At 45.4% G+C, this 70933-nt stretch overlaps 3 protein-coding genes, 1 long non-coding RNA gene and 7 other non-coding genes across 15 annotated transcripts; 2 read left to right on the plus strand and 9 right to left on the minus strand.

Moving 5' to 3' along the window:
* Positions 1–13001: 13001 nt before the first annotated feature.
* Positions 13002–16157, minus strand: LOC125540030 (protein COFACTOR ASSEMBLY OF COMPLEX C SUBUNIT B CCB4, chloroplastic). 2 transcript variants are annotated; one of them, XM_048703598.1, is made up of 9 exons: positions 15858–16157; positions 15366–15562; positions 15110–15288; positions 14897–14996; positions 14615–14688; positions 14215–14396; positions 14076–14146; positions 13754–13837; positions 13002–13579 (listed from the first exon to the last, which is right to left on the minus strand). In XM_048703598.1, the coding sequence occupies exons 2-9, from the start codon at positions 15501–15503 to the stop codon at positions 13526–13528; spliced, it is 882 nt and encodes a 293-aa protein (XP_048559555.1). In that variant the 5' UTR covers positions 15504–15562; positions 15858–16157; the 3' UTR covers positions 13002–13525. The 2 variants fall into 2 exon arrangements, with proteins under 2 accessions (XP_048559555.1, XP_048559554.1); XM_048703597.1 differs by having other exon boundaries at positions 15366–15577.
* A 1430-nt stretch (positions 16158–17587) lies between these two features.
* Positions 17588–20327, plus strand: LOC125540031 (flavonol 3-O-glucosyltransferase UGT89B1-like). Of its 3 annotated transcripts, none has more exons than XR_007297143.1 (2): positions 17588–19280; positions 19364–20327. XR_007297143.1 is itself a non-coding variant. In XM_048703600.1 (1 exon), the coding sequence occupies exon 1, from the start codon at positions 17807–17809 to the stop codon at positions 19214–19216; it is 1410 nt and encodes a 469-aa protein (XP_048559557.1). In that variant the 5' UTR covers positions 17589–17806; the 3' UTR covers positions 19217–19383. The 3 variants fall into 3 exon arrangements, 1 of the variants encoding a protein (XP_048559557.1); XR_007297144.1 differs by having other exon boundaries at positions 19371–20327; XM_048703600.1 differs by having other exon boundaries at positions 17589–19383.
* Positions 20328–21181: 854 nt separating this feature from the next.
* On the minus strand, positions 21182–26210 carry LOC125540032 (eukaryotic translation initiation factor 3 subunit I-like). 2 transcript variants are annotated; one of them, XM_048703602.1, is made up of 8 exons: positions 25678–26210; positions 25458–25585; positions 24771–24890; positions 24595–24684; positions 23988–24074; positions 23793–23872; positions 21697–21790; positions 21182–21521 (listed from the first exon to the last, which is right to left on the minus strand). In XM_048703602.1, exons 1-7 carry the CDS (start codon positions 26075–26077, stop codon positions 21715–21717), a joined length of 981 nt encoding a protein of 326 aa, XP_048559559.1. In that variant the 5' UTR covers positions 26078–26210; the 3' UTR covers positions 21182–21521; positions 21697–21714. The 2 variants fall into 2 exon arrangements, with proteins under 2 accessions (XP_048559559.1, XP_048559558.1); XM_048703601.1 differs by having other exon boundaries at positions 21182–21570.
* LOC125541871 lies at positions 21964–22044 on the minus strand. The gene has a single exon (XR_007297711.1). It is a non-coding gene; the product is annotated as a small nucleolar RNA U54 (small nucleolar RNA).
* Positions 22159–22238, minus strand: LOC125541870. The gene has a single exon (XR_007297710.1). It is a non-coding gene; the product is annotated as a small nucleolar RNA U54 (small nucleolar RNA).
* LOC125541868 lies at positions 22453–22532 on the minus strand. Its single transcript, XR_007297708.1, has one exon. It is a non-coding gene; the product is annotated as a small nucleolar RNA U54 (small nucleolar RNA).
* On the minus strand, positions 22747–22826 carry LOC125541869. Its single transcript, XR_007297709.1, has one exon. It is a non-coding gene; the product is annotated as a small nucleolar RNA U54 (small nucleolar RNA).
* Positions 23041–23120, minus strand: LOC125541866. The gene has a single exon (XR_007297706.1). It is a non-coding gene; the product is annotated as a small nucleolar RNA U54 (small nucleolar RNA).
* Positions 23405–23486, minus strand: LOC125541873. The gene has a single exon (XR_007297713.1). It is a non-coding gene; the product is annotated as a small nucleolar RNA U54 (small nucleolar RNA).
* On the minus strand, positions 23612–23693 carry LOC125541872. The gene has a single exon (XR_007297712.1). It is a non-coding gene; the product is annotated as a small nucleolar RNA U54 (small nucleolar RNA).
* An 11347-nt stretch (positions 26211–37557) lies between the features above and the next one.
* On the plus strand, positions 37558–39091 carry LOC125534280. The gene is made up of 2 exons (XR_007294438.1): positions 37558–37899; positions 39016–39091. It is a non-coding gene; the product is annotated as an uncharacterized LOC125534280 (long non-coding RNA).
* Positions 39092–70933: the final 31842 nt, after the last annotated feature.

The raw sequence follows: 70933 nt of genomic DNA on the forward strand, positions 1-70933 counted from the left end.
CATCACACTTACTCACAGGCTCCGCCTCAACCCATTTGGTGAACTTATCAACAGCCCCCAAGAGATGTGTCTTTTTATCCTTAGACCTTTTGAAAGGTCCCACCATGTCAAGCCCCCAGACTGCAAATGGCCAAGTGATTGGAATCATCCAGAGCTCTTGAGCCGGCACATGCGCTCATCGTGCAAATTTTTTACATCCGTCACATCTACTGAACAGATATTCTACATCAGCATGAGCTGTCAACCAGTAAAAACCGTGACGAAACGCCTTGGCCACTAAAGATTTTGACCCGGCGTGATGACCACAATCGCCTTCATGGATCTCACGAAGGATTTCTTGACCTTCTTCGGGGGAAACACACCGTTGAAACGCTCCGGAAACACTGCGATGAAATAACTCTCCATCCAAAATCGTCATGGACTTAGATCGCCGGGTTATCTGCCGAGCCAGAGTCTCATCCGCTGGCAACTCTCCCCGGGTCATGTAAGCCAAGAATGGCACCGTCCAATCTGGGATGACATGAAGAGCCGCCACCAACTGCGCCTCCGGGTCAGGAACAGCTAAATCTTCTTCTGTGGGCAACTTGACAGAGGGGTTATGCAAAACATCTAAAAAGGTGTTGGGTGGTACCGGCTTACGCTGAGACCTCAGCCGGCTTAAAGCATCAGTTGCTTCGTTCTTTCAACGGTCAATGTGTTCCACCTGATAACCTTTAAAATATCCTGCAACAGCATCGACCTCTTGGCGATAAGCCGCCATGAGAGGGTCTTTGGAATCCCACTTGCCAGATACTTGCTGAGCCACTAGATCAGAGTCACCAAGACATCTGACCCGGCTCAAGCTCATCTCCTTTGCCACTCGAAGACCATGGAGCAATGCTTCATACTCTACTGCGTTGTTAGTGCATGAAAACATCAACCGTAACACATAACAAAATTTATCACCTCGTGGGGAAGTTAATACGACTCCAGCCCCCGAGCCTTCCAATTGCCTGGATCCATCAAAACGAATAGTCCAATATGTGTTGTCTGGCTTCTCTTCTGGCATCTGCTTCTCTGTCCAGTCATTGATGAAGTCAACCAGGGCTTGAGACTTAATTGCAGTACGTGGAACATACTTCAGCCCATGAGACCCAAGCTCAATTGCCCACTTGGCAACTCGCCCCGTGGCTTCTTTGCTTTGAATAATGTCCCCCAAAGGAGCAGAGCTAACCACAGTGATTGGATGTCCCTGAAAGTAACGCTTAAGCTTCCGGCTTGCCATGAACACCCCATAAACAAGCTTCTGCCAATGTGGATATCGTTGCTTAGATTCAATTAGCACTTCACTGACATAATAAACCGGCCGCTGAACCGGATGCTCTTTGCCAGCCTCCTTGCGCTCTACCACCATAGCCACACTAACAGCCCGTGAGTTGGCAGCCACGTATAACAATAGCGGCTCTTTCTCAATTGGAGCAGCTAGGACCGGCGGCTCAGCCAGTTGTGCCTTCAGATCCTCAAAAGCGGCGTTCACAGCATCACTCCAAACAAAAACATCTGTTTTCTTCATCAACTGATACAGAGGCATAGCCTTTTCCCCTAACCGGCTTATGAACTGGCTCAAAGCGGCCACACGACCCGCCAGTCGTTGAACATCATTGACGCAGGTTGGTTTGGCTAGAGATGTAATTGCCTTGATTTTCTCCGTGTTAGCTTCAATACCTCGTTTAGACACCAGAAAACCCAAGAGCTTGCCGGCTGGCACTCCAAAAACACACTTGGTCGGGTTAAGCATCATCTTGTAAACCCGAAGATTATCAAAAGTCTCTTTTAGGTCTGTGACCAAGGTTTCCTCTTCCCTGGATTTCACCATTATATCATCCACATAGGCATGAACATTGCGCCCAATTTGATTGTGAAGACAATTCTGCACATACCGCTGGTAAGTCGCATGGGCACTCTTAAGCCCAAAAGGCATAGACACATAGCAGAAAGCCCCAAAAGGAGTTATAAACGTTGTCTTCTCTTGATCCTTGACTGCCATCTTAATCTGATGATAACCGGAGTAAGCATCTAAGAAACTCAACCGTGCGCAACCCGCCGTAGCATCAATGATCTGATCAATACGGGGAAGAGCAAAAGGATCAGCCGGACAAGCTTTGCTCAAATCTGTGTAATCCACACACATACGCCAGGTGCCATTCTTTTTTAGTACAAGCACCGGGTTAGCTAACCATTCTGGGTGAAAGACATCCACAATGAACCCAGCTGCCAAGAGCTGGGCCACCTCTTCTCCGATGGCCTTGCGCCTTTCTTCATTGAACCGCCGGAGAAACTGTCTAACATGTTTAAACTTTGGATCGATATTAAGAGTGTGCTCAGCGAGTTCCCTCGGGACACCCGGCATGTCTGAAGGTTTCCATGCAAAGATGTCCCGGTTCTCATGGATGAACTCGATGAGCGCGCTTTCCTATTTCAGATCCAAGTTTGCGCTGATGATGAACTGTTTGGATGAATCGCCAGGCACAAAGTCAACCATCTTAGCGTCATCAGCTAATTTGAATTTTAACTACGGCTCATGCTCTGTTGTTGGTTTCTTTAATGACGTCATGTCCGCCGGGTCAACATGATCCTTGTAGAATGTCAACTCCTCTGTTGCACAAACATATTCAGCATAGGCAACATCCCCCTCTTCACATTTCAAGGCTATCTTCCGGTTCCCATGGACTGTAATGGTGCCCTTGTGACCCGGCATCTTGAGCTGCAAATATACATAACACGGTCGAGCCACGAACTTGGCATAAGCCGGCCACCCAAACAGAGCATGATATGGGCTTTTGATTTTAACCACTTCAAAGGTTAATTTTTCTGCTCTGGAGTCATACTCATCCCCAAAGGCTACTTCCAGCTCGATCTTACCAACTGGGTATGCCGACTTACCAGGTACCACACCATGAAAAACAATGTTGGATTGTTTAAGATTTGTATCCGTCAATCCCATCCGACGAAACGTCTCATAGTAAAGGATGTTGATGTTGCTGCCTCCATCCATGAGTACCTTAGTAAACTTGTACCCACCAACCTGAGGTGCCACTACCAAAGCCAAGTGACCCGGATTATCAACCCGGGGCGGGTGATCCTCTCTGCTCCATACAATAGGCTGCTCCGACCAACGTAAATAACGTGGAATTGCCGGCTCAACGACATTGACGGCCCTCTTGTGGAGCTTCTGGTCCCTCTTACATAGACTGGTAGTAAAGACATGATACTCTCCGCTACTCAACTGCTTCGGGTTGCTCTGATAGCCGGATTGCTATTCTGCTGATTCCCTTGGCCGTGTTGCTGATTATACCCTCCTTGGTGACCATGATAACCCTAACCGTGAAAACCTCCTCCGCTTGAACCGGCGCCCGGGCCCTGAAAGCCGCCTCCACCTGAGCCGCCACCTGGGCCGTGACCTCCATCAAATGCATTTGAATTTTTAAATGCCTTCATGATCGTGCAATCCTTCCACAAGTGGGTGGTTGGTTTCTCCTGGGTGTCATGTTTTGGACAAGGTTCGTTCAACAACTGCTCAAGGGTGGGGCCTGACCCGCCCGATCGAGGGGGTTGTCTGCCCTTGCGCCGCTGATTACCACCCTGTGCATTGGTATTGGCAACAAACTCATCAGCCTTATGTTTATTACCTCGAGGAGTTGTCTTTTCTTCGTCAGACACCGGATCTTTGGTGGTATCAGAATCAGCGTACTTGACAAGAGCCGCCATCAATGTTCCCATGTCATTACAGTCACATTTAAGCCACCCCAACTTCTGCTTCAGAGGTTCAAAACGGCAATTTTTCTCCAGCATCAAAATTGTTGAGCCAGCATCCATCTTATCAGATGAATGTATTATCTCCTTGACCAGGCGCACCCAATGGGCTATAGATTCTCCATCCTCTTGCTTGCAATTGGTCAGGTCCACAATCGACATTGGCTTCTTACATGTATCCTTAAAGTTCTGGATGAACCGTGCCTTTAACTCTACCCATGAACCGATAGAATTGGGTGGCAATCCTTTCAACCAGGTCCGAGCCGTTCCATCCAACATCATGGTAAAATACTTGGCCATTGCAGCATCGCTAACCTCCAACAGCTCCATAGCCATCTCATAACTCTCAATCCAAGCCCCTGGCTGTAAGTCAGTCGTGTAATTAGGCACCTTACGAGGCCCCTTGAAATCCTTGGGCAACCGCTCATTGCGTATGGCTGGGACCAGGCAAGGTACGCCTCTGGTTCTTGTGGCCACTCCTGCCTCAATCGAGGTTGCTGGATAAGCCGGAAAGGTTTGGTGAGCCGCCTGCTCTGCTACTATCTGAGCCGCCCGTTCTGCCTCTTGACGAATCCTCTCCTGATCCGCCAAGTTAAGGGCTCCAGCCCACACCGACTCATGCCTATATGGCCGGTTGTGGCGTTGAGCGTTACTTGACATTTCTGCGGACTCCATGTGCCTACTGTAGCTCGGGCTCCGGCTTGGGCGAGGGGTTGAATGAATCCTGTCTCGATTGTAGGAGTATGCATCCTGCTGGGCCAAAGCTGTCTGAAGTAGTTCTCTTACCCTCCGGGTTTCAATGGCTGCTGGCGAGTCGCTTTCCATTGGGAGAGCTGCCAGACGAGCCGACGCTGCGATGAGGTTTTCCATAGGGTTGGAGAAGTGACCCGGAGGTGTTGCTACATAACGAGGAGGAGCTGTATTTATGCGCGGTGGCTCCATGGTCCGTGGCTGAACCGGTGCACCGGGTGTCGCGACCCGGTTTACTTCCGGTGGGTTGCTTCCCCCAGCTCCGGGTGTATGGAACAGGTTCCTTGGATCCAGCGTTAGAGGCAGACGCGACTGAGTTTTCTGATGTCTCCTCCTCATGACCTCGTTCAATGCATTAAGATCCACCGAGAGCCGGAAAGTTTCTGCTTGAAGCTGCTGGGCACGAGCATCCAGAGCTGCTCGTTCTGCTGCCATCTGGGTTTCCTCCGCGGCTAGATTTTCCTTAGCTTGCACCATCTCCTCCCGCAAGCGTGCCACTTCTGCATCATGCTGGGCTTTATCCGCCAGTTCTACCACAGCGGTTAACAGAGTTGTCAGTTTATCCATGAGGTCCATTAGAACCTGAGCCGGGGGGCACGCGGGGTCTCCTGACCCGGCAGCTGCCGACCCGGTGGCTGCTGCTGTCGCTGCGGTGCAGTTCTGCCCGGGCTGCGTCCCTGCCATGAAGACTTCGGCCCAATTCGGCAGCTCAAGGGGGTCCGGAATACTGCTACCATCGGAACAGCCCCCGAGCATGCCGTCTTGCAGTTGGTACAACGAGTCCGTCTCACCTGTTGATGATGCAGTATCAGAGAAGATGGCCGTCTCCCCGCCTTCCATCGATCCTTCGGAGTATTCGCCGCCATGGACGCAGCCTACGAAAGCATGCTTCACAACAGATTGAACACGGGCGGACCCGGCGCGCTGAGCCGTTTCGATGAGGTTGGTGTGGACGTCCGGCTCAGGGCCTGACTCGCCGATCCAGCCGATGAAGACGTGAATTCCGCCAAAGGGGACCCGGTACCCGTACTCGATCGAGCCGGCCTTGGGGCCCCAGCCTTCGTCATCGATGTAGAGTTTGCCGCGACGACTCTTGGTCATCCGACCCACAGCGTATCCCTTGAGCCCTTCAAAGCCGCCCTTCAAGAACTCAAATCCACCGTGCGCTGGCCCCACGGTGGGCGCCAACTATCATGGAGTTGTCACGGCAGATGTCCTAGAGCAAGGACTTAGTCGTAGGGCCATCGCACTAGGAAACTTAAAGGGGTTAATCGGGACAAAGGACACGAGAGAGTTTTTATACTAGTTCGGCCCCTTACGATGAAGGTAAAAGCCTACGTCTAGTTGGGATTGGTATTGCTGAGGTTTCGATCTCCAAGAGGCTCAACTCGCCGGCTTGGTTATCGACTTGGTTGTTTCTTGCCCTAAACTGCCACCGGGTCGTCCCCTTATATACACGGGTTGACGCCTGGTGGCCTACAGAGTCCCGGCCGGCTCAGAACCGTGTCCGGCTCGGTGACTTCCCTTACATGCCTTTCCTTACAAGTATTTCCTTACATACGACGGTTTACAATATCGGGCCTTAAGCCGGCCCCAGGCCTTTGGGCCTTCTATATGTTTCATAAACTATCATCTTGAATGTATATTGGGCTTCTTATGTAACCCGCCATTAGGGCTGACCCGGCCCCTCCTGGGCGGGTCATATTGGTAGTAATATCCCCAACACTCACCCTTTTTCTTGTGGTTTTGTTTGACTGCACGCTTGGCAGGAACAGTTCCCCCCTTTCTTCTACTTCTAATATATTCACATGCAATTCTCCTGTATGTTCTATAATTTTTTTGATGCAAAATAATGAAATGATTAAAATCCTATTTTTGTACAATAGAACTATAGCGGTAGTTGTTAGCACGTTAGGGCATCTCCAACGCTACCCCCCAAATCAGACACCTCATCCGTCCGCGAACACCGAGGGAGCTAGACACCCAACCATAGCCGCTTACAATTCAAACCACATCTCAACAAACCGGGCGAGTGCAAACTAGATGATTTTCATATAAGCCAGATGAAAACATTTACATTTCGGACATATTAGCTAAGCTATAATGTACTAGGCTAGGCTATTCTAACCTAGTCTATCGCCAGCCACTGAGGATCCCTATTCCCATGACATGTCTTCCCCATGTCAGACAACAAGCTCATAGGACGGTCGTGAGCAATGAAGGGATATGCTTCAGTGGAAGGGGAAGAGTAGCCTCCACTTTCGTGAAGCACCGATAAATGTTGGTTTTTGGGGTAGGGGAAGAAGGTCACCATGGGCCCGTGGCCTACGCCCCCGCGAAGCGGGCAAGCCACCGGTTATGTAGGCTGGCAAGACGGTGGCGGTGGCCTTGATGGGACCTGTCGTGGAATTGTCATGACGGATGTCCTAGTATGAGGACTTAGTCGTGAGGCCAACGCATCTATGTGGTAGCTTGAGAGGGGTTGAGCGGAATCGAGAGACGCAACACAAGACAGGGATTTAGACAGCTTCGGGCCCTGGGAAACATCATCCGGTAACAACCCTGCATGCTGTTTGAGGCTAGGTCTCATTATCATCACGAGGGAGTCATCATAAACCGGCTCTCCTCTTTGTGTCTAGCCCTAAGATTGTTTCTTCTTGCTTGTCCCTCTTTGGGGAGCCCTACCCCTCCTTATATATGTTGAAGAGGCGGGTTACATGTAGAGTCCAACTCAGACTTAAGACTTAACTATTCTAACTTATCTTCATGGGCTTCTTAACATCTTGGGCTTCATAACTCCTGGCAACCCAGTTATCACTGTTTGCCGGTTTAAGATGGTCTGCCGGTTTAAGATGGTCTGCCGGTTTAAGATGGTCTGCCGGTTTAAGATCTGACTTAACTCCTGCCGGTTCACCACCTGCCTTAACACTTTGCCGGTTTACCACCTGCCGGTTTACCGTTCGTCATAGCCATCTGTCTTAACTGTCTGCCGGTTTACCAAGTCCCAACCGGTTTACAACTTTGGCCGGGTCATACCGCGGGGTATATCCCCGACATTAGCCCCCAGTTTAATTTGGATTTATCCATGTTAAACTGATCCTGAGCATCTTTGAATCCTTGTCATTTCCTTCTAGAAAATCCGGGTCAATAGGCCATCTTCATAATCAATTTGCTGACATTGATTTGTCACAGAGAAATATTTGTGAAGAATAACTTCTTTGACTCAGCTCCCAATACTTAACAAAAATATTGGTCTTTGAAATACTCATCTGATCTTCAGCCGGTTTAAGAATGTAGAACTTTGCCGGTTTAAGAATGTAGAACTTTTGCCGGTTTAAGACTTAAACTTGTCGGTTTATCATTGCCAGTTTACAAATATTGATGGCACCGGGTCATAATTGTAGTTAACATCCAGCTTGAAAATATACCTCTTATATGCCCATCACTTGTAGCCCCCAAGTTTTAAGAAGGTAGCATAGCAACAGCTTAAGACTTGCTTCAAATACGAATGTCACAAGCTTGAAGAAATCCCAGTTGTTCATCTCAATCACCAGTCAGAACTGAGTATTCCATATATGTAGCCCCCAAGTGCCGGGTTGTCATGCTTGCAGCAACCTGGGACTTGAAATTGCCTTATGCTTATAAAAACTTCAACCAGTATAGCCCCCAAGGGCCGGGTCATTATGCAATAATGAGCAGGGACTTTATAGATATGATCATGTAGACTTGAACAGCAACGTGTAGCCCCCAAGGGCCGACTCAGTAAGATAATATTGAGCTGGGACTTTATATATACCTCACTGAGAATAACAGTATACGATGTAACCCCTATCGTGGGGCTTGAACCCATGTCCACAAGGTTGAGAGCTTTGTGCTTTACCAACTGAGCAGTGGATCCTTCAATAATAGATGAAAATTTGTGTACCTTGAATTGTTTTACAGGAGCAATTGGTAGCCCCCAAGGGACGGCTCATTGCGATGGGTCGGGTCTTCAATAAGTGAGCAAACGATGACTTTGCATTAGCCCCCAAGTGTCGTGGTGCATGCTTGCAGCGACATGAGACTTGTGTATTTGATGTAATCTTAACTTGAATAATGTAGCCCCCAAGTGCCAGGTTGTAAGCCTGCAGCGACTCGGGACTATTCCTTCAATTGTAGAATAAATCATATCCATTGATAATATGATAGCCATTGCGCTAAAGCGACTTTGAAAACCTTAATCATAATACTGGTTATTGATAACCATAATTAAAATACAGCCGTGTTGGCTATTAAAGATTTTGGATAATATAACCTGGTTTGAAAAACCGGTTCCTGCCATATAAGCCGGTATATACATGCTATGATGATGTAATGATGATGCAACGTATGATGCAATATATGATGATGTATATGTATGATCAAGAGGGTTTAAGCTATGGTTCGGATACGACCAGAGCCCCCATGTAGTCATAATTATGGCATTGCGCCCATCAAGAGGTGTAGCTATGGTTCGAATACGACCAAGCCCCCAAGTGATTTCCCTGGTGCCCTTATGTTGATCAAGAGATGTAACTATGGTTCGAACCCATAGCCCCCAAGTGATTTTCCTAGTGGCCTTATGCCTATCAAGAGGTGTAGCTATGGTTCGGATACGACCAAGCCCCCAAGTGATTTCCCTGATGCCCTTATGCTGATCAAGAGGGTATAAGCTGTGGTTCGGATACGACCAGAGCCTCCAAATGATTTCCCTGGTGGCTTTAAGCCTATCAAGAGGTATAACTATGGTTCGAACATAGTCCCCAAGTGATATTGTGACCTGTGCTCAAGGGATACCCATGTTTGAGCTGTGATGTGCAGCAGACTCTCTTTGGCCCCGTATGATAATATTTGGCTTGATAGCTGGAGTACCGAAGTAACCAGAGTTGTGCTCTTATGATAATATTGGCTTGATAGCCAGATCAAGAGGTGTAGCTATGGTTCGAATACGACCAAGCCCCCAAATGATACTATGAGCTGTGCTCAAGGGGCACCTATGTTTGAGTTGTGATGTGCAACAAACTCTCTTTGGTCCCCTTAATTTCTTCTGAGAACTCGAACTTGCGAGAGATTATTCTTTTGAACCAGAAATTCTTAAACCGGATATTGAGAGCTTCAAAACTCTGTGGGGGACAGCTTTCCCTTGAGCCGGATTTTTAAACTGGAATCCTTCTTCTTAAGCCGGAAATTTTTTGACGGCCTTTAGATTTTCACCAATATGGCGATTTAGGGTCCTGCATTAGATAACTTTGCAAGCCGGGGTAATTGCTCTTTTAAAGAAAGCAATACATAATATAAAAATATACTGGATGAATTTCACCTGATACGCCAGGCCAGTAATTATCCACCGCGGAGTTGATGATCATCATGGTGAAGCGGAAATAAATCATGGGTGAATCCGCCGTCGGAGCAGACAGATGAGTCAGCCGCGACATTATAGGTCGGTGCGGACGGGCTAGTTGTCCTCCGCATCGTAAACCGGCACGAACGGGCAAGTTAATCGCGGGCGCGGTCCCGGCAAGCTGATGTAAACCGGGCCACAGGGACGGCGACTTGCACACATTCATTCACCGGGTGGTATGACACGGACGAAACGCCGGTGCTGAACGTTGCTAGCGCGTGCTCCGTGCCCGTAATATAACGCCTCATTTGTAATGAACAATTGTCCTGCGTCAAAAAATATCACATGTCAAAGTAATTGTTCACACAAAAATTAATATGTGCTATGAAAACAAACCGGACGGATATCACCTAATGTTTTTTGTTCGGACAACGGATAATCCGTTCATCGCGATAGAGGCGGTTTAAGCAGGTCGGCGACTCAATATGGTCCCGGCGGTTCGAGCAGAAACCCTCCGAGTTATTCTCCGGTTCTTTAAACACCCGGCACGGGCTATGCAGATGTATACATCGCCTCCGACGCTGGCGCACGAGGGCCGGATCATACCTTGGCCATGAGTCAATTGACCTGATTGTTTTGTTCGGCGAGTCCATAGAGCTTTTTCTTATCTCTGCTTCGGGCACAAATGTCTTGACGTGAAATATTACATGCATATTTGCCCCGTTCATCAATTGGCATTAGCCTTACTAGTACTTTGCATTGGCTGGGATTTTCTTGTTAGGAAGATTGACTCAGCCTTAAGACCGTCGGCTCACGTGTGAACTCCTCAGCAGATCTCTCAAATTTGACAGCAACAACAGCAACACCACTCAGACCGTCTGTTCCCAATCAGCAGCTGATCCAATCCTTTCCTACTGAATCATATCTTCAAAATCAGTTTCTTCAGTCGCCACGGCTGCATAATCAACTGCTTGCTCTCTGCTAACAGCAGCTATAGATCTTATGGTCAGTATTGCAGACTGTACACATTGCCATGTCATTAAATCTATATTAACTTCAGAAGATAGCTGCCGCGGCTGACAAAATCAACAGTACATGAAGTAATTCCTTGGTTTCATATGCAGTTGGCTGATGTACGTGCAGATGTTGCTGAACCTGAAGAAAATACACTGAAGCCCGACAACGGAGGCAACTTGAGGCCGGGGCAGCCTGTCGGTGACTCTCAAACCGGTGAAGGCGCGCGGGGACGGCATCAGCTCGCAGCTGTGGTGAACCGGCGCGCGGGGAGCAGCAGTAGCGAGTTAACAAGGCGGGTTAACAATGCGGCGCGGCAGGCGGCTCAAAGCCGGTCGGCGCGGCGGTTTACCGTGGCGACAACGGTTTGAAGAAGTGTGGCCGGCAGTAGAAAACCCCAGCGCGTCTTGCTTGCTCCGTCAGTGAGGCGGAGGAGACTCAACGGCGGCTCAATCGTAACGGCGGCGGTGTCCAAAATCAGTAGGCCGGCTCTGTGCACCCGCGGATACAGCAAGGGCGGTTTAAAGCATGGCGATGGGGGCGGTGGCTCTGTAGTTTTAGGCCGGTTCACCAGCAGAGGCGGAGTCGCGGTCACAACATTGAGGCCCGGCGGCGGTTTGAGCAGGCAAAACACTGCAGCAGTTTGGAGGAGGCGAGGCCCAACTGCAGCTTGGAAGAGCGGTGGCAGGCGAGGCGCAGGCACACGGCTGTGAAAGCCGGCGAAGGCGGCCGAGGTAGGAGGGCCGGTCCAAGTCGGCGGATTGGATTGCCACTGATGGCGGGTCAAGTGGTCGGCGACTTGCGCAAAGCAAGTCAAGGCCTGGCGGCGGCTACGGCCAAGTAGGTCCAAGTCAACATCTTGACGAGGCGTAAAATGGCAGCCCTGGGCGGTGCCGGCTCCAGTAAGTGCCAGGGTCTGCTCTCGGCCGGCATGAATGAACGCTGATGCTCCGGTGGAAAAGAGTGCCAGCACGTGAGAGGATTTTTGGTGGGCCAAGGTTGTCGGACTCGCGTGTTAATGGTCCGGACTCCCGCGAGGCCTCACCCCCGTTTGTGGGGAAAAGGATGTCTGAATCGGTCACAAACCGGTAAAGACTCGCGTTGGATGATAAAACACATCTGAACCGCGTGGTCTAGATGGACAGTTTAAGAGTCCACGTTGAAGATGCCTTTACATGGCTTCCCACGAATTCCAAAGATTTGAAAAATCGCATCCTCAATCGGCCAAGCCAGTAAAAGATAGGGGACCGTAGCAGCAGAAATTGACCCTAGTAAAGCATTTGACATACCCAGTAACATATTAATGTGTATATTTGAGAGCACAAACAATTTATCACGAAAAAAACAGGAATCACAGTTTCCACAAGCAGCAGGAGGAGATAATCCTTGCAACATGAACCCAAGCTACCCTTATTCCCATCAAGTGGCTACTCCGGGCAATGTAAGTAAGCAGCGCCTAGATGAGCAGCACGCCCTCTCCTTACCAAGGAGGAGGATGAGAGCGGAGGTGCCCACCGGAGTTGGTGGATCTTCAGAGCGGGAGGGGACGGCGCAGACGAGGATTACCTAGTATGGTTTCCCGGTTGGTTTTAGGGGCCGGGGGAGGAAGCCGCCATTGGAGGCCGGACGGAGAGGCTCACCGGGGTTGGAGGAAGAGATCGATGCGATGCGTTCGAGGTTACGTATTCCATGTGGGGGTCATAGTTTTGCATGTGGCTGCATGCATCGATTGATACAGAGGCCAGGGGTTTTCCTCCTTTTCAAAAGAAAATGTGAGGGTCATAGAATGTGTCAGTGCTCGACTCACGGGTGTCATGAAAATGCGTTTTGTGGTGTTTTCTGTTCAGAGTAAAGCGCCGCTGTACTGCAGGTTCCAACTTGGCGTGTAAATTTGCTGTCAAAAAAGAAATGTCATCAATTTCGCTCTATTAGTGACCTCTTGCACAATCCCATTAATAAGTTGTTCATTGGTCAATTTTTGGTCATGGATAAGCATTCCAAGGCAAGTAAAAGGAAAGCTCCTCAATTTGCAGTTAAGCATGTTAACTGCCCAAATGCCACTCCTCTAAATCACAGACCACAATCATAACTTCACTCTCTTCTTTTGAGATTATCATAACTTCACTCTTATGATAGTTGATATGCATTCCTGACACTGCCTCAAAGTAGTACAGCAAGAATTTCAAATGTACTAGAATGTTTGATCAGATGGCTCCACCATGGTAACAGTATCAACAAATTAGGCACCACACATATAGTAAACGCACCTTGCTCTGCGTTTTCTAAAATCAGGGCTAAAGCCTTAACTGCCAGATTGAAAAGCAGGGCAGCTGCTTCCTCATTTGTGATTCATTTCAGAAACTTTGAAAGGATGGATCATGCGCGTTGTTAGCGGTTGGGCATATATATAATCCCATAATTTTGGTCAACCAAATTTCGCCAAATGCCGAGTCTGTAATGTTAGGGTGTGGAAGATGTTCTTTTGTAAACTCCCATTTCAGCTCCCACACGTACCCTGATGACTTCTGGGATCCAGTAAATATGGTCTGGGTGTATGGCCAATTAAGAGAGAAATGATCATCAATCGAATATCCAGAGAAGAATGTGAGCTTAAGACTTTGACAATGTAGCATCCAATTTGTCTGCAATCATACCAATCCATGCCTGCAAGGAAGATCACTGGATGATGAGTAATTGTCTGGCAAGTCTAGTGTTCAATGTGTGGTGCTCTTTAGCTTGTAAGTTATAGACTGGAGCTACATATTTCAGGAAAAATTATTAATTCAAGTATTCAACATAAAACATACTAACAAGCTCATTTTGAACGAAACAGTATACCTGATCAAGATTGGTGAAGCCCCTTATAGTGTCACCACCAATAACTGCAATTCCTTTGTCACCAATTGGCTGCAATATTAGAGCCTGTAGACCAGAAAAGTTGTAAAATGCTGTGCATTCGTATTTTTAGATAAACAAATGATTTGCATTTTGCATACAAGCATCTGTAAACATGACGCGGAGTTAATTTTTCTGCTATCCAAAACAAAAGGGAGCTTCAGGTCATCTTCTGCTTAAATGATACTGTGAGATGTAACCAAGTTAAATCGTCTGAATGCATCCTAACATCGAATAATTTATCCAAAATTAAACGAATTTGCACCTGTGTGTTAGCTGGTAGAAATGGCAGCTCAGTCCTTCCAGGATATAAAGCAAGATTTGCTAGATACGATTCTGCAAGAAAACCACGATGAAATTTCTGAAACCAACATAAAAACTTCTAAATAACAAACGGCACTCACGCTTCTTGGATTCCATGGCACTCTTGTAAAGGGAGCCTTGGATGAACCTCTGTGCATCCACAGTAACTGCACTACCATCTTGTAGAGAGGCTGCAGCAACCCCAATTTGAAGAATGCAATTACCTCCATACACAACAACCAATGATTTGCAACAAGTTGCAGCCGTCAGGGAATCCCATGTCCTATTTATAAGAGAATAAGTAGCATCTAGCTTCACAACATGAATTCCTTCATATCAAATAAGTACTCAACACAGAACTTGGTGAGATTGTTTAGTTCAGGTTCTGATGAAGTCAGCTTCACAACAGAAAATCTAGTTTGTTTCTTGTGTAAAATGAAAACAGATTTTTTTAATCAAAGTAAAATAAAACCATAAACCGAGCATGAGTAGAATAGTTACCAAAGGAGTTCATGAAGAGCAGAACTTGATACATCCGCATCTACTCGCTTACAATCGACACCTCGAGGAACGACCTGGCATAATTTAACATGGAGAAATCACAATACAAATTAAGTCCAGGAATCCCAATATGAGACAGATCAAGCTATAAGATAGTACATACTCCCTCCGTCCCCAAACAAGTGTCTATCTTAGTACAACCGTGTACTAAAGTTAGTATAAAGTTGAGAAGTTAGTACAAAGTTGAGACACTTATTTTGGGACGGAGGGAGTAATTCTCACCTGAGAAATGGTTTTCGGGCGGATTGACAGCCAAACAAGGCCGGCAAGAATATCAGTTACAGAGAGCGCCAAGGTGAGTATGTCCGCCCTCGACTGCGAACTGTTTGGAGAACAAAGAAAGACCAAATGAGCAATCTTGGGGATCTACAAACACCGAGGACAGAACGGAACTGCGGGCAGAAAGAAGAGAGCAATTTGGTAGTGCAGGGAGACCTGGAGGCGTCGGAGACGGCGGCGATGCCGGAAACGGCACGGTTGAGGAGGACGGCGAGGAGCGACGCGCCGCCGACGAGGATGGGGAGGGCGCGGACGAGCGTGTCGTTGCTCCGGACCCAGTCCCCCACCCACTCCTGCCGCTGCCGCATTGCGCTGCTGCATATCCTGTCCCCTCGCTGCGGATAAGAAGCGAAGAGTTTACGCAGCGGGGGAGAAGGGGAGCAAGGAGAGGTCAAGGGAGGGCGGCACCCACGCTTGGCGGAGGAGGCTGCGGCGGGAAGAATGTTATGGAGGGAAGCCGGCGGCGGCGGCGGCGGCGCTGGGAGGAGACCGGCCGGGGCGTCGATGGGAGCGGAGCGAAGGTACGGCTTCTCAGCAGGCTCGTCTCCATGTGGCTCTGCTCAATCAGAATCCAGTGGAGTTTGCTCCCGAATGTTTTTGGTACTCCACCTCAAAGAAAAAAAACTGACAACAAATATTAGTACATGTGAACGTTCTAATTAGTTTACCAATAGCACATAGAAATAGATCAAAATGGCCTAATACGGTCTTACAGGCATGCTAAAATTCTATGTACTAGACAATTTGCATGCTTCTGAATATGTAACTGAATTATATTCAGATTGTAGCTTAGAGGTCCAATATGTTCAGATATTTCAAACAGTGCTTGTCTGACATGGTAATGATGCATCATTCATCTTTGTTACTGAAATGGGGAATGGAGAGGGTGGACTGAGGACCGTACCTGCCCCCGGCCTCCGGACAAATCGGGGCGGCTGACGGCCTGAGCCTACTGGGCGTCTGGGCACGACGGCCTGCTGCAGACTGCCGACTGGCGCTGGCGATAGGGCCCGGCGACGGCGACACGGCGAAGGCGCGAGGCAAGCGGCCGGCGGCAAATCGGAACGAACGCCTAGAGGAGCAGAGGGGAATTGGTTCGGGGACGGAAGAGCGAGACGGGAGAGGCTCCTGTGCGTGAGTAGGCCGCCGGTCCGTGGCTGGACGTGGAAACTGGAAAGGCCGCGGCCGGTCGTTCCACTGGGTGTTGGATTTCATGGAACGAGGTCCTCTGAAGCAGTACAAACGAGCTACTGCAGAGGGACGTCGTTGCACGTCGTCCGTTCCTTGTGCATCCGACGACAGACAGGACAGCAGCTCGAACCCGTGGAAAGGACTCCAGAGGAGAGAGGGATTGCAGCACCCGAGCTCCACTGCTCTATATTTAAACTTTTTGAAATTTATATTTTTGAAGTTTCAAAAAAATATGAAATTTTCCACGGGGATACATATATACATTCTGAATACCCGTAACAAGTTTTGGTAGAAATATCGTTTTGTTTTGGGCTATAGAAAAGAAAACAAATTTCTGACACTATATAAGAGAAAAGGTGTGCCATTTTTTGTCAGAAATTTCTCTTTTTGTATTTCCCAAAATACAAAGTATTTCTTTTTCAGATTTTTACGAATGTGTGTGTGTATTCATGTATTTGATATAAGATTTTTTTAAGCAACGAAACTGTGTTTTTCAAAATTTTCAAATACCGGGAGCCCTGGAGCCCGGTAGTTGCAGGCACTTTTCGTCGTTTCTGTCCATCTCCTGAAGCGGGTGTAGTAATTGCGACGTCACTAGCTTTGACTTGAACTTGATAAAGATTTCCCTGTCTTTTCTCTTTCGGATGAGATCTCACAAATTTTAGAATAGACCACATCCCTTTTTTTCAGTTGTATTTGACCCAATATTTTCTTTAGACTTGCACAAGTTCCCTGCTTTTTTTTTTGCGGGTGAAGTTCCCTGCTCATTTCTTTTAAACTGCAGAGTTATATTGCCTGCCATTCAGCTGTTTAGTTCTCGCAGCATTCAACAATCTGTTATTCACTTGTTTAATTCTTGGGAACAGTTCAGCATTTTGCTATTCTATTATGTTTAGGTCTTGGCAACAGTTCTATTAAGTTTTGTTCAACTCTACACGTTCATAACTTGCCAGTTCTGCACATCCCTGCACATGCACAAATTGTCTGTCCATTTCTGGGCATGCACAAGTTTGCTAGAACACTCATTCAAGCAAGTAACTTGAACACTTGCCGTTCAAATGTGCTTAATTACTCACATGTACAAGTACCAACAAGAACTCTTATTCAGTAATTCGCATTCAGTATTCTGTGACAATCCCAGTTTAACATTCATTCACACTTTCCACCCTCAATTCAATTCACTTATAACGCAAGAGCACTCATATGCAAAAGAACACCCAATTCTGTTCAGCTCTGCACATGCACAAGAACACTCACTGTCACTGAACACTTTTTCAGTCCTAGCACTCAATCAAGCACTAAAATATTTTGCCATTTAAACGGTTAAATTATGTACAAGTAGCAACCGAAATTCTCATTCAGTCATAACAATCGATCAGAACAACACTATTGAGTGATTTCAAAAAAAGAATTGCCATACAAAATTCAGTTAATATCAGCACTCCCTGCACTTTCCAGGATTTGGACACTGCTTGCTCTCAGCGTCTCGTCTGCCGACGGTGGTAGCGCGGTGAAAGTCCTCTCCCTTCAAGGATGCGTGTGTGGTGAGGTGATAAAAAAAGTGGGCCCCAGCAAATTTAGTGGGATGCTGCGGAGTAGAGAGTCAAAGAGCAAGGCGTGGCAAACTCTCTCAGCCAACGAGCTCATCTCCAAGCCTCAGCCATGGCGACGGAGCGGCCGTCAACGCCGCACCTCCTCGTCGTCCCCTTCCCGGCGCAGGGCCACGCTCTGCCGCTGCTCGACCTGGCCGCGCTGCTCGCGTCCCGCGGCCTCCGCCTCACCGTCGTCACCACGCCCGCCAACGCGCCGCTCCTGTCCCCTCTCCTCGCCGCCCACCCCGGCTCCGTCCAGCCCCTCGTCCTCCCCTTCCCCGCGCACCCCTCCCTCCCGCCAGGCCTCGAGAACACCAGGAGCTGCCCGCCCTCCTACTTCCCCGTCTTCATCCACGCGCTCGCCGCGCTCCGCCAGCCCGTCCTCGCGTGGGCCAGGTCGCACCCTCACCCCGTCGCCGCCGTCGTGTCCGACTTCTTCTGCGCGTGGACGCAGCCCCTCGCGGCGGATCTCGGCGTGCCCCGGATCGTCTTCTCGCCCTCGGGCGTCCTCGGCACCGCCGTCCCGCACTCGCTGTTCCGTCGGCTGGTCAAGCGGCCGTCGGATGCCGATGACGGGTTCGGCGTCTCGTTCCCGGCGATTCCCGGCGAGCCGGCGTTTCAGTGGAGGGAGATCTCCGGGATGTACAGGGGCTACATGGAAGGCCAGGTGGGGGAGCAGGTCGGCGAGGCCGTGAGGCAGAACTTCCTCTGGAACCTGGAGAGCTGGGGGTTTGTGTCGAACACCTTCCGTGCGCTCGAGGGGAGGTACCTGGACTCGCCGCTCGAGGACCTGGGGTACAAGCGCGTGTGGGCGGTGGGTCCGCTCGCGCCGGAGACGAGCAGCTCCGGAGATCGTGGCGGCGAGGCGGCTCTTGTCGCCGGCGGTCTCGGGGCGTGGCTGGACGGCTTCCCGCAGGGCTCGGTCGTGTACGTGTGCTTCGGCAGCCAGGCCGTGCTGACCCCGGCCGTGGCGACGGCCCTAGCCGAGGCGCTGGAGCGCAGCGCCGTCCCGTTCCTGTGGGCCGCGGGCGACGGCGCGGTGCTCCCGGAAGGGTTCGAGGCGCGCGCGGAGGCGGCGAGGTGCGGGATGGTGGTGCGCGGGTGGGCGCCGCAGGTGGCCATCCTGCGGCACGCGGCGGTGGGGTGGTTCATGACGCACTGCGGCTGGAACTCGGTGCTGGAGGCGGCGGCAGCGGGCGTGCCCATGCTGGCGTGGCCGATGACGGCGGATCAGTTCGTGAACGCGCGGCTGCTCGAGGACGAGGCGCGCGTCGCGGTGAGCGCGTGCGCGGGCGGGATCGGCGTGGCCCCGGACTCCGGCGAGCTCGCGGCCGTGCTGGCCGGCGCTGTCGGGGAGGGAGGGAGCGCCGCGCGGGCGCGCGCCAAGGAGCTCGCGGCGGAAGCGGCCAGCGCGACCAAGGAAGGCGGGAGCTCGCGCGAGGATCTGGAGCGGCTGCTGCTAGAGATGCAGAAGCTTTGAGCCTTTGAACGTGGTGCGAAAGATTTTAGATAACATTCACGGAGTTGTTTCTGCTATACACTCGGTATACAGGGCTCAATTTCCTAGATTTTGAGGCACACTTTTTTTCCTGCAGCCATGCCTACTCACTCCGTTTCTAAATATAAGTCTTCAGAGATTCCACTGTCATTGAGGGCATGTACCCCCATAGTGATGGCAAGAAGTTGGCCGGCGAAGCGACGCTCTGCTGGCTCCCTCACACGGCTTGTGGGGAGTGGCCGGGCGGAAGGTTCTTCATCCCTGCGCAAGACGCCTATCTCTGCTCCGTCGCCGCCGCGTCCCTGGCCTTCTTCATGAAGAGCCAGTTTCGCCGGTCGGTGGTGACGATCAACGTCGGCCTTCCACTCAGCGTTCGACATGTCGGGGGGCCTTGCCATCGGCTTCCTCTGCTTTGGCTGGACAATGCCATCAGTGGCTAGGTGAGGGCTGCATATTTCTTCGGTGGCATGGCAGGCAGATCTAGGGAAGAATGGAGGGAGCAGCGGGGGAGAAGGAAGGGATAAGGGGGAGAATGGAGGAAAAGGGGGAAGAAAACGGCGGGAAATCGTCCAAAGTCGCGGACAGCGCGGGCCCACACGCATTTTCGCTTCAGTCGGTGCCCCTAGGCGCCTCCTGGCGCGCTGGGTTCGGCTTTGGATCGCCAGTTGTTATTTCGGCCCAAACCAGCGATAAACAATGATCTGAAGGCGCGACTGGAACGATTTTTCATCACCAGCGTTAAAAAAGGCACACTGAAGAGTCTATTGAGGGAAGGAGTGGAGATGCTCACGGGGCTCAAAGAAGAGAGGAAGGACAACGAGCTCACCCTAAGCACATGATCATGCTCGATAAGGCACTGGATGCACGGGAAGGCAATTAACAGAGATGGAGCTTGCGAGGAAGCACGCTCGGTGACGAGGCGCTACTGGAGGGCATGGGTGGCTTCTAAAGGATTCCATGGAGCCTAGGAAGGCGACGATAATAGCAAGTATGCAACTTTCTTTTTACTTAGTTTGTCCGAAATCAATCTCATCCAACTTTGACCAAGTTTATATAAAAAATTATAGACATTCACGTAAGAACATCAATATCATTAGATTCATCTTGAATATATTTTCATATTATATTTATTAAATATTATATATGCTAATAATTTCTAATATAAATTTGATCAAACTTAGCAAAGTTTGATTTTCGACAAATCCAATGTGCAGAGTAAAAAGGACCAGAGGGAGTATTAATTACCACAAATTCAAGCGGCGACATCGATGTTAGGGAGAATTGGCGCAATTACTTGGCAGAGCTTACGCAAACATTGTTGCGAATTCAACTGAACCAACGAGGCGATTAGGGACCAAACTAGTCACCGCCGGTTCTTTTGGGTGGCTTAAAAAATAAGTTGCCTTTCTTCAGCATAAAAAACAATCCGCTTACAAAATTTGTTCAGGCGTAATCTCATAACTACTCCCTCCCTCCGTTTCTAAATATAAGTTTTTTTAAAGATTTAAATATGGAGTAGATTCACTTGTTTTGCTTCGAATATAGTCCATATTAGAATCTCTAAAAAGACTATATTTAAGAACAGAGAGAGTAGTTCAAAAGCTTCAATTAACGAGGAAGACGGTTTAAATTTCATGCCACCAAAAGAACTGGCCTTTGACGCGACTAGACACGATTGAACGCCAATGCATCTAACTTAATAACGGCCACGGCGTGCGCCACGCTTATAACCTGCTAGTAACGTTTAGACTCAAATCGTTTTATTAGTTAGTAGCAGTATGCAGCAAGATAGCATTTATGTGAACTAGAAATCCAATAGTGTCGATCTAAGACGCCTAACTGCGCATAATTCTTGGGCGTAAGCAGAAGGTTTCAGTTAAACACTGGCAAGTAAAGCAACACGAGATCACCAATTTAAGCATCTCCATTGCTGATTGCACCACAAAAAAAAAGGAACCACTCCCTTTATTCACTGATATAAGATGTTCTTGATACTTCCATATGGTGAACAAACACACTGAAACACGTCTACATACATCCGATTTAGAAGAAAAAAAGTTAGAACATCTTATAATAGTGAACGAAAGGAGTATTACAGAGTAGATCATCCAGCTAAGTAAAGTTGTTGCACAAACTGAGCCAAAAAAATAAAACTATGTTCACTCCAGAGTACGAGGGAGGTCTTTCAACTGCAGCCTGAAACAAGGTCGGAAAATGGCGAACTGTGCCTGAAAAATAATGGTGCTTCAACAGGGCCTAGTATAAACTTGTTTGGTTCTACCCTGGCCTGGACACCAACCAAACAGCAGCCCCGAAATGACCATGTAAGCAAAAGCCTGAAGCACAAGACATTTTGTAACAACATAGAAGACGATACGCTGAGATCGCTCGAGAACAAGAGCATCGAGTAACAACAATGTATGAAGTTGCAGTTATTTGTCTGCAAGGGATACAAGTCTTACCTTGAGAAATTCACAGGCTTACATCTTGATGTTGAAATACTCAGGATCAAAATGGTGTAGCCTCACGTATCCATCCTCCCCACCACTCGAAAAGCTATGGACATTACATGGGAAAACATGGGTCGTTAGAACTGGAATTCGTAAAAATACATGAGAAATCAAGAACTGAAGCTCAAATAGGGAGGTGAAAATCCTATTTCTCAAAAGCATTTCGATAAACATAAATCACCAAAGAAATATAACAGTATCAAAGAAGGAAGGATTGGTAGCTCTCATAAATTTATTTTACAACAACATATTCATAATAGCGTATATGACCAAAGTTTATTTGGCTAAAATCACTGAGCTGCCATACCATCTACATGAGGAATTCAACAGGTACAATAAAACAGAATGTGCAAGAAAGCATGATCAAGCAATATTGCAGGTTAGATCTGCCAAGATAAATTCAGAGGACGATATAGCTCTCATATCCAACTTTTCATCAAAACAAGGTCAGCATAGCGTATATTGCCAATGTAATTGGCTATAATCACTGAGCATCATTATTACTAAACATGACAAAAGAGAGTGATTCAATAAGATACAAGGTGTGAAGAAAAGGCACCAAAACACAAAGGAAACAACATGTGCTCAAACAGATGGGAATGATAAGTTATGTGTTACCCAAAAGTCAAAACTCAAGGCCAAGATAGAGAGGATTCATTAAGACTCGAGATTAAAGACAATAGAATGGTGATAAGAATTACTTCATGTAGCTCTCATATACAACTTTTCATCAAAATATGGTCAGTATAGCGTATATTGCCAATGTAATTGGCTATAATCACTGAGCATCATTATTACTAAACATGAGAAAAGAGAGTGATCCAATAAGATAGAAGGTGTGAAGAAAAGGCACCAAAACACAAAAGAAACAACATGTGCTCAAACAGATGGAAATGATAAGTTATGTGTTACACAAAAGTCAAAACTCAAGGCCAAGATAGAGAGGATTCATTAAGACTCGAGATTAAAGACAATAGAATGGTGATAAGAATTACTTCATGTAGCTCTCATATACAACTTTTCATCAAAATATGGTCAGTATAGCGTATATTGCCAATGTAATTGGCTATAATCACTGAGCATCATTATTACTAAACATGAGAAAAGAGAGTGATCCAATAAGATAGAAGGTGTGAAGAAAAGGCACCAAAACACAAAGGAAACAACATGTGCTCAAACAGATGGAAATGATAAGTTATGTGTTACCCAAAAGTCAAAACTCAAGGCCAAGATAGAGAGGATTCATTAAGACTCGAGATTAAAGACAATAGAATGGTGATAAGAATTACTTCATGTAGCTCTCATATACAACTTTTCATCAAAATATGGTCAGTATAGCGTATATTGCCAATGTAATTGGCTCTAATCACTGAGCTACACGTTGAGAAAAAATCACAAGAGAAAAGCCAGTATTCAACAAGATAAAAGGTAGTAAGCAAAGGCATGAGATCACAAAGGAAACAAAATATGTCACAAGCAGATAACAAAGATGAACAATGTGTAACAGATAAGTCAAACCCAATGCCCATGTAGAATCCAGGATACAGAGGATGAGTCAAGACTTAAGAAGTTAGAAAATAAAGTGGCGAGTGAGGATTACTTCACAATACTTGACCCACGGGAGATAAATAAATATGAACAAGAAAACAATATCAAGATCTGCTCTCATAAAGTTTGATGACATCTTAAAGACTCAGAATAGCGTATATCGCCATGAATCTACACGGCTTAATCATTGAGAAGATTAGCAAACTAAGTGAAACAGAGCATATTGCCAACCCAAGGTGCAGAGGCAAAATGTAAATTGAGAAATCAACATGAAATGGTAAAAAGGGTTAGTTAACATATAAAATTCAAAATCAAGGTCTGCTCTCATAACATTTGATGACATCCTAAAGATTCAGAATAGCGTATATCGCCATGAATCTACATGGCTTAATCATTGAGCAAATTAGCATACCAAGTGTGAAACAGAGGCATAACACAAACCCAAGTGCAGAGGCAGAACACGAATATAGAAATCAAAATACAATGTTATATGAAATAACCTCTTTCCATCAGGATTAAATGCCAATGCATTGATTGGTCCAAAATGTCCTTTAACACCACCAATCTCTTCTTGTAAAATCTGAAATTAACAACAAAATCCTGTTACAGATTTTGACAATATATACGGACAGAATGTAACTTCCCATAGAGTCAAGAGGCATCTGTGTAAAAATATACAAAGGAATCTAGCTCACCTTGTGGAAAAATTTGGCCTCAAATTTACCGGCACGGCGATCTGTCATAGTAACGTTCATTGCATCTTGACCACCTCCAATAACCACCTATGAACCGCAAACAAATATGTTGTTTAGAAAATACAAATGAGTTTCCATATAGAATAACAAAAAACACCATTATAATGTACCAATTTAGTTCAGCACCATGCATACATGGGATGAGCTTTAAACACAGAAGCTGACAAATTAAGATAACAAATGTGCAAAGGAATCATGGTTCACACACTTTGACAAACTTGGCCTTAACTAAAGAGAGCAAGAAATCAAAGGTAGGAAATAAATGTGCAGGACAAACATATGTGGCACTCAAGACCAGAGCACATACACAGTAATCTTATCCAACTCAATAATTACCAAAAGGGCTGAATCGAAGAGCACATTTACAAATTCATAGTCACTCCCAACTTCATGGTTGCCCACGGAAATATATGCTTTTAGCTTCTTGTGAAAAGACCAAGAATTAAAAACACAGCCCCATGTGCTTTGAGAGAGCTCATACATTGAAATGCTCGCAGCAACGTAAGAACAATGACAGATAAGGAAGGCGACAGATAGAGGAGCATACATTATCAAGAGTAGGAGACATGTCAACAGCATTAACTGGTCGCTCTGTGACATATGTCTTTATCAGGGTCAGTGTTCTTGCATCCCATAGCTGCCACATAACAGATGTCAGAAGAATCCATATAACAAGAAAAAATAAAGTACAGATTATCAGGGCAGCAATCCCAAAAGTATCACCTTAGCAGATTTATCCAAGGAACCTGTGAGGAAATGAGACCAATCTAAGGATTTTGATAGTGAGCTAATTGCCTTCTGATGCCCAGCCTCCTTGTCTGACTCCTTCAGCAGCTTTCCAGTCTACAGGCCCAAGAGAAAATAGGACATAAATGCATAACATCATACAAAATGGGAAAGCAACAAACCTAGCATGTACCAACAAACATTGCATGACAAGATAGATAGTGGATATAAACTTTGCATGAGATAACCTATTAGTTCCTTCATTCTGTCTAGTAAACAAACCACACAGAGAAAAATGCAATTCTAGAGGGGGGGAAATACTCTAGTCAAACGGACTAAGAACTAAGCAGCCACCAAGAAACATATGGCCAGATTTACATATTAACAGTTTGCTGTGTTAATTCGAGGTGTTGTTGGTAATAAGAAACTCACGGAAACAGGCCACATGACATGGAAATTCAGGTACCGTGTGAAATATAAAGCCCTGAGCTCAAGCAACATTTTAAACTATTGAACAATATGAGTGGCTATCCACAACCACTACATCGACAATCATGCAACAATAGTTATAAGTTCATGCCAATAAGCATATTGCCAGAGGTCCATAGCACCAGACACCCTAATAGGGTAGAAACAATCGCCAGCAGGACTCAACAGGACTACGTGCAAGCATGGGGTGCTAACCTCAGAGTCCCAGATGCGGATGGTGGCATCCTCGCCAGCCGTGATGATGGTCCGGTTGCCGGGTCCCCACACGGCCCTGTTAATCCTCCCCGTGATGCCGGAGATCACGAGCGCCGACTCCTCCGTCTCTGCAAACCACCAACACACACCTCAAAATCCACATTCACGACACAACTAGACATCTAGAAACTTGAGGCGAAGGAGAGTGAGTGGACCGTACGGTCTTGCAAGTCCTCGGCGATGCGCTTGACCTGCGCGGTGGGCATCTTCCCCATGAAGCTGTCGGTGGTGATGACGGCCAGGTGGTCGCCGATGGCGAAGTCGACGGAGCGCGCGGGGGCGTCGAACCTGAAGGTGAAGAGCTCCCTCCCCGTCTGGACGTCCCAGAGCTTGGCGGTCTGGTCGGCGCTGCCCGTGATGAGGCGCGTGGAGTGGCGGGAGACGTCGCAGGACCACACCGCGCCGTTGTGGCCGCGGTAGGTGCCGAGGCGGTCGCCGTTGGAGGCGTACCACACGGTGGGCGTGTGGTCCTTGGCGCAGGAGAAGAGCAGGTCGCCGTCCCGGTTGTACTTGAGGAACGTGAGCGGGCGCTCGTGCCCCTTCATGAGAACAGGCCTCATCTTGCCACTGACTGCTCGCCGCCGCCGCCGGGAGGTGTAGGGCTAGGGAAGTGTAAGGGTCTGGATCGTGCGGTCGCGGCGGAGCGAAACCCTAGCTGCGCGTGGACAGGGGGGCGTTTGTGTGGGAAAACCTAAGCCGTTAGGCGGCTGTATTAAGCACGAAGGATGGGCTGGGTTTCGGCCCAACAAGAACGACGGGCTGAAACATGTTCGTCCAACGTCCGTCCACACGTACATTTCCTCCCGCGCGATCACAATGGGTTTTTTTTTCTGCAAAATATACAGCACGATTGGTTTTGCTACCAAAATTTGTCTGCCGAAAATTGAAAATACCAAGACTTGCCTAAGTTGGCAACATTTATAAGCTTGGCAAAAAAAGTTGGTAACCAACCAACCGTTAGCCAATATTTGGCATTTGCTAAATGTTGGCGTAAACCAATCATGTTGGCTTTTCGCAAAAAAAAATATTGATAACGTGCGACCTGTTCAACGTGGGGCCTCCCAGTGCGAGTGACTCACCATCTCATGCTCGGTAGTATGGCCACACACAGGTCGCAGTGATGTCATGTTGAAATTGACTAGTAGACTTGCACGTGCAACGCACGTATCATAATTTATAATAGAAACATTCGTTTTAAATCTTATTTCTCTTTAGTGAGTCATTGTTATTGAGCCATGTGCATATGTGTCATGCCTAATGATCCGGATTTCTTATATCATCATTATTCAATTCTCAATCTACTAAAATAACAACTAATTTTGTTCTAAATATGCCCTATGAAAGTAAAGTCAAGTAATACGACTTAATTTTCAAATAGTGCTACTTCATAAAATAATAAGTATTATGATATGATGCAAAATATATCTGTTCAAGAGTGTCGAAATATCTCCCATAAGTACTCCATGAAATTTAACATCAAGAGGCCACAAAATGACCTACATGATTTATCCTCAACAAAAAGTTCTATAAACTATCAAAACAATCATGACAGAACGCTTATTTAAACCGTTGTAATCCTGTAAAAAGATCGCACCCAGACGTCAACTTCCAATAGAAAAATTAGATAACTACTCCCTCCGTTTCATAATATAAGATCTTAACATAGGGAGTAATATAAACAGAACATAACTACTTTACGCACGACAGTTTGCAGCCGATTCTTGGACGACAACTGATCCAAGGGTACTGATCCATGCATCAGACATAAAAGAGCTGCTATGCAGACGACTTTCTTGCACGATGTTTGGACGATGCTACATATCCAACCATCCAACCATAAACTAAAACTGCAGCACACCACCGGATTAACTGTCGTGCAAGGATCGGCCACAGAAGTGCGGTTGTAAAGTAGATTCGCAGACACAGGGCCGTCTCCAGAAATTTGGGGCCCCGGTGCGAAAAATAAATTATGCTACAGTTTGGCTATCAATTAATGTAATGCACACTTATCGTCACATATATCACCCAAGATTATATCTCTCTGCTGAGCAACCGATCGTATGGTGTGAACCACGTCGTGCGGAGTAAGCTTGGTTACACATTTGCGTTATATGATCATCAAATATAAAATAGTGTCTTCAAATTTTAAGAAATCGTACTCCCATTGACCTTTTTTTATTTCAGCTCTTTGATTCCCTTCGAAGGATTGTTTCCACTAAATAAAAGTCTACGGAAAAAAGAAATGGACCCACAAATGGAGCGATCTTCATGCTGATTTTCTTCCATCCCTAATCCTTGCGCATTCAGTCACCGTGCCAAAATATCCGGAACTAAATGATGGCAAAAAACAAAACTAATCAGATGAGATGGAAAGGAATCGCGTGCATGCAGGGGAGATAATCAAGGTAAAAAATCTCGTGCATGCGGATGCATAGAGAAGGAAAGAAATCGTTGGCCGATGAGCGATCGTGCATGACATGAAGTGCAATTAGCGCAGGATTAATGATTTTGGGGGCCATGTGCGGTCGCCCACTGAGGGAGTCCTGGATTAGGGGGTCTCCGGACAGCCGGACTATATCCTTTGGCCGGACTGTTAGACTATGAAGATACAAGATTGAAGACTTCGTCTCGTGTCCGGATAGGACTCTCCTTGGCGTGGAAGGCAAGCTAGGCAGTACGGATATGGATATCTCCTCCTTTGTAACCAACCTTGTGTAACCTAAACCCTCTCCGGTGTCTATATAAACCGAAGGGTTTTAGTCCGTAGGACAACAACAACAACATACAATCATACCATAGGCTAGCTTATAGGGTTTAGCCTCTCTGATCTCGTGGTAGATCTACTCTTGTACTACCCATATCATCAATATTAATCAAGCAGCATGTAGGGTTTTACCTCCATCAAGAGGGCCCGAACCTGGGTAAAACATCGTGTCCCCTGCCTCCTGTTGCCATCCGGCCTAAACGCACAGTTCGGGACCCCCTACCCGAGATCCGCCGGTTTTGACACCGACATTGGTGCTTTCATTGAGAGTTCCTCGGTGTCGTCGCCGTTAGGCTTGATGGCTCCTACTATCATCGATAACGATGCGGTCCAGGGTAAGACTTTTCTCCATGGACAGATCTTCGTATTCGACGCCTTTGCACTGCGGGCTAATTCGCTTGGCCATCTGGAGCAGATTAAAAGCTACGCCCCTGGCCATCAGGTCAGATTTGAAAGTTTGAACTACACGGCCGACATCCGCGGAGACTTGATCTTCGACGGATTCGAGCCATAGCCGGGCGCGCCGCACTGTCACGATGGGTATGACCTAGCTCTGCCGCCGAACAGTACCCCAGAGCCGCGCCCGCGTCAGCTCCGACCCTTAGCTCGGAGCCAACTGCGCCAATTGAGGACGGGTGGCTAGACACCGCCTCAGGGGCTGCAGTCTCAACGGCGATCGAGCCGAACACCAGCCTAATACTCTGCACAGCCCGTGATTCCAAGGTGTCGGACTCTTTTTCGGACTCCGAACCGCCCGCGCCCCCGCCAATCGAATCTGATTGGGCGCTGATCATGGAATTCACCGCCGCTTATATCTTCCAGCACTCGCCCCTCGGCGACATTCTGAATTCACTAAGGTCTCTCTCTTTGTCAGGAGAGCCCTGGCCGGATTATGGCCAACAGGATTGGGATGCGGACGACGAAGAAATTCGACACCCACCCACCACCCACTTCGTAGCCACTGTCGATGATTTAACCGACATGCTCGACTTCGACTCTGAAGACATCGACGGTATGGACGACGATGTAGGAGACGAACATAAACCAGCGCCTATAGGGCACTGGAAAGCCACCTCATCATATAACGTATACATGGTGGACACACCAAAAGAAGACGACGACGAGGAACGGAAGGACGCTACGAAGGCTTGTCCCCTTGAGAAGCAGTCAAAGCGGCAGCAGCACCGCCCCAAATCCCGCCTCAGCAGAAATAACGATCATACAGACCCAGCGTTGGAGCAGGGCGAACCACCGCCGGACCACGGCAATACGGAGAATCAAACCGAACAAACCAATTCTGTCAAAGATAATAGTCCAGACGACATAACGCCGGACAAGCACCCGGAGCAGCAGAATGCCCGTCAAAGGCTTGTTGCCACCGCGAGGAGTCTGAAAAAGCAGAAGTAAAGGCTCAAGGCTGCGCAGGACACACTCCAAATCAGATGGAGTAAAGTACTCAACACAGCAGCGAGGTATGGCGGCAATCGCCCCACCAAGAGCTACCCAAAGTGGAAGTTGCTACCTGAATTCGATGAGGAGACCTTAGACCCCCCACAACCAAAAATTAAAATAGCCATCTGGCCGGATAGACGACCTCACGGCCAACATAAAGCGGCAAGCAACGCCGCACATAAGCCAATACGCGGTCTACGCGGGGGCTCGCATCAAAAGGACGACGAAACCAGATCAATCTATGGACCACACAAGCGTGCTCCAGTATACGATGCAACACAACAAACATCCGAACAATGTGGTACACCCAGATATAGGGGTGCCGCACACCCCCTATGTTTCACCGATGAGGTGCTGGACCATGAATTTCCAGAGGGATTCAAACCCGTAAACATAGAGGCATACGATGGAACAACAGACCCTGGGGTCTGGATTAAGGACTATATCCTCCATATCCACATGGCTCGGGGAGATGATCTCCACGCCATTAAGTATTTACCCCTCAAACTCAAAGGGCCAGCTCGACACTGGCTTAAGAGCCTCCCCGAAAGCTCCATTGGAAGTTGGGAAGAGCTCGAAGACGCCTTTCGGGCAAATTTTCAAGGGACTTATGTCCGACCTCCGGACGCGGATGATTTGAGTCATATAACTCAATAGCCCGGAGAGTCAGCCCGAAAGCTTTGGAACAGGTTTCTTACTAAAAAGAACCAAATTGTCGACTGTCTGGACGCCGAAGCCTTGGCAGCTTTTAAGCATAGCGTCCGTGACGAATGGCTTGCCAGACACCTCGGCCAAGAAAAGCCGAGAACAATGGCAGCATTAACAAGCCTCATGACCCGCTTTTGCGCGGGTGAGGATAGCTGGCTAGCCAGATGCAGCACCAGCGACCCTAGTACATCCGAAGTTAGAGATGGAAACGGGAAATCACGGCGCAATAGCAATAACAAACGCCGGAATAAAGAAGACAACACGAAGAGCACGGCAGTAAACGCCGGATTCAAAAGCTCTCGGCCAGGTCATCAAAAGCCGCCCTCTAAAGGCGCCAGAGACGAACTGTCCAGCTTAAACAAAATTCTGGACCAAATATGTCAGACCCATAGCACCCCTGGTAAACCCGCTAATCATACCCACAGAGAATGTTGGGTCTTCAAGTAGTCCGGCAAGCTCAACGCCATACACAAGGGGGAGGATACACCAAGCGAAGACGAGGATGAGCCTCTCAAGCAAGACAGTGGGGAACAAAAGAAATTTCCACCAGAAGTCAAAACAGTAAACGTGTTACACGTGATCAAGGGGAGAAACAAAACGGCACTCCCAGAAAAATATGCCCAAGGGCCTATCACCGTGGAGTCCTGCCACTGGTCGTCTCAACCGATCACTTTCGACCATCGTGATTACTCAGCAAGTATCCGACGTGCAGGATGGGCTTCCCTGGTATTAGACCCAATAATTAATGGATACCACTTCACACGAGTCCTGATGGACGGTGGCAACAGTCTAGACCTGATATACCAGGATACAATCCGCGAAATGGGGATAGACCCAACGAAAATTTGCCATAGCAATACTACCTTTAAAGGAGTAACGCCAGGCCCAGGGGCTCATTGCACAGGCTCCCTGCTACTAAAGGTTATATTCGGCTTCCCCGATAACTTCCGTAGCGAACATTTAACCTTCCACATCGCTCCGTTCCAAAGTGGCTATCAAGCACTACTTGGACGCGAAGCTTTCGCTCGCTTTAATGCAATACCGCACTACGCTTCCCTCACACTCAAGATGCCCGGCCCACGTGGCATCATTACAGCGAACGGAAGTATTAAGCGATCTTTGCACGCCGAAGAGAGTGCGACTGCCTTGGCAGCCGCACACTAAAAACGGCCTCACCAACTAAAGCATTTAACAGGTCGTCAAGACCATGGACACGGTTAGACGAGTCTGGCGCAGCTATATGTAATTCATACCGGTCACACCCCTATTACAATTACAAGGGGCTCAACGCGCAGACAAGTGGCAATTTTTACTCATCTTGACTTATACATGGTTTCTTTAAAAACTATCTTTTTGCACGACAACTTTTTCACCTAAGTTCCTCTCTTTTACAGATGATCATCGTGCTACACCCGTCCAGGATACGGCACAACGGAGACACAGGCGCAGACGTGCAGCAGGGACCCGTTCCAAGGATTCTTTTTAGATTAAGACCCCGCGTAAACCTTTTTTACTGTCTCTTGTTGATACACATCCACCGAATTCTCAGCACAATTGAGAAGGATGCTGACATCTTGGCATGTGGCCACGTCAGAATAATGCACGTACCTGGACACAAGGGGATTCTTGCCAAGGGCACTATTTAGGCCCGGTTTATACCATAAAGACCGAACACCTTAGGGAGTGTTCGGCGTCACGAGTTTGGCCTTATATGCATCATCTCCGAATCATTGTCTTTGGTCAAATGTTGGGTTTGCCCGGCTCCTGTGTTTTGGTGCCTTATGTTCCGCTTTATCGGCTAAGGCAGCACCAGGAGAACTACTGCGATTGTGCCCTGGTTCATCCGGACGAGCACCTCAGTAGAGAAAGCCGAAAACTGACTGTCATGATATAGCGTGAGACTGGTCAACCACTCGATGACCTATCGGAATGTTAGAATTCCTCCGCCTTAACGATGGGTCATTTTCCGGCCAGGCATGTACGCACCCCGAGATCGGGAGAGTGCAGAGCCACCAGGGGCTATCTAGTAGCCCCACTGTCAAACTCCTATGGCTAAGTGAAAGTGTTAAAGCACTATAGTCCGGTTGCCTCGTTCGCTGCGCTATCACCTCCTTAATAGGACCAAGACATTGGGTTAAGTGTGAACACGCGTTTTTGCGAACACCTCCGCATTATATGCGTGGGGGTTGAAGCCGACGACTGCAATCTTTTAGGTTATACACATGTATACATAAACGTCCGCACAGGAGGGATCATATTACTTTCAGGCAAAAGTATAAACACAGCCTTATAAAATTTCATAAAAACATTGTGTTTACAATGGGAATACATGTCACTCAAACATAATATTCTTCGAGCACTAGGCCTCTATCAAACGAGCACCCTCGAGAACCTCCTCGAAATAGTGCTCGGCAGCCACTCGGCCTATGGCCGAACCCTGCGCCGCAACAACGTAGCATCCATCTCCGCCCAGTATGCTTTAACACGGGCAAGGGCCATCCGTGAGCCTTCTATGCACGCCGACCTCTTCATCGCATTAATGCGCGGTACCGCACCAAGGTACCGATGCACTAAACTGAAGTAGCTGTTCGGCTTTGGCTTTTCCGGCCATAGCTGATCCACGACAGACCTCATGGCAAGTCCGTACAACCTATTTAGTTCGGCCCATTCGGCTAGCTGATCAGTCAATGGAAGTGGACGCTCTGGAACGTTGAATTGCGACCAGAACAACTTGTCCACTTCACGATCTGTTTGACCTTGGAAGTATTTGGCCGCATCGGCAGCGCTCGCCGCCAAGTCCATATACGCATCTGCTGAACTCCATAGCCGATCCAGAGGGGCATACCGTGGATCTCCAAACTTCCTCCGTGGCATGAAGGGCTTCCCAGCTGCAATATCCCCGGCTTCCCGCAGCTCCTCCTTCTTCGCTCTCATAGCAGAGCGGGTGTCTTTGTCCGCCATCGTGGCCTTCTCAAGGTCTGTTGCCTTCGCTCGGTTTTCTTTTTCAAGGAGCCGGCAACGGTCAGCAGTGTCTTTTAATTCTACGGCCATATTGGCCATCTTCTCTTGGCTCTCGCAATGTGCGGCCTTCTCGGCTTTCAACTCTTCGGCCGCCTTCAAAGCAGCCGCATTACTAATCCTCGCTTGTTCCTTGGCTCGGGCAAGTTCTGTCCGCAAGGTTTCCACGGTGGCAGCTCCATCTGCAGTCATAACATATTAAAGATACTGGCATCATGTTGCTCTTACTATGTGGCGTTCACCAGATAATAACACTTACCATGTGCCTCGTCAAGCCTCTTGTTAACAAGCTCGATGTCGGCATCTGCCGCATCCAGTTGCCATTTTAATTCGGCAAACTCATTAGTCCGGCTAGCCACCGGAGCTTCCACAACCTGCACATAAGGGCAGTCTGGTTATTGCCTGGGACTATGATCCTCTGTTCGCCGCCGTTCTCGATGACAACCAGAGTCTCAGGGGCTACTATCTACACAGGGCACACCTAACATGTGCGGTACTATCACATATTATCTCACGTACCTCAAAGCCTGTCAGTAGACTCATAAAGGCTTCATGTAATCCGCTTTCGGCGAACGAAATTCTCTCCATCACCGTACCCATCAGTGTACGGTGTTCTTCTGAGATGGCCGCTCGCCCCACCAGCTCCCTCAGAACGTCCGACCGCATACCAGACAGTGCCGGACTCTTTTGTTTGCTCTCTTCGGGAGCCGGACGCTGGGGACTTCGGGGGTCTATGGGATTATCTTCTGGCCTCACCGGATCCGGAGAGGCCCTCCGTGACGACACTTCAGGGTCGCCCGCTTCTTGAGCGGAGGAGTCCGGGGGAGGCATTTCGCTCTCCATCATCTCCGGAAGAAGATCCCCCGAAGACGAGCTCAGCTGAGAGGGGCTAAGGCCCGAACTGCAAGATATATGCGGTGGTTATTTTCTCAGAAAAAAGATGGTATACCTTCACTATTAAAGTATTTTGGATCACTTACGACTCGTTGGAGGGCTGATCCCCCCACGGACTTTGTGCGGCAAAGGCACCCCCCTAGGCAGGACCCTCTGTCGGAGACTTCTTCTCCCGTTTGGAGGCCTCGGCTTCCGGATCCTCGGAAGCAGTCCTTTTCCTCCCCCGGTTATCCTCCTTCATGGAGATGCTCATTCCCTCGGTTGGAACTGGCAACGATGGGGGCCCACGTCCGCCCGTATTATCCCCCCTGTATCTTCCTTCGAGGGCTCCGGGCAAGGTGCGAGCTCGAGCATCTTTTTCAATACCGGATTTTCCAAACCCTCAGGGAGGGGGGCCAAACACCGAATCATCTTCGCCTTTGTTAGCCAGTCCTGGTCAAAGAGCGAACTCTCAGAAATAACTTCATGATGAATAAAAGACAGTGTGTTCGGCTAGAGGATTTCTTACTTGTTCGGCGGCGCGGTTACTGCTCAGGCCCATGTCCTCGGTAGTATCCGGACACTCTATTTGAGGTCCGAAGGATGACTTGTACATCTCCTCGTGCGTCAGGCCGAGGAAACTTTGAATGGCATGCGGTCCTTTTGGGTTGAACTCCCACAAGCGAAGGGGCCAGTGTTTGCAAGGCTGGACTTGACGAACCAGCATAACTTGTATTACCACGACCAAATTAAAATCTCCCTCGAAGAGATCTCGAATGCGGCTTTGCAGTATAGGCACGTCCTTGGCTGGACCCAAGCTCAGACCTCTGCTAATCCATGACATCAGTCGTGGTGGGGGGGCCCGAGCGGAAAGTGGGGGCAGCCGCCCACTTGGCACTTCTGGGAGCCGTGACGTAAAACCACTCCCGTTGCCATAATTTGGACACCTCTGGAAAGGAACCTTTCGGCCATGGAGCTCCTGCCATCTTGCCAATTGATGCACCTCCGCACGCTGCATGTTGCCCCTCGATCATCTTCGGCTTCACTTCAAAGGTCTTGATCCACAGGCCAAAGTGAGGGGTAATGCGGAGGAAGGCCTCACACACGATAATAAATGTCGAAATGTGGAGAAAGGAGTCCGAAGCTAGATCATGGAAGTCTAGCCCGTAATAGAACATCAAACCCCTGACGAAGGGATCCAGAGTGAGGCCTAGGCCTCGGAGGAAGTGGGAGACGAACACAACGTTCTCGTTGGGTTCAAGAGTAGGGACGACCTGCCCTCGAGCAGCCAGCTGATGCGAAACCTTAGCGGTCAGGTATCTGGCCTCCCTCAACTTCTTGATGTCCTCTTCCATAATGGAGGAGGGCATCCATCGGCCTTGAAGGCTGGATCCGGACATGATTAAAGATCCGGAGCACCTAACCTGGGCTTTGGGTGTTAGAACTCGAGGCGGGGGAAGGGTTTGATTGAGCACGAGAGGGGAAAAGCGAAAACCTTGTCCCTTTATAAAGAGGGTGAATATCAAGCGTTCTCTCCGTAGACTTTAGGACTTGCCTATAATCTAGGAGTCCTAGACACGGTTGGGTTACCCATGACCGCATTAATGAGAATCCCGTAATTGGGGGAACACGATCTTTGCTTTGACAAGACGTGTCAAGAAACCGCCTCACATTATGTGTAGAGCTGGTTGAAGAAAAACGGTTCGAATAATCACCGGGCCATGACACAACATCATGCTGCCAAAACAAGCAGCAAATTAGATCTGCGAAAATATTATTCTCTCTACGGTGGAATGTGGAACTTATTTTGCAGGGTCGGACACTATCCTCATATTCAAATTCTTCTGTGATGTATTCGGAGAAGGAACCCGCCTTGCAATGCCAAAGACAATACTGTGCGCCGAACTCATCGTCATTGAAGCCTGGTTCAGGGGCTACTGAGGGAGTCCTGGATTAGGGGGTCTCCGGACAGCCGGACTATATCCTTTGGCCGGACTGTTAGACTATGAAGATACAAGATTGAAGACTTCGTCTCGTGTCCGGATGGGACTCTACTTGGCGTGGAAGGCAAGCTAGGCAGTACGGATATGGATATCTCCTTTGTAACCGACCTTGTGTAACCCTAACCTTCTCTGGTGTCTATATAAATTGAAGGGTTTTAGTCCGTAGGACAACAACAACAACATACAATCATACCATAGGCTAGCTTCTAGGGTTTAGCCTCTCTGATCTCGTGGTAGATCTACTCTTGTACTACCCATATCATCAATATTAATCAAGCAGGACGTAGGGTTTTACCTCCATCAAGAGGGCCCGAACCTGGGTAAAACATTGTGTCCCCTGCCTCCTGTTACCATCCGGCCTAGAGGCACAGTTCGGGACCCCCTACCCGAGATCCGCCGGTTTTGACACCGACACCCACCTTAGCCACCCTCATCGACGGCCCTGCGCAGACATAATGAAAAGCCGAGCTCACTCATCGTGCATAAATCATGCATTCGGTGTCGTGTGTGTAGCATTTCTATAAAAAGAATGATGAAAAAGGCCAGTGATAATAAAAAGAAAAGGAATCGGTGAAGAAAAAATTGGACACGCCCCTTGCTGCCTCCTCTCAGTTATCCACACCCACACACTTCACATACCTTATCCCTTCCACTGTCTCCCCACCGCTCTCAGGAAAAAAGCCGCCGCCACCGTCCTCGGTGCTCCCGGCAGTTACGGCGAAGGAGTCCCTGGGCATGCTGCTGCAGCACCAACGCCTCCGGCATCCGCACCGTCGTGGGCAACGCCAAATACAACGCCGGTGCCGCATATACGCGCGCGCCCCGGTCGCCGCCTCGGCCTCGGTTCGCCCGGCCGCGGAGGAGGGGGAGGAGCAGGAGCAGTGGCGCAGGAGCCGGCAGCGTAGACGGAGGGAGAGGAGTAGCGTGAGGGGCACGGACGGAGGGGTCGCCGGGGACGTTTGGCGCACCACCACACAACGGTCTCAGGCCGTCGCGGGGAGGCAGAGAGGCGACACGGGAGGTTTCCTTTTGTGATTGTTTTTTTCTCCATATAAATTGGACGTGGGTTGTTTGATTGTTTCCCTTGTGCGCGGGCGTGGGTTGTTTCTCTTGTGCGAGCGTGGGCCTGGCAGAGTTTTCGTCTGCCATGTTCTCTTGTTTAATAGTAGTGTAGATATAAATTGGACGTGGGTTGTTTGATTGTTTCCCTTGTGCGCGGGCGTGGGTTGTTTCTCTTGTGCGAGCGTGGGCCTGGCAGAGTTTTTGTCTGCCATGTTCTCTTGTTTAATAGTAGTGTAGATTAAAGAGGGTACTTTCTTACTTGCTGATCACTGAATGCGTGAGTGATCATTATTATGTTGGATTGGTAGATGTTGTTTGATGCCATAAAAAGGCTCTGTACCTGAATCAACTATAGAGTGCCCAAAGAAAGAAGAAATAAACACTTTTGATAATTTAGCACCATTAAAAAATCGATGAACTAACCTTTTTTTAAAGACTCTTCTGGGATATGTAGGTCAGCGATTCTACTGAGTTGGGGGTTCTCAAACAGTTTGACATTTGGGTGAGTGTCATTTGTCTTGAAATTCGTTGCATCTGGTACGCATCATTTCTGTGCAACCAATTGGACTCATCATGTTCATAAATATTCTCTTTTTCGTCGAGGATGTCTCTGTTGAAATGCATGAAATTTGGTACTGCACCACCTGCACATGTTATGTTCTGTAGTTGTGTGACTGCCAATTGTCCGGTAGCTGGCATGAGTGACACAATGTTACTGCCATTGAGGACGGCAGCAATATGCTTATTTTGCTTGCGGGTTTGACGTTGTCGCTTTAATATTTCCTCTCTATTTTGTGCATACCACTCCATTTCCATCTGATTCTTAATCTCATTACGGTCTGAATATATGAAGAATAGATCATTCTATAATAATACAACTGGGCCGTATATCATGAAGTTGATCATCATTACCTTGTGATACACCCAATTGTGTGTGTACTCTGTTATTTAGGCCATTGATCTTGGCAGCGGCAATTTTTTTTTCTGTTTGTAGGCCTCACACCGTCTCTTATTAATCTCATCCCTATTTTGTGCATATTGCTCTCTATCCATCCGCCTTTTTATTTCTTTAGGGTCTGCAAATCATGACACAATTCAGCAGTTGAGCAACAATCGAGTGATTGGGTTATGATCATTACCTGTTGGGAGTGGTAGGGGCCATACAAAGTCCTTCAACCCTGTGAATGTCAAGAGTGTTATCATACAACTATCTTTGAAGGAATAGTATTACCGAAATACAAACATAGTAGAGTTTTACCAACTGTTTACCTTCAGAACTTTCTTGTGGTGCCTCTGCTTACCCAAATGAATTCAATTTGCATTAATATACTTAGTATAATGCTACAAGATGTAGTTATTTGTAATACTATTCATCTAGGTCTGTTACCCAAATGAATTCAATTTGCATTAATTTACTTTCATAATGCTACAGAATATAATAGTTTGTAATGCTATTCATCTAGGTCTGCTACCCAAATGAATTCAATTTGCATTAATATACTTGGCATAATGTAACAGGATGTAGTAGTTTGTAATACTATTCATCTAGGTCTCTTTCAGAGTGTGGTCTTTTTATGTTCATATTACTTTAACTGAGCAATGGGTGAACCATATGCAGCTTGGTGAGGCTTTTAGGTGAGGTCAGTACCATGTGCATTTGCCAAGGCTTCATGGTACGATTTCAGGTTTAGGTCGGGTATGTACAATAGGGATCATGTTAGCATATGCTCATGCCATAAGATTCATTCTTTTTTTGATAAATTATAGAATGCCAACATGTTTTTATCATTATAATATGCAGAAAAGAAAGAGGATCAATCAAATGGATCACACTGGTAACATGTTGGCAAATAAGCATGCACCTGCGGAGCAGTTCATCGGTGTCGTGACGTCGTCGTACACGCAGTGCGGCGATGGCGCGGGACAGTCTGGGTGGTGGCGGCATGTAAAAGCCTCGCGAAGTTTAGACAGTCTGGGCGGCACCTTTGTTGGCGAAGGGCGCAGACGTGAATGGCGCAGGGCAGGTCAGCTCGTCGCACCCATCGTCGGGTCCCTCGTCGGTTGCGCGGGGCAACAATGGCACAGGTCAACCTGGACGCCTGGATGGCAACAAAGTTCAGATAGTCTGGGCGGTACCTGTATTGACGAAGAGCTTGTCGTTGCGGCCGTCGTCTGGTGCCTTGCCGTCTGCGCAGGGCAGCAATGGCGCGGGTAAACCTGGACGTCTGGATGACAATAGAGTTCAGTTAGTCTGGGCGCAGCACCTCTGTCGTCGAAGAGCTTGTCGTCGCCGTCGTGGTCAGGTGCCTCGCCGGCTGCCCAGGGCAGCGATGCCACGGGTTAACCTGTACACCTGGATGGCAACGTGGAACGGCAGCAGAGGCGGGGGATAATAAATTGGTTGCCCTAATTTAGCAACTTTCTTTCTGTATTGTTGAACAATGCATGCGGAACGGACGTGTGGTTTCCTTTTGCGATTGTTTTTTTCTCCATATAAATTGGACGTGGGTTGTTTGATTATTTCCCTTGTGCGCGGGCGTGGGCTGTTTCTCTTATGCGAGCGTGGGCCTGGCAGAGTTTTCGTCTGCCATGTTCTCTTGTTTAATAGTAGTGTAGATATAAATTGGACGTGGGTTGTTTGATTGTTTCCCTTGTGCGCGGGCGTGGGTTGTTTCTCTTGTGCGAGCGTGGGCCTGGCAGAGTTTTCGTCTGCCATGTTCTCTTGTTTAATAGTAGTGTAGATGTGGAGGACTATGCGTGTATCATGCCACATCACAGTCGTGTGTTAGCGCGGTTCTTTATTTAACTAGCATCGGCATTATTACTTCACGGTATCACCGATCCCACCGCATTAGTCGTTGGCATCTCATGAGGCCTCAGCTTTAACTGGAGAACTATCGTTGGATTGTCTTTACATTGCCATCATGATCCAGTAGTCTGTAGTAGTTTTCTTTGAACTATGGGTTCTTAGAAGTGCTAGTAGGTTTTGTATTCCATGTTTCACAATACAAATATCACATGAGCTACCCTACATGATTGCAAACCATCCGATCCAATTTGTTGGTGTGCTTGTTGTTATATGATGAATTGCCACTTTATGATCAATTTTATATATCCATGAATTCTTTTGAGGTCTATTTTTTTCTTTGTTGCATAATTTTTATTCGTATATGCTCTCAGGTTTATTCTTCTTTCTCCAGCAAAGTTGGGGTCAATCTTCAAGAGGGGTTGTGTATGATACTCATATTATAAACATTGTAATTTAATCGATTCTCAACTGTAATTTTCTTGATACATCTCCAACGTATCTATAATTTTTGATTGTTCCATGCTACTGTATTATCAACCTTGGATGTTTTATATGCATTAATATGCTATTTTGTATGATTTTTGGGACTAACCTATTAACCTAGAGCCCAGTGTCAGTTTCTGTTTTTCCTTGTTTTTAAGTATCGCAGAAAAGGAAAATTAAAAGGGGTCCAATTGACCTGAAACTTCACGGAGATCATTTTGGGACCAGAAGAAGCCCACGGAGTACCGGAGGTGGGCCAGAAGAGTCCAGAGGCCACCACGAGGGTGGGGGCACGCCCCCCTGCCTCGTGGCCGTCTCGTGGCCCCCTGGCCGACTTCTTTCGCCTATATATATCAACATACCCTTGAAACATCGCAAAGCAGAATAGATCGGGAGTTCCGCCGCCAGAAGCCTCCGTAGCCACCGAAAACCAATATAGACCCGTTTCGGCACCCTGCCGGAGGGGGGAATCCCTCTCCGGTGGCCATCTTCATCATCCCGGTGCTCTCCATGACGAGGAGGGAGTAGTTCTCCCTCGGGGCTGAGGGTATGTACCAGTAGCTATGTGTTTGATCTCTCTCTCTTGTGTTCTTGAGGTGGTACGATCTTGATGTATTGCGAGCTTTGCTATTATATTTGGATCTTATGATGTTTCTCCCCCTCTACTTTCTTGTGATGGATTGAGTTTTCCCTTTGAAGTTATCTTATCGGATTGAGTCTTTAAGGATTTGAGAACACTTGATGTAATGTCTTGCATGTGCTTATCTGTGGTGACAATGGGATATCACGTGATCCACTTGATGTATGTTTTGGTGATCAACTTGCGAGTTTCGTGACCTCGTGAACTTATGCATAGGGGTTGGCACATGTTTTCATCTTGACTCTTCGGTAGAATCTGTGGGGCACTCTTTGAAGTTCTTTGTGTTGGTTGAATAGATGAATCTGAGATTGTGTGATGCATATCGTATAATCATACCCACGGATACTTGAGGTGACATTGGAGTATCTAGGTGACATTAGGGTTTTGGTTGATTTGTGTCTTAAGGTGTTATTCTAGTACGAACTATATGATAGATTGAACAGAAAGAATAGCTTCGTGTTATTTTACTATGGACTCTTGAATAGATCGATCAGAAAGGATAACTTTGAGGTGGTTTCGTACCCTACAATAATCTCTTCGTTTGTTCTCCGCTATTAGTGACTTTGGAGTGACTCTTTGTTGCATGTTGAGGGATAGTTATATGATCCAATTATGTTATTATTGTTGAGAGGACTTGCACTAGTGAAAGTATGAACCCTAGGCCTTGTTTCAACACATTGCAATACCGTTTGTGCTCACTTTTATCATTAGTTACCTTGCTGTTTTTATATTTTCATATTACAAAAACCATTATCTACTACTTGTATCTCCATCTCTTCGCCGAACTAGTGCACCTATATAATTTACGATTGTATTGGGTGTGTTGGGGACACAAGAGACTCTTTGTTATTTGGTTGCAGGGTTGCTTGAGAGAGACCATCTTCATCCTACGCCTCCCACAGATTGATAAACCTTAGGTCAACCACTTGAGGGAAATTTGTTACTGTCCTACAAACCTCTACACTTGGAGGCCCAACAACGTCTACAAGAAGAAGGTTGTGTAGTAGACATCATTGCTCACCACACCATGTTGTCTTTTCGAGAGAACCACAAATGAACCTATGGATCCAGAACCATCTTCTCCTTATAATCTTTCAATTAGAATTTACATTGTCTTTTTTACTTTGTTGCTACAATCAAATATTCCATACACGTGTGCTTTCAATTCCTTTATAACCAGCAAAACTATCGAGATTGACAACCTTGCTAGTTTCATGGGGGCAAGGTAGTATTTATCTATGTGTGTAGGTGTTGATCGCTAGATGTGTACTCAAACTCATGTTGGCTCGATAAACCTTCTGGTCACTTGAGGAAAACTGTTGCTTGCTGCTGATGTCTACTACACAACCTTCTTCTTGTAGACGTTGTTGGGCCTCCAAGTGCAGAGGTTTGTAGGACAGTAGAAAATTTCCCTCAAGTGGATGACCTAAGATTTATCAATCCGTGGGAGGCATAGGATGAAGATGGTCTCTCTCAAGCAACTCTGCAACCAAATAACAAAGAGTCTCTTGTGTCCCCAACACACCCAATACAATAGTAAATTGTATAGGTGCACTAGTTCGGCGAAGAGATGGTGATACAAGTAAAATATGGATGGTAGATATAGGTTTTTGTAATCTGAAAATATAAAAACAGCAAGGTAACTAATGATAAAAGTGAGCACAAATGGTATTGCAATGCTAGGAAACAAGGCCTAGGGTTCGTACTTTCACTAGTGCAAGTTCTCTCAACAATAATAACATAATTGGATCACATAACTATCCCTCAACATGCAACAAAGAGTCACTCCAAAGTCACTAATAGCGAAGAACAAACGAAGAGATAATGGTAGGATACGAGACCACCTCAAAGTTATTCTTTCCAATCAATCCGTTGGGCTATTCATATGTGTCACAAACAGCCCTAGAGTTCGTACTAGAATAACACCTTAAGACACAAATCAACCAAAACCCTAACGTCACCTAGATACTCCAATGTCACCTTAAGTATACGTGGGTATGATTATACTATATGCATCACACAATCTCAGATTCATCTATTCAACCAACACATAGAACCTCAAAGAGTGCCCCAAAGTTTCTACCGGAGAATCACGATGAAAACGTGTGCCAACCCCTATGCATAGGTTCATGGGCGGAACCCGCAAGTTGATCACCAAAACATACATCAAGTGAATCACGTGGGCCATTGTCACCACAGATACGCATGGCAAGACATACATCAAGTGTTCTCAAATCTTTAAAGACTCAATCCGATAAGATAACTTCAAAGGGGAAACTCAATCCATTACAAGAGAGTAGAGGGGGAGGAGAAACATAAGATCCAACTATAATAGCAAAAGCTCGTGATACATCAAGATCGTGCCAAATCAAGAACACGAGAGAGAGAGAGATCAAACACATAGGTACTGGTACATACCCTCAGCCCCGAGGGAGAACTACTCCCTCCTCGTCATGGAGAGCACCGGGATGATGAAGATGGCCACCGGAGAGGGATTCCCCCTCCGGCAGGGTGCCGGAACGGGTCTAGATTGGCTTTCGGTGGCTACGGAGGCTTCTGGCGGCGGAACTCCCGATCTATTGTGCTCCTCGAAGTTTTTAGGGTATATGGGTATATATAGGAGGAAGAAGTACGTCGGTGGATCTCCGGGCTGGCCACAAGACAGGGGGCGCGCCCCCCACCCTCGTGGGCAGCCCGGGACTCTCCTGGTCCATCTCCGATACTCTGTGGGCTTCTTCTGGTCCAAAAATAAGTTCCGTGAAGTTTCAGGTCAATTGGACTCCGTTTGATTTTCCTTTTCTGCGATACTCTAAAACAAGGAAATAACAGAAACTGGCACTGGGCTCTGGGTTAATAGGTTAGTCCCAAAAATCATATAAATGCATATAAAATATCCAAAACAGATAATATAATAGCATGGAACAATAAAAAATTATAGATACGTTGGAGACGTATCAGCATCCTCAAGCTTAATTCCTGCTCGTCCTCGAGTAGGTAAATGATAAAAACAGAATTTTTGATGTGGAATGCTACCTAACATATTTCTCTAAGTAATTATCTTCATTTTGGCATGAATGTTCAGATCCATAAGATTCAAGACAAAAGTTTAATATTGACATAAAAAAATACCTCAAGCATACTAACTAAGCAATCATGTCTTCTCAAAATAACATGGCCAAAGAAAGTTATCCCTACAAAATCATATAGTCTGGATATGCTCCATCTTCACCACACAAAATATTTAAATCATGCACAACCCCGACGACAAGCCAAGCAATTGTTTCATACTTTTGATGTTCTCAAACTTTTTGAATCTTCACGCAATACATGAGCGTGAGCCATGGACATAGCACTACAGGTGGAATAGAATGGTGGTTGTGGAGAAGACAAAAAGGAGAAGATAGTGTCACATCAACTAGGCGTATTAACGGGCTATGGAGATGCCCATCAATAGATATCAATGTGAGTGAGTAGGGATTGCCATGCAACGGGTGCACTAAAGCTATAAGTGTATGAAAGCTCAAAAAGAAACTAAGTGGGTGTGCATCCAACTTGCTTGCTCACGAAGACCTAGGGCATTTTGAGGAAGCCCACCATTGGAATATACAAGCCAAGTTCTATAATGAAAGATTCCCACTAGTATATGAAAGTGACAACATAGGAGACTCTCTATCATGAAGATTATGGTGCTACTTTGAAGCACAAGTGTGGTAAAAGGATACTAGCATTGTCCCTTCTCTCTTTTTCTCTCATTTTTTATTTTTTATTATTTTTTATTTGGGCCTTCTCTTTTTTTTATGGCCTCTTTTTTTATTTGGGCTTCTTTGGCCTCTTTTTTTGTCCGGAGTCTCATCCCGACTTGTGGGGGAATCATAGTCTCCATCATCCTTTCCTCACAGGGACAATGCTCTAATAATGATGATCATCACACTTTTATTTACTTACAACTCAAGAATTACAACTCGATACTTAGAACAAAATATGACTCTATATGAATGCTTCCGGCGGTCTACCGGGATGTGCAATGACTCATGGGTGACATGTATGAAAGGATTATGAATGGTGGCTTTGCCATAAATACAATGTCAACTACATGATCATGCAAAGCAATATGACAATGATGGAGCGTGTCATAATAAACGGAACGGTGGAAAGTTGCATGGAAATATATCTCGGAATGGCTATGGAAATGCCATGATAGGTAGGTATGGTGGCTGTTTTGAGGAAGGTATATGGTGGGTGTATGATACCAGCGAAAGGTGCGCGGTAATAGAGAGTGAAAGTGCGTTATATCGACTAGAGGGGGGGTGAATAGGCGATTTTTATGAGAGTCTTCAAAACGTGGAAGTTATGAAGACAAACAGCAGAAATATGCCTATTACTATGTAGCGGAAGGTAGACTACACTAGGCAAGCCATGGTCAAGTATCAACAGAGTGAAAGCACAGTGACAAATGGCTGCAGTGTAATAAGGATCAGGTAGGAAGATATTATGAAGCCAAACAGATCATACACTCACGTTGTGAAGACAAAAGATAGAATAGACATGCAATGACTTCACAATGAGTAATCAGTAAGTAAAAGGAAGTGAAGATGAAACCAGTGACTCGTTGAAGACAATGATGTGTTGGACCAGTTTCAGTTGCTGTGACAACTGTATGTCTGGTTGGAGCGGCTAGGTATTTAAACCTTAGGACACACAGTCCCGGACACCCAGTCCTGAACACGCAGCTCAGGACACCAAGTCCTCACCGTATTCTCCTTGAGCTAAGGTCACATAGTCCTCGCCCAATCACTCTGGTAAGTCTTCAAGGTAGACTCCCAAACCTTCACTGACTTCGTTCACTGGCAATCCACAATGTCTCTTAGGTGTTGAAGCATCATCGTTAGCCCTTTCCATGTGCGGTGACAGGTTTCATGGGCAACGAATGCATTCTTGGTGGCAAGATTTCGGATGCGATTTACATCCACCAAGAGGCTTTTCATCTGTCTCTTCAACCAGTCATGATGCCTATCCTGCTTTTGATGAAGGGCCACAAGAAGCTCTCGGTCGTTGAGAACACGAGTGCGCTTCTTGGGTCTTGAAGCAGTGGCACTGTCAGTGGCTTCAGTTCAAGCAGGATGTGGTGCACGTGTAGTGCCAGCCAAAGGATATACCCTGGAGATGGCTTCAACACCTTCAACGTTTTGAGTGAAGCTCTGGTGTTCTGCATTCTGAAGACTCAGAGGTTGCTTGGCAGGTTCAGGATAAATGGCTTCAGCAGAGGTATCCATATCAGGCAAGAAGATCCGATGGTTGCGGGCTGAGGGCTGATACGAGATGGCAGAGTGAAGTTTGATCAGCCTCATTACCCAAGGAGCATAGAACTTTAAACCAAACAGATCTGAGCCTGATGCAGCTAGTTGGCGTATGAAGAAATCCTGTGCGTTGAAGCATTTGCCATGAAGGATACAGAATATCAGAGTCTTCATTGCACCCTCGATCTTGGCATTTGGAGAGTGTCCTTTAATGGGCCAGAGAGTCCGCCGAATGATGTGATAGATGGTCCTGGGCAGGTACTCAAGGTTTTCAACAAAGAACTCTGTGGGATAAGGAGCATCATGGGGCAATGGCTTCATCATGGAGAGCATCTGACTCATATTCGGTTCAGGCCTCTGAAATATGCTCTCAATAGCTTCAGTGTGTAGCCGACAGCCTTGCTCGAAGAATTCACCTGGAGTGGGCAGGCTAGTGAGCTCAATGATATCAATGCATTGGCTTCGTGATGAACGTTGCCGGTCATCCACTCCAGGACCCAAGTCTTCGGATCTCTGTTGTATCCTTTGATGTGCAGTGTGGCATAGAATTGTAGCAGGAGCTCTTCGTTCCAATGCTCTTCATCAGTGACAAACTGCAGCAGACCCACTTGTTTGAAGCAATCCAACGCTTCCTCTAGACAGGGCAGACCAGCAATAGCTTCAACATCAAGGCGCTTGTGCGGGAAAATGCGACCTTGGTTGTATAGTATGCAAGAGTAGTAGCTGCGCTGAGGATAGCTCCAGAACCTATCTGATGAAATCCTTTCCCTTGAATAGGGGTTCTTGGAGCTATTGAAGAAAGTATTATCTTCCCTGAAGCTATTGATGTTGAAGGAACCAGGTGCTGATGCAGAACCTGGGAACCTTGGCAGTCTTGGGATTGGCTTCTGAACCTGAGGCCTGTGCTGAACATGGTAGTTGAATTGCGGACCGGCAGCAGACTCAGGAACAGAAGTGTCAGGATCAGTAGCTTCGCTGTCTTCTGAAGCTTTTGGTGGGGAGGGCTCCACATTAGCTTCAATGTTAGATGTGGCAGCCTCACGATTTGCTTCCTCCACTTGACGAGCTGGAGGGTCGGACACAAGCACGTTCTCTTGGAGAACTGCTTCTTGGTGGAGCAGGGGAGTGGGATCTTGTGGTACTTCATCTGCGGCTGATGCAGCCGGAATGTCTTCAGCAGAGACTTGAGGCCTTGGACCTTTGCGAAGCCTGCGGAACGCAGACGACGCCTGAGGAGTTGGAGTTGGCTGGGCCTCATAGTCTTCTTCCTCTTGAGGGCGATCCGCCCATGAAGCATCCTGTGCAATTGGCGTTAGTGGACGACCAACGCTGATGAGTTCGCTGTGTTCTAACTGAGGAAGGGCTGCATCATCTTCTACATTGTCATGATGACCAATGTCTTCAGCAGCGATGGGGTCGGCTGCTGGAATGTCTTCAGCTTCAGGAGCCTCTGTGGAAGCAGGCTCATGAACCGTCAGTTGACGTTCTGCGTCAGGGTGAACCATAGAAATGGGTTCAACTATCAAGGGCTCTGTGGGAGCAGCCCGAGATTTCTTGATCTTTCCCTTTTTCTTGCTGGGGGCAGTAGGAGAGGCTTCAGAGCTTTTCCTCTTCCTGGCCTCAACCTCTGCAGTTCTTGTCTTCTTGAGCTCTAAAGCTGTTGACCGGCTCTTTGGCTTCGAGCCAGTCATTGCAGTTGGGAAGACAAGCGGAACTGCTTCCTGCCTTGGTGCCTCTGGTTCAGCTGGAACAGTCTTCTTCTTTTTCTTTGCGGCCATCTTGGGGTCGATGCCAGGACGCCCAAGTGCCTTGCGCTTCTCAGCCTCATTGTAGGCTTGCACACATCTGTCAGCCAGAGACTTCATCCGCTCATGTGAACCCTGAGCTTCTGCACGCTTCTTCAGAAAGTTTTCCTTTAGCTCATGCAACATGATCTTGAAGCTCTTCACTTCTTGCACGCTGAGCTTGGCCATATTCTTCTTGAACTGAGCCTTTTCATGATCAATTTTCTGCTTCAGTTCAACAATGCGCTGGGCAATGGCAAGTTCTGAAGCTATAGCACCTTGGAAGGTGACACTTAGGCCAACGGGCAGCTGTAGATCTTCAAAGCTGATGTTTGGTGTGGCAAACCACTCGTCAATGAAGTTGTGGATGATGGCAACATCAAAGAGAGGCAGATTGTTGAAGATTTCTGCTTCTTCTTTGCTCTTGATGAGTTGCTCAAGAGCGTCATCTCCAAGATCTTCATCACTTGACAGATCAATGGCTTCACTGCGCAGGATGGCAACAGCTGTGAGCTCTTTGCCAGTGTGAGACAGAGGCATCTTGGCCTTCTGGTGCCTTGAGACGCGTGATAAGTCTTCAGACTGCACACTGTCTTCAGGAGGTGCAGTCGCCAATGGCTTCGCCTTTGATATTTTTGGTGAAGGGGCCGGCTTTGAAGCTTTTGGCTTCTTCAACTGCCTTGGCTTCGGCACTGCAGGCACTGCAGGCGCTTCATCAGACTCAGTATCAGCTGCAGGCTCATTCACTGCAGTCCCTTGAACCAAGATGTAGGTGATGAGGCCTTCAAGGTTGGCATATGGACCGATGACATTAGGTTCTGCTTCTCGCGTGCCATCTGCCCTTGGTGCTGAGGGACCAGGGTTGAAGTCTAACCCAAATTTCTTCTTATTCTGCTTCGCTGAGTTTTGGGCAAACTGGAAGTTGCGCTTGAACAGATTGTCGTCTCGACACCAGAGTAGTGACGACGGATGTGCATCATCAGGCTGTGGCCCACGAACCATGCATGGATAGAAGCTTTGGGCAATAGCTTCATCTTTGGACCTGGGTACAAGGTTCTTGAATAAGATGTCTCCCCACGGTCTTTTGATGGCACTCTTCTCAGCAAACTCTTGGGTTGTGAAGCGGTACTTGAACCATTGTTCTGCCCAATAGCGTCGAATCCATTGGATTCGGGTCTTGCGCTGACCATAATTCTCTTTAGGATCTGTTTTATACATTTCTGCCAGTTCATCAGGCAGATCTTTGGATGTTCCTCCACGTCGCTGTCTGCCCCCCTTCCTTGCTGCTATTTCTGAAGCCATAAACCTTATCTTGGAAGGCTTCAAGACGTTCAAAGGCTTTCTTTTGCTGGACCAACAGGAACTGGCTTCAGGAGAATTTATGTGATGCTGTAAGAATTCTGCAAATGAATGCAGACTATGAGAACCAAAGGATTCTCCCACGGACATGTATCTGTGACAGCATTAAGGTGCGAGGGAAGGGGAAGAGGTCATATGCATTCTCAGAAGATTTTGAAGATAAATCAGTTTACAAGACATTGACCTCATCGTGCGAAGACATTCACTCATAGATAAGAAGTTGGTTCCAGATTTGTACGAATCCATAGATCAGTACAAGTGAGGAATCTAACTACTTTGTGAAGCACAAGTGAATATACTAGACATGTTATGAGATGCAGTTTGAGATAGATCTAGCTTGTGTGAACAGAAACTACTTGTGGTAGAATGTGACAGATCAATAGGATCAACGGTGCTGTAAAAAGGGAGTTTTATTTACCACACTGAGAACTGCTAGACGGAGTGGAAGATGAGGCCGAGCAGTTCACTCGTCCGTGCCCTAACTTGGCGACGGAGGAGAGGACGATGTCCGCGGTCGGCGTGAAGACGGCGTCGGAGAGGTTGCAGCAGCGAAGCGCTTCGTCGCCGGCGTCGTCTAGAGCTAGCGGTGGCGCTAGGGTTCGTGCGAGGGTGGAAGAAGAGATAGTTACCGCTGTGAGTGTGTATTTATAGACACAGGGGCGACACTGTGCTATTACACAGGTGCCCCTGGAGATTCGCATCTGAGGAACGCGTGGCCAGTTTGCGGAAGTTTGGGGTTTGTTCCACGTCCCACGCACGCCTGGATTGTTGGGTGGTCGTTCCTACTTCTCCGGATTTTATGTGGAGGAATGAGCATTGAAAACGGACTTAATGGTTGTCTCTGTATCTTCTGCTGACAAGGATGCAGTGAAGACATTCGACAGTTTCAATAGAATGCATATGACTTGGAGAGATAGTATTTGAGATAGGAAGCATAGAGAAGTTGGGGTCCGATCACATTCACTTAGTTCAAAAGATTCAACACGAAGACATAGCTATAAGTGAATGCTGTAGAGGACAGAACACTAGTGTATATATATATATATATATATATATATATAATCAACATAGTGAAGATAATCATGAAGACATGTTGAGATTGAAGCCAAACCAAATGTGAAGACATTGCAAGGTAACGCATGAGTGAAACACTTCAAAATAGAACGTTTGGTGGTGGCGTTACCCACCGTATAGGAAGTATTAGACCCAGACACGGCGCACAATTATCGTGGCGCTCCGAAGTCAAATTCCACATTAATGTATTCACACTCAGAATGTATGTCTTCATTGATTGAAGATATACTTTACTTCGTGTGATGCACATCTAAGTCATCAATATGCATAAGGGTTAGGATGTGTGCCTGATCACAGGACATTTGAGGATTCTAGGATATTTAGCTCACACCGTAACTTGCAAAACCTCTTCTCATCCAAGGGCTTGGTGAAGATATCTGCCAATTGCTCTTCAATGTTGACGTGTATGATATCAATGTCTTCCTTCACAACATGATCTCTGAGAAAGTGATGACGAATTTCAATGTGCTTTGTCTTCGAGTGCTGAACTGGGTTGTTGGCAATCTTGATGGCGCTTTCGTTGTCGCAGTAAAGTGGCACTTGCTTCAGATGAATGCCATAATCCTTGAGTGTTTGCTTCATCCACAGAAGCTGAGCGCAGCAAGATCCAGCAGCAATGTATTCAGATTCAATAGTGGAGAGTGATACACAGTTCTGCTTCTTTGAAGACCAACATACAAGTGATCGTCCCAGAAAGTGACATGTGCCTGATGTAGACTTGCGATCAACCTTGTCACCAGCATAATCAGCATCCGAAAATCCAACCAAATCAAACTCTGAGCCCTTTGGATACCATAATCCTAGAGTTGGGGTGTGAGCCAAATACCATAATCTAGCACACTTGGCAGCTGTTCTCTTTGTGATCCGTTGGTCTCATCGAACCGCACATCCACTGTTTCAACCACTTTGTAATGAAAGAGATTGAAGACTCTGTAGGAGTGTGAATCCTTTCCATATCCAAGCATAAAACCCTCATTTGCTTTTGGTGCAAATTTTGAGGTGTGATGTGGGTCCTTGATCCAGCACCTTGCACCAAATACTCTGAAGTAACTGACATTTGGCTTTTTGCCAGTAAGGAGCTCATAAGATGTCTTGTTTAGAAGCTTGTGAAGATAAACACGATTGATTGTATGGCATGCAGTGTCAATGGCTTCAGTCCAGAATTTTCTTGGAGTCTTGTATTCATCTAGCATCGTTCTGGCCATCTCAATGAGTGTTCTGTTCTTGCGTTCGACGACGCCATTCTGCTGTGGCGTGTACGGAGCTGAGAATTCATGTGTGATGCCCAAGGTATCAAGATATGTATCAAGGCCAGTGTTCTTGAATTCAGTGCCATTGTCACTTCTGATGTGCTTTATCTTGGCGCCGTAAGTGTTCATAGCTCGATTGGCGAAGCGTCTGAACACATCCTGCACTTTAGTCTTATAAAGGGTTATGTGCACCCAAGTATATCTAGAGTAATCATCAACAATGACAAAGCCATAGAGGTAAGCAGTAGTAGTAAAAGTTGAGTAGTGAGTGGGACCAAAAAGATCCATGTGAAGCAGTTCGAAGGGTCGAGTAGTGGTCATGATTGTCTTCGAGGGATGTTTTGCCCTCGTCATCTTCCCTGCTTCACAGGCACCGCATAAGTGATCTTTCTTGAACTTGACGCCCTCGATACCTATGACATGTTTCTTCTTCGCAAGAGTGTGGAGGTTCCTCATGCCAGCATGTCCAAGCCTCCGATGCCATAGCCAGCATTCTGAAGCCTTTGCTAGAAGACATACTGCAAGCTGTGGTCCTGCTGAGAAATCTACCACATACAGATCATCTTTTCGATACCCTTCAAACACTAGAGACTTGTCAGATTCCATTAGTACAAGGCAACGATATTTTCCAAACATTATGATCATGTTCAAATCGCAAAGCATTGAGACAGACATTAAGTTGAAGCCAAGGGATTCAACAAGCATGACTTTATCCATGTGTTGATCCCTTGAGATTGCAACTCTACCTAGACCCAATACCTTACTTTTACCAGTGTCAGCAAATGTGATGTGGCTCTTGTCGCATGGACGTAAGGTTGAGTCCATAAGAAGGCTTCTTTTGCCAGTCATGTGATTTGTACACCCACTGTCAATAATCCATTCTGAAGACTTTGAAGACGCTGGTGTCGTACCCTACAGTGCAGTTTGGGGGATAGGCTTCACGAAGAGAATTGTGAAGCAAAACATTTGACGAACCAGTGGGTTATGAAAACTTAGATCCAGATTAGGACTAATAGGGAGAGTAGCATGCGATTCAGGAACGAAGTACATAATGATGCCATTCGGGCATTTTATCTTGCGTCCTACAAGATTTTTAAGGTCCCTAGCAATAGCGTCAGAAGATTTTGTTTTTCTGCCGGAGACCTTTCCCTGCAAAAGAGAGTTAAGCTTTCTTAACCACCCACATCTTCAAGGGTGGCTTAGAAGCAATAAGTCTAAGTGCAGCATCTGAGAATTTTGGCTTTGGAACCCTAGCAAACAGTCTAGCAGGCGGACAATAGTACTCATAAGAATAGGCAGAATAGTTCTTGGTCATATGAACATGACGGTTTGATGAATGGCTCTCATATTCATATGCCTGAGTATGGTTTCCCTGCAAAACATTTGCGTTAGTGCGACTCAGGTGAGTCCTCTGTCTGTATGAAGCCTTTGGACCGTATGATGCTTTTGGTCTGAGGTTTGTCTTCTTCATGTGAGGTGTCATGAAGACATTCACAGGAAGATTTTCCAGACACGTTTTCGGAACCCAGATCTTCTTCATAGGCGGTCCATTCCTGCAGTTAGTACCAATGTACCTGGCAAACACTTCACCATTCTGATTCTTAAACAGTTTATAGTTTGCATCAAAGGATTCATCAATGATAATGGGGTTAGCACAAGTGAAGCCAGATAAATTGGATGGATCTGCTGAAGGTTCCTTTGTAGCAACCCACTTGGTTTTGGGGTACTGCTCAGGTTTCCAGTCAGAGCCATCTGCATTTATTTTCCTTACGAACCCTACACCCTCTTTCCTAGGGTTTCGGTTCAGAATCTGCTTTTTCAGGACATCACATAGCGTCTGATGCCCTTTAAGGCTTTTGTACATCCCTGTTTCAAGCAATGTCTTCAACCTAGCATTCTCATCAGCAATAGCAGTGGTATCCTCAGCAGAGGGGTTAGTTACCACATCAACAGTTGAAGATATTGCAACAGCAGTAGCAGTGGAACATTCAGCAACAGAAGTAGCATTATCACGCTCAATGCATTTAAGACATGATGGTTCAAATCCTTCCTGAGCGGAACTGATCTGTTCGACGCGAAGTGACTCGTTTTCCTTTTGAAGATATTCATGAGCCGCACTCAATTTCTCAAGTTCTTGCTTTCTTTGAAGATAATCATAGGAAAGCTTTTCATGAGTTGTTGAGAGAGTATCATGACGATCTTCAAGTTCCTGATACTTAACGTGAAGATTTTTTATGTCTTTAATTAAGGATTCAGATCGAGTCATTTCAGCACCCAACAGATCGTCGCTTCTGTCTAAGAGTTTTTGAATATGTTCCATGGCTTTCTATTGTTCAGTTGCAATTTTAGCGAGTGTTTTGTAACTGGGTTTTGAATCACAATTAGAGTCATCGTCACTAGATGTTTGATAGTGAGTAGTGCGTTTGTTTACCTTGGCACCGCGTGCCATGAAGCAGTAGGTAGGAGTGGAGTAGTCCTTGTCATTTGCATCGGTGTTGGTGATGAGGTCATTGTCTTCAGTGTTGAAGATGGACTTGGCGACGTATGCTGTAGCCAGACTTGCAATGCCAGAATCAGACTCCTCCTCAGACTCCACCTCTGCCTCCTCAGAAGCGGACTCCTCCTCTGAATCCATTTCCTTGCCAACAAATGCACGTGCCTTGCCAGATGAGCTCTTCTTGTGTGATGAAGACTTTGAGGAAGACTTGGAAGAAGACTTTGTGTATTTCTTCTTCTTTTTGTCGTCAGAGTCATATTCCTTGCTCTTCTTCTTCTTTCTGTTCTCATTGTCCCACTATGGACACTCAGAGATGAAGTGTCCAGTTTTCTTGCACTTGTGGCATGTTTTCTTCTTGTAGTCATGAGCAGAAGCTTCATTATTCCTTGAGCTTGATCGTGAAGACTTTCTGAAGCCTTTCTTCTTGGTGAATTTTTGGAACTTCTTTACTAGCATTGCAAGTTCCCTTCCAATGTCTTCAGGATCATCAGAACTGCTGTCAGATTCTTCTTCAGATGAGGAAACAGCTTTTGCCTTCAAGACACGAGTTCGCCCATAGTTTGGACCGTAGATATCTCTTTTCTCAGAAAGCTGAAACTCATGTGTGTTGAGCCTCTCAAGTATGTCAGATGGATCGAGTGTCTTGAAATCAGGACGTTCTTGAATCATCAGGGCTAGGATGTCAAACGAACTATCAAGTGATCTCAGCAGTGTCTTGACGATTTCATGTTTGGTGATCTCAGTAGCGCCGAGGGCTTGAAGCTCATTTGTGATGTCAGTGAGCCGATCAAATGTGTGCTGGACATTCTCATTGTCATTTCGCTTGAAGCGGTTGAAGAGGTTGAGAAGAACGCTGATTCTCTGATCTCTCTGGGTTGAGATGCCTTCATTGACCTTGGAGAGCCAGTCCCAGACCAACTTGGATGTCTTCAAAGCACTCACACGGCCATACTGTCCTTTGGTCAGATGACCACAGATGATGTTCTTGGCAGTAGAGTCCAGTTGAACGAATTTCTTGACATCAGCAGCATTGACACCTTCTCCAGCCTTGGGAACGCCATTCTCGACGACATACCATAGGTCGACGTCAATGGCTTCAAGATGCATACGCATCTTATTCTTCCAGTAGGGATATTCAGTTCCATCGAAGACGGGGCACGCAGCGGAGACTTTAATTATCCCTGCAGTCGACATAGCTAAAACTCCAGGTGGTTAAACCGAATCACACAGAACAAGGGAGCACCTTGCTCTGATACCAATTGAAAGTGCGTTATATCGACTAGAGGGGGGGTGAATAGGCGATTTTTATGAGAGTCTTCAAAACGTGGAAGTTATGAAGACAAACAGCAGAAATATGCCTATTACTATGCAACGGAAGGTAGACTACACTAGGCAAGCCATGGCCAAGTATCAACAGAGTGAAAGCACAGTGACAAATGGCTGCAGTGTAATAAGGATCAGGTAGGAAGATATTATGAAGCCAAACAGATCATACACTCACGTTGTGAAGACAAAAGATAGAACAGACATGCAATGACTTCACAATGAGTAATCAGTAAGTAAAAGGAAGTGAAGATGAAACCAGTGACTCGTTGAAGACAATGATGTGTTGGACCAGTTCCAGTTGCTGTGACAACTGCACGTCTGGTTGGAGCGGCTAGGTATTTAAACCTTAGGACACACAGTCCCGGACACCCAGTCCTGAACACGCAGCTCAGGACACCAAGTCCTCACCGTATTCTCCTTGAGCTAAGGTCACATAGTCCTCGCCCAATCACTCTGGTAAGTCTTCAAGGTAGACTCCCAAACCTTCACTGACTTCGTTCACTGGCAATCCACAATGTCTCTTGGATGCTCAGAACGTGACGCCTAACCGTCTGGAGGATGCACAGTCCTCAAGTGCTCAGATCACACTGACAAGAAGACTTAAGTGATGCCCAATTCTCTCTGGCTCTGGGTGGTTAGGGCTTTATCCTCGCAAGGAATTCTCTCTCAAAGGCTTCGAGGTGGGTTGCTCTCAAACAACAAAAGCCATGCACTGAAATCTGAGCAGCCAACCGTTGATGGTTGTAGGGGGTGGGCTATTTATAGCCACTTGGCAACCCGACCTGATTTGTCCGAAATGACCCTGGGTCACTAAGGAACTGACACGTGTTCCAACGGTCAGATTTCAAACTCACGCGACAACTTTACTTGGGCTACAAGCAAAGCTGACTTGTCCGGCTCTGGACAAGATTCGCTCTCATTATCTTCACTCGAAGACATAGGTTTTTGGTTTAGGCATCACTTCAGTCATTCTGACTGGTTCTCCTGGACCCCACTTAACAGTACGATGGTTCCTATGACTCAACACAAAAGAAAAAGAACTATGAAGGATCTAAGTCTTCGAGCTCCATAGGCTTCATATCGTGTCTTCTTTTGTCATAGTCTTCAATGTGAATATCTTCATATACCACCTTTGACTTCAATGTCTTCATACATTTTTAGGGGTCATCTCTGGTAGTAAAACCGAATCAATGAGGGACTTCTACCTGTGTTATCCTGCAATTCTCACAAACACATTAGTCCCTCAACTAGGTTTGTCGTCAATACTCCAAAACCAACTAGGGGTGGCACTAGATGCACTTACAGAGAGGCTAGCAATGGTGGAAGGGTGAGAGTGCGTATAATCCATGGACTCAACATTAGTCATAAAGAACTCATATACTTATTGCAAAAATCTATTAGTTATCGAAACAAAGTACTACGCGCATGCTCCTAGGGGATAGATTGGTAGGAAAAGACCATCGCTCGCCCCCGACCGCCACTCATAAGGAAGATAATCAATAAATAAATCATGCTCCAACTTCGTCACGTAACGGTTCACCATACGTGCATGCTACGGGAATCACAAACTTCAACACAAGTATCTCTCAAATTCACAACTACTCAACTAGCATGACTCTAATATCACCATCTCCATATCTCAAAACAATTATCAAGTATCAAACTTCTCTTAGTATTCAATGCACTTCATATGAAAGTTTTTATTGTATCCCTCTTGGATGCCCATCATATTAGGACTAAGTTCATAACCAAAGCAAATTAACATGCTGTTCTAGAGACTCTCAAAATGATATAAGTGACGCATGAGAGTTAATCTATTTCTATAAAATAAAACCACCACCGTGCTCTAAAAGGATATAAGTGAAGCAATAGAGCAAATGGCAAACTACTCCGAAAGATATAAGTGAAGATCAATGAGTAGTCGAATAATTATGCAACTATGTCAAGACTATCTAACATTTAATAATCTCAGATCTTGGTATTTTATTCAAACAGCAAGCAAAACTAAATAAAATAAAATGACGCTCCAAGCAAAACACATATCATGTGGTAAATAAAAATATAGTTTCAAGTAAAGTTACCGATGAACGAAGACGAAAGAGGGGATGCCTTCCGGGGCATCCCCAAGCTTAGGCTTTTGGTTGTCCTTGAATATTACCTTGGGGTGCCTTGGGCATCCCCAAGCTTAGGCTCTTGCCACTCCTTATTCCATAGTCCATCGAATCTTTAACCAAAACTTGAAAACTTCACAACACAAAACTTAACAGAAAACTCGTAAGCTCCGTTAGCGAAAGAAAACAAGACACCACTTAAAGGTACTGTAATTAACTCATTATTTATTTATATTGGTGTTAAAACTACTGTATTCCAACTTTTCTATGCTTTATAAACTCTTTTACTAGCCATAGATTCATCAAAATAAGTAAACAACACATGAAAAACCGAATCTGTCAAAAACAGAACAGTTTGTAGTAATCTGTATTTAATGCAAACTTCTGGAAACCCAAAAATTCTAAAATAAATTTCTGGGCATGAGGAATTTATCTATTAATCATCTGCAAAAATAATTAACTAACTATCACTCTCCAATAAAAAATGGCAGCAATTCTCGTGAGCGCTAAATTTTCTGTTTTTAACAGCATGATCGCAAAGACTTTCCCCAAGTCTTCCCAAAGGTTCTACTTGGCACAATCACTAATTAAAAGCATAAAACCACATCTAAACAGAGTCTAGATGAATTATTAATTACTAAACAGGAACAAAAAGTAAAGAACAAGAATAGGATTGGGTTGCCTCCCAACAAGCGCTATCATTTAACTCCCCAAGCTAGGCATGATGATTTCAATGATGCTCACATAAAAGATAAGAATTGAAACATAAAGAGAGCATCATGAAGAATATTACTAGCACATTTAATTCTAACCCACTTCTTATGCATAGGGATTTTGTGAGCAAACAACTTATGTGAACAAGAATCAGCTTGCATAGGAAGGTAAAGCAAGCAACACTTCAAGATTTTCAACATGTAGAGAGGAAACTTGATATTATTGCAACTTCTACAAGCATATATTCCTCCCTCATAATAATTTTCAGTAGCATAATGAATGAATTCAACAATATAACCATCAAATAAAGCATTATTTTCATGATCTACAAGCATAGAAAATTTACTACTCTCCACATAAGCAAATTTCTTCTCATGAATAATAGTGGGAGCAAACTCAACAAAATAACTATCATGTGAGGCATAATCCAATTGAAAACTAAAATCGTGATGACAAGTTTCATGGTTATCATTATTCTTTATAGCATACAAGTCATCACAATAATCATCATAGATAGCAACTTTGTTCTCATAATCAATTGGAACCTCTTCCAGAATACTGGATTCATCACAAAATAAATCATGACCTCTCCAAATCCACTTTCATCAATATAATCATCATAAATAGGAGGCATGCTTTCATCATAATAAATTTGCACATAAAAACTTGGGGGACAAAAAATATCATCTTCATCAAACATAGCTTCCCCAAGCTTGTAGCTTTGCATATCATTAACATCATAGATATTCAAGGAATTCATACTAACAACATTGCAATCATGCTCATCATACAAATATTTAGTGCCAAACATTCTAATGCATTCTTCTTCTAACACTTTGGCACAATTTTCCTTTCCATCATACTCACGAAAGATATTAAAAAGATGAAGCGTATAAGGCAAACTCAATTCCATTTTTTTGTAGTTTTCTTTTATAAACTAAACTAGTGCTAAAACAAGAAACAAAAAGATTCGATTGCAAAATCTAAAGATATACCTTCAAGCGCTAACCTCCCCGGCAACGGCGCCAAAAAAGAGCTTGATGTCTACTACACAACCTTCTTCTTGTAGACGTTGTTGGGCCTCCAAGTGCAGAGGTTTGTAGGGCAGTAGCAAATTTCCCTCAAGTGGATGACCTAAGGTTTATCAATCTGTGGGAGGCGTAGGATGAAGATGGTCTCTCTCAAGCAACCCTGCAACCAAATAACAAAGAGTCTCTTGTGTCCCCAACACACCCAATACAATAGTAAATTGTATAGGTGCACTAGTTCAGCGAAGAGATGGTGATACGAGTGCAATATGGATGGTAGATATAGGTTTTTGTAATCTGAAAATATAAAAATAGCAAGGTAATTAATGATAAAAGTGAGCACAAACGGTATTGCAATGCTAGAAACAAGGCCTAGGGTTCATACTTTCACTAGTGCAAGTTCTCTCAACAATAATAACATAATTGGATCACATAACTATCCCTCAACATGCAACAAAGAGTCACTCCAAAGTCACTAATAGTGGAGAACAAACAAAGAGATTATGGTAGGGTACGAGACCACCTCAAAGTTATTCTTTCCAATCAATCCATTGGGCTATTCATATAAGTGTCACAAACAGCCCTGGAGTTCGTACTAGAATAACACCTTAAGACACAAGTCAACCAAAACCCTAATGTCACCTAGATACTCCAATGTCATCTCAAGTATCCGTGGGTATGATTATACGATATGCATCACACAATCTCAGATTCATCTATTCAACCAACACATAGAACCTCAAAGAGTGCCCCAAAGTTTCTACTGGAGAATCACGACGAAAACGTGTGCCAACCCCTATGCATAGGTTCACGGGCGGAACCCACAAGTTGATCACCAAAACATACATCAAGTGAATCATGTGGGCCATTGTCACCACAGATACGCATGACAAGACATACATCAAGTGTCCTCAAATCTTTAAAGACTCAATCCGATAAGATAACTTCAAAGGGGAAACTCAATCCATTACAAGAGAGTAGAGGGGGAGGAGAAACATAAGATCCAACTATAATAGCAAAGCTCGCGATACATCAAGATCGTGCCAAATCAAGAACACGAGAGAGAGAGATCAAACACATAGGTACTGGTACATACCCTCAGCCCCGAGGGAGAACTACTCCCTCCTCGTCATGGAGAGCACCGGGATGATGAAGATGGCCACCGCAGAGGGATTCCCCCTCCGGCAGGGTGCCAGAACGGGTCTAGATTGGCTTTCGGTGGCTACGGAGGATTCTGGCGGCGGAACTCCCGATCTATTGTGCTATGATACGTCTCCAATGTATCTATAATTTTTGATTGCTCCATGCTATATTATGTACTCTTTTGGACATTATTGGGCTTTATTATCCACTTTTATATTATTTTTGGGACTAACCTATTAACCGGAGGCCCAGCCCAGAATTGCTGTTATTTTGCCTGTTTTAGGGTTTCGAAGAAAATAAATATCTAATGGAGTCCAAACGGAATGAAACCTCCGGGAACGTGATTTTCTCAACGAACAAGACCCGAGAGACTTGGACCCTACGTCAAGAAAGAAAAGAGGAGGCCACGAGGTAGGGGGCGCGCCTGCCTACCCTAGGCGCGCTCTCCACCCTCGTGGGCCCCCTGTTGCTCCACCGATGTACTCCTTCCTCCTATATATATCCACGTACCCCCAAACGACCAGATACAGAGCCAAAACCCTAATTCCATCGCCGTAACTTTCTGTATCCACGAGATCCCATCTTGGGGCCTGTTTCGGAGCTCCGCCGGAGGGGGCATCGATCACGGAGGGCTTCTACATCAACACCATAGCCTCTCCGATGAAGTGTGAGTAGTTTACCTCAGACCTATGGGTCCATAGTTAGTAGCTAGATGGCTTCTTCTCTCTTTTTGGATCTCAATACGATGTTCTCCCCCTCTCTTGTGGAGAACTATTCGATGTAATCTTCTTTTTGCGGTGTGTTTGTTGAGACCGATGAATTGTGGGTTTATGATCAAGTCTATCTATGAATAATATTTGAATCTTCTCTGAATTCTTTTATGTATGATTGGTTATCTTTGCAAGTCTCTTCGAATTATCAGTTTGGTTTGGCCTACTAGATTGATCTTTCTTGCAATGGGAGAAGTGCTTAGCTTTGGGTTCAATCTTGCGGTGTCCTTTCCCGGTGATAGCAAGGGCAGCAATGCACGTATTGTATTGTTGCCATCGAGGATAGCAAGATGGGGGTTTTCTTCATATTGCATGAATCTATCCCTCTACATCATGTCATCTTGCTTAAGGCGTTACTTTGTTTTTAACTTAATACTCTAGATGCATGCTGGATAGCGGTCGATGAGTGGAGTAATAGTAGTAGATGCAGGCAGGAGTCGGTCTACTTGTCTCGGATGTGATGCCTATATACATGATCATACCTAGATATTCTCATAACTATGCTCAATTCTGTCAATTGCTCAACAGTAATTTGTTCACCCACCGTAGAATACTTATGCTCTCGAGAGAAGCCACTAGTGAAACCTATGGCCTCCGGGTCTATCTTTATCATATTGATCTCCTACTACTTAGTTATTTCCTTTGTTATTTACTTTGCCTTTATTTTACTTTGCATCTTTATTATAAAAATACCAAAAATATTATCTTATCATATCTATCAGATCTCACTCTCGTAAGTGGCCTTATAGGGATTCACAACCCCTATTTGCGTTGGTTACGAGGATTTATTTGTTTTGTGCAGGTGCGAGGGACTCACGCGTAGCCTCCTACTGGATTGATACCTTGGTTCTCAAAAACTGAGGGAAATACTTACACTACTTGCTGCATCATCCCTTTCTCTTCGAGGAAAACCAACGCAGTGCTCAAGAGGTAGCAAGAAGGATTTCTGGCGCCGTTGCTGGGGATGTCTACGCAAAAGTCAACATACCAAGTACCCATCACATACCCTTATCTCCCGCATTACATTATTTGCCATTTGTCTCTCGTTTCCCTCTCCCCCCACTTCACCCTTGCCGTTTTATTCGCCCTCTCTCTCTATCCTCCCTCTCTATTTGCCTCTTTTTGCCCGCTTGCCTTTTGTTTGCTTGTGTGTTAGTTTGCTTGCTTGTCACGATGGCTCAAGATAATACTAAATTGTGTGACTTCACCAACACCAACAACAATGATTTTATTAGCCTCCGATTGCTCCTCTTACCGATGCTAAATCTTGTGAAATTAATACTGCTTTGCTGAATCTTGTTATGAAAGATCCGTTCTCCGGCCTTCCTAGTGAAGATGCCGCTACTCATCTAAATAGCTTCGTTGATTTGTGTGACATGCAAAAGAAGAAAGATGTGGATAATGATATTGTTAAATTGAAGCTATTTCCTTTTTCGCTTAGAGATCGTGCTAAAGCTTGGTTTTCGTCTTTGCCTAAAAATAGTATTGATTCATGGAACAAGTGCAAAGATGCTTTTATCTCTAAGTATTTTCTTACCGCTAAGATCATCTCTCTTAGAAACAATATTATGAATTTTAAGCAACTTGATCATGAACATGTTGCACAAGCTTGGGAGAGAATGAAATTAATGATACGTAATTGCCCTACTCATGGTTTAGATTTGTGGATGATTATACAAATTTTTATGCCGGATTGAATTTTGCTTCTAGAAATCTTTTAGATTCGGCCGCGGGAGGCACTTTTATGGAAATCACTTTAGGAGAAGCTACTAAACTCCTAGATAATATTATGGTTAATTATTCTCAATGGCATACTGAAAGATCTACTAATAAAAAGGTGCATGCGATAGAAGAAATTAATGTTTTGAGTGGGAAGATGGATGAACTTATGAAATTATTTGCTAATAAGAGTGTTTCTTCTGACCCTAAGGATATGCCCTTGTCTACTTTGATTGAGAATAATAATGAATCTATGGATGTGAATTTTGTTGGTAGGAACAATTTTGGTAACAACGCGTATAGAGGAAATTTCAACCCTAGGCCTTACCCTAGTAATCCCTCTAATAATCATGGTAATTCCTACAACAATTCTTATGGAAATTATAATAAGATGCCCTCTGATTTTGAATCTAATATTAAACAATTTATTACTTCGCAAAAGAATTTTAATGCTATGATTAAAGAAAAATTGCTTAAGATTGATGATTTGGCTAGGAACGTTGATAGAATTGCTCTTGATGTTGATTCTTTGAAACTTAGATCTATTCCACCTAAGCATGATATCAATGAGTCTCTCAAATCCATGAGAATTTTCATTGATGAGTGCAAAGAAAGAACCGCTAGGATGCGTGCTAAGAAAGATGCCTTTATAAGAGCGTGTTCTTCTAGTTCCTATGAAAATAAAGATGAAGATCTAAAAGTTATTGATGTGTCCCCTATTAAATCTTTGTTTTGCAATATGAATCTTGATAATGATGGGACTGAATATGATCCACCTTTACCTAGAAGGCGTTCCAAGAATTCGGAATTTGTTGATCTTGATGCTAAAATTGATAAAAGTGGGATTGAAGAAATTAAAACCCTAGATGTTGCTAAACCCACTATTATGGATTTCAAGGAATTTAACTATGAAAATTGCTCTTTGATTTATTGTATTTCCTTGTTGCAATCCGTGCTAAATTCTCCTCATGCTTATAGTCAAAATAAAGCGTTTACTAAACATATCATTGATGCCTTGATGCAATCTTATGAAAAAAAACTTGAACTGGAAGTTTCTATCCCTAGAAAACTTTATGATGAGTGGGAACCAACTATTAAAATTAAAATTAAAGATCATGAATGCTATACTTTATGTGATTTGGGTGCTAGTGTTTCCACGATTCCAAAGACTTTGTGTGATTTGTTAGGTTTCCGTGATTTTGATGATTGCTCTTTAAACTTGCACCTTGGGGATTCCAATATTAAGAAACCTATGGGAAGAATTAATGATGTTCTTATTGTTGCAAATAGGAATTATGTGCCCGTAGATTTTATTGTTCTTGACATAGATTGTAATCCTTCATGTCCTATTATTCTTGGTAGACCTTTCCTTAGAACGATTGGTGCAATTATTGATATGAAGGAAGGAAATATTAGATTTCAATTTCCATTAAGGAAAGGCATGGAACACTTTCCTAGAAAGAAAATTAAATTACCTTATGAATCTATTATGAGAGCCACTTATGGATTGCCTACCAAAGATGGAAATTCCTAGATCTATTCTTGCTTGTTATGCCTAGCTAGGGGCGTTAAACGATAGCGCTTGTTGAGAGGAGACCCAATTTTATTTTTATTCCTTTCTTTTTGATCCTGTTTATTAATAAATAATTTATCTAGCCTCTGTTTTTGTTGTGTTTTTTGTGTTTAATTAGTGTTTGTGCCAAGTAGAACCGTTGGGAAGACTTGGGGAAAGTCTTGTTGAACTTGCTGTAAAAAACAGAAACTTTAGCGCTCACGAGAACTGCTGTCATTTTTATTTGGAAAGTGATATTTAGTTAATTCTTTTTGCAGATGATAATAGATAAATTCCTCACTTCCAGAAATTTATTTTAGAATTTTTGGGGTTCCAGATCTTGCGCTAGCTACAGATTACTACAGACTGTTCTGTTTTTGACAGATTCTGTTTTTCGTGTGTTGTTTGCATATTTTGATGAATCTATGGCTAGTAAAATAGTTTATAAATCATAGAGAAGTTGGAATACAGTAGGTATAACACCAATATAAATAAAGAATGAGTTCATTACAGTACCTTGAAGTGGTCTTTTGTTTTCTTTCGCTAACGGAGCTCACGAGATTTTCTACTTTAAGTTTTGTGTTGTGAAGTTTTCAAGTTTTGGGTAAAGATTTGATGGATTATGGAACAAGGAGTGGCAAGAGCCTAAGATTGGGGATGCCCATGGCACCCCCAACATAATCTAAGGACACCTAAAAGCCAAAGCTTGGGGATGCCCCGGAAGGCATCCCCTCTTTCGTCTACTTCTATCGGTAACTTTACTTGGAGCTATATTTTTATTCGGCACATGATATGTGTTTTGCTTGGAGCGTCTTGTATTATTTGAGTCTTTGCTTGTTAGTTTACCACAAACATACTTTCTATACACACCTCTTGAGAGAGCCATACATGATTTAGAATTTGTTAGAATACTCTATGTGCTTCGCTTATATCTTTTGAGTTATCTAATTTTGCTCTAGTACTTCTCTTATATCTTTTAGAGAGCGGTGGTGGATTTGTTTTATAGAAACTATTGATCTCTCATGCTTCACTTAGATTATTTTGAGTCTTAAATAGCATGGTAATTTGCTTAAAATCCTAATATGCTAGGTATTCAAGAATAAAAACTTTCTTATGAGTGTGTTGAATACTATGATAAGTTTGATACTTGATAATTGTTTTGAGATATAAAGATGGTGATATTAAAGTTGTGCTAGTTGAGTAGTTGTGAATTTGAGAAATACTTGTGTTGAAGTTTGTGATTCCCGTAGCATGCACGTATGGTGAACCGTTATGTGATGAAGTCGGAGCATGATTTATTTTTTGATTGCCTTCCTTATGAGTGGCGGTCGGGGACGAGCGATGGTATTTTCCTACCAATCTATCCCCATAGGAGCATGCACGTAATACTTTGCTTTGATAACTTGTAGATTTTTGCAATAAGTATATGAGTTCTTTATGACTAATGTTGAATCCATGGATTATACGCACTCTCACCCTTCCACCTTTGCTAGCCTCTCTAATACCGCGCACCTTTCGCCGGTATCATACACCCACCATATACCTTCCTCAAAACAGCCACCATACCTACCTATTATGGCATTTCCATAGCCATTCCGAGATATATTGCCATACAACTTTCCACCGTTCCATTTATTATGACACACTCCATCATTGTCATATTGCTTAGCATGATCATGTAGTTGACATCGTATTTGTGGCAAAGCCACCATTCATAATTCTTTTATACATGTCACTCATGAGTCATTGCATATCCCGGTACACCGCCGGAGGCATTCATATAGAGTCATATTTTGTTCTAAGTATCGAGTTGTAAGAAAAATAAAAGTGTGATGATCATCATTATTAGAGCATTGTCCCAGTGAGGAAAGGATGATGGAGACTATGATTCCCCCACAAGTCGGGATGAGACTCCGGACGAAAAATAAAAAAAGAGAAAGAAAAGAGGCCAAAAAAAGAGAGAGAGAAAAAAGGCCCAAATAAAAAAAATGAGAGAAAAAGAGAGAAGGGACAATGCTACTATCCTTTTACCACACTTGTGCTTCAAAGTAGCACCATGATCTTCATAGTAGAGAGTCTCTCATGTTATCACTTTCATATACTAGTGGGAATTTTCATTATAGAACTTGGCTTGTATATTCCAATGATGGGCTTCCTCAAAATGCCCTAGGTCTTCATGAGCAAGCAAGTTGGATGCACACCCACTTAGTTTCATTTTGAGCTTTCATATACTTATAGCTCTAGTGCATCCGTTGCATGGAAATCCCTACTCACTCACATTGATACCTATTGCTGGGCATCTCCATAGCCCGTTGATACGCCTAGTTGATGTGAGACTATCTTCTCCCTTTTTGTCTTCTCCACAACCACCACTCTATTACACCTATAGTGCTATATCCATGGATCACGCTCATGTATTGCGTGAAGATTGAAAAAGTTTTGAGAATGTCAAAAGTATGAAACAATTGCTTGGCTTGTCACCGGGGTTGTGCATGATTTAAATATTTTGTGTGGTGAAGATAGAGCATAGCCAGACTATATGATTTTGTAGGGATAACTTTCTTTAGCCATGTTATTTTGAGAAGACATAATTGCTTTGTTAGTATGCTTGAAGTATTATTATTTTTATGTCAATATGAACTTTTGTCTTGAATCTTTCGGATCTGAATATTCATACCACAATTAAGAAGAATTACATTAAAATTATGCCAAGTAGCACTCCGCATCAAAAATCTGTTTTTATCATTTACCTACTCGAGGACGAGCAGGAATTAAGCTTGGGGATGCTTGATACGTCTCCAACGTATCTATAATTTTTGATTGCTCCATGCTATATTATCTACTATTTTGGACATTATTGGGCTTTATTATCCACTTTTATATTATTTTTGGGACTAACCTATTAACCGGAGGCCCAACCCAGAATTGCTGTTTTTTTGCCTGTTTTAGGGTTTCGAAGAAAAGGAATATCAAACAGAGTCCAAACGGAATGGAACCTTCGGGGCTGTGATTTTCTCAATGAACAAGACCCGGGAGACTTGGACCCTACGTCAAGAAACAAAAGAGGAGGCCACGAGGTAGGGGGCGCGCCTGCCTATCCTAGGCACGCCCTCCACCCTCGTCGGCCCCCTGTTACTCCACCGACGTACTCCTTCCTCCTATATATATCCACGTACCCCCAAATGACCAGATACGGAGCCAAAACCCTAATTCCACCGCCGTAACTTTCTGTATCCACGAGATCCCATCTTGGGGCCTGTTTCGGAGCTCCGCCGGAGGGGGCATCGATCACGGAGGGCTTCTACATCAACACCATAGCCTCTCCGATGAAGTGTGAGTAGTTTACCTCAGACCTACGGGTCCATAGTTAGTAGCTAGATGGCTTCTTCTCTCTTTTTGGATCTCAATACAATGTTCTCCCCCTCTCTTGTGGAGAACTATTCGATGTAATCTTCTTTTTGCGGTGTGTTTGTTGAGACCGATGAATTGTGGGTTTATGATCAAGTCTATCTATGAATAATATTTGAATCTTCTCTGAATTCTTTTATGTATGATTGGTTATCTTTGCAAGTCTCTTCGAATTATCAGTTTGGTTTGGCCTACTAGATTGATCTTTCTTGCAATGGGAGAAGTGCTTAGCTTTGGGTTCAATCTTGCGGTGTCCTTTCCCGGTGACAGTAAGGGCAGCAAGGCACGTATTGTATTGTTGCCATCGAGGATAGCAAGATGGGGTTTTCTTTATATTGCATGAGTCTATCCCTCTACATCATGTCATCTTGCTTAAGGCGTTACTCTGTTTTTAACTTAATACTCTAGATGCATGCTGGATAGCGGTTGATGAGTGGAGTAATAGTAGTAGATGCAGGCAGGAGTCGGTCTACTTGTCTCGGACGTGATGCCTATATACATGATCATACCTAGATATTCTCATAACTATGCTCAATTCTGTCAATTGCTCAACAGTAATTTGTTCACCCACCGTAGAATACTTATGCACTCGAGAGAAGCCACTAGTGAAACCTATGGCCCCCAGGTCTATCTTTATCATTTTGATCTCCTACTACTTAGTTATTTCCTTTGTTATTTATTTTACTTTGCATCTTTATCATAAAAATACCAAAAATATTATCTTATCATATCTATCAGATCTCACTCTCGTAAGTGGCCTTATAGGGATTGACAACTCATATTTGCGTTGGTTGCGAGGATTTATTTGTTTTGTGCAGGTGCGAGGGACTCGCGTGTAGCCTCCTACTGGATTGATACCTTTGTTCTCAAAAACTGAGGGAAATACTTACGCTACTTTGTTGCATCATCCATTCCTCTTCGGGGAAAACCAACGCAGTGCTCAAGAGGTAGCATGCTCCTCGAAGTTTTTAGGGTATATGGGTATATATAGGAGGAAGAAGTACGTCGGTGGATCTCCGGGCTGTCCACGAGGCAGGGGGGCGTGCCCCCACCCTCGTGGGCAGCCCGGGACTCTCCTGGTCCATCTCCGATACTCCGTGGGCTTCTTCTGGTCCAAAAATAAGTTCCATGAAGTTTCAGGTCAATTGGACTCTGTTTGATTTTCCTTTTCTGCGATACTCTAAAACAAGGGAAAAAAGAAACTGGCACGGGGCTCTGGGTTAATAGGTTAGTCCCAAAAATCATATAAAATAGCTTATAAATGCATATAAAACATCCAAAACAGATAATATAATAGGATGGAACAATAAAAAATTATAGATACGTTGGAGACGTATCACTGCAAACCCTTGCACTTGAGGGGCCAACACCTTCCTAGTTGATAGGAAGCAGCAAACCTTCTTGTGTTTTTCCCGCTCATCGTCTTCGAGGCGATCTTGCTCTACGGTGCAAAGGCGGAACTCCCATCTCCTCGGTCGTGCTTGACCAGCTCGAAGGCGCCGACGTCGACCTCCTTGGTCTCACTACCGGACTCTTCCATGGTCTCCTCGGGAAGGTCATCAATGTCTATCTCCACTAGGGGCGCCTTGGCACGAGTTGCGCACGTTGAGGTGGCGGGATCCTCAGTTGGGAGCCAAATCACCTTGGTTGCCCACGAATGATACACCTACAAAAATAAACAGAGGACCAGTTCAAATTTCCAAATGACATAAGCTGACAAAAGTTAAGTAAATACTCACTATAGGTACAGATGACCCACAAGTATAGGGGATCTATCGTAGTCCTTTTGATAAGTAAGAGTGTCAAACCCAACAAGGATCAGAAGGAAATGATAAGCGGTTTTCAGCAAGGTATTCTCTGCAAGTACTGAAATAAGTGGTAACAAATAGTTTTGTGATAGGATAATTGTAACAAGCAACAAGTAACAAAAGTAAATAAAGTGCAGCAAGGTGGCCCAATCCTTTTGTATCAAAGGACAAGCCGGAACAAACTCTTATAATAGGAAAAGCGCTCCCGAGGACACATGGGAATATCGTCAAGCTAGTTTTCATCACGTTCATATGATTCACGTCCGATACTTTGATAATTTGATATGTGGGTCGACCGGTGCTTGGGTGTTGTTCTTACTTGAACAAGCATCCCACTTATGATTAACCTCTATTGCAAGCATCCGAACTACAACAAAAGTATTAAGGTAAACCTAACCATATCATGAAACATGTGGATCCAAATCAGCCCCTTACGAAGCAACGCATAAACTAGGGTTTAAGCTTCTGTCACTCTAGCAACCCATCATCTACTTATTACTTCCCAATGCCTTCCTCTAGGCCCAAATAATGGTGAAGTGTTATGTAGTCGACGTTCACATAACACCACTAGAGTCTAGACAACATACATCTTATCAAAATATCAAACAAATACCAAATTCACATGACTACTCATAGAAAGACTTCTCCCTTGTCCTCAGGAACGAACGTAATTACTCACAAAGCATATTCATGTTCATAATCAGAGGGGTAATAATATGCATATAGGATCTGAACATATGATCTTCCACCAAATAAACCAACTA

Source organism: Triticum urartu, chromosome 2 (assembly GCF_003073215.2).
Source record: "Triticum urartu cultivar G1812 chromosome 2, Tu2.1, whole genome shotgun sequence".
Classification (NCBI taxonomy): domain Eukaryota; kingdom Viridiplantae; phylum Streptophyta; class Magnoliopsida; order Poales; family Poaceae; genus Triticum; species Triticum urartu.

Coding starts and splice junctions, on each gene's coding strand:
- LOC125540030 (XM_048703598.1), bottom strand. CDS start 15,503: ATGGAGACGAGCCTGCTGAGAAGCCGTACCTTCGCTCCGCTCCCATCG. Junction 14,997..15,109: donor GCCGTCTCCGACGCCTCCAG/GTCTCCCTGCAC, acceptor TTCTCCAAACAG/TTCGCAGTCGAGGGCGGACA. Junction 13,838..14,075: donor TTCTACCAGCTAACACACAG/GTGCAAATTCGT, acceptor TCTGGTCTACAG/GCTCTAATATTGCAGCCAAT.
- LOC125540031 (XM_048703600.1), top strand. CDS start 17,807: ATGGCGACGGAGCGGCCGTCAACGCCGCACCTCCTCGTCGTCCCCTTC.
- LOC125540032 (XM_048703602.1), bottom strand. CDS start 26,077: ATGAGGCCTGTTCTCATGAAGGGGCACGAGCGCCCGCTCACGTTCCTC. Junction 25,586..25,677: donor CGCCGAGGACTTGCAAGACC/GTACGGTCCACT, acceptor GGTGGTTTGCAG/AGACGGAGGAGTCGGCGCTC. Junction 23,873..23,987: donor AGGCCAAATTTTTCCACAAG/GTGAGCTAGATT, acceptor TGTTAATTTCAG/ATTTTACAAGAAGAGATTGG.